The sequence below is a fragment of the Populus alba genome, chromosome 9 (assembly GCF_005239225.2).
Source record: "Populus alba chromosome 9, ASM523922v2, whole genome shotgun sequence".
NCBI lineage: Eukaryota > Viridiplantae > Streptophyta > Magnoliopsida > Malpighiales > Salicaceae > Populus > Populus alba.
In genome coordinates, this window is record NC_133292.1 from 8531340 (window position 1) to 8595033 (window position 63694).

Below are 63694 nucleotides of genomic sequence, written 5' to 3' on the forward strand. Positions count from 1 at the left end.
CTATAATTCTCATATTTTTAGAAAATGATATTGAGAATAGAGTTTATACATCTTTTTTAATGTTCAACCCAAACAAGTTACATTAATAAAAAAAAAAATCAAATTTAATGGTATATGATAGCTGTTGATTGTTATTCAAAGTATTTTTTATTTAAAAATATATTAAAATAATATTTGTTTTTTATTTTTTTAAATTTCATTCTTTTTATCATAACAACATATAAACTTCTACCTAGCTAGCAGATATATATATATATATATATATATATATATATATATATAATGTTTCCAGCTTCTTTTTTGTTTAATTTTGGGGTACTGTTACTTTTTTTTGGTGGTTTTTTTGTTTTTTAACAAAACATCAAGTGTGTGATCATTACAATATCATCATTCGATTAAAAAACTCTATGAAAAAGTACATTAACTAACAACTAATGAAATAAAATTAGATAACAGGCTTTTTGGCTAAAAAAATAGTTAATTGGTTAATTACTTAGACACATTAAGGTGCTATTTGGCTAAAAAAAATAATTAAAATGAAGATGAAAGTCTTATTCCCAATTTAGAAAAAGGATCTGATTGAAAAGAACGTAAACACAATGGAAAGATTTAATTGAACGAGATCTATAGTTCAACGAGAAAAAAAAAGGCATTGATTTTATTTTTTTCACCAAACGAAAAAAAAATATTATTTGTTGAAGGTTCTATGACCAAGCTCAAATACCGTAGCGATTATTATTAGCTCAATAAAAAGCTTCATATTTTCTCTTTTTCGAGAACTAGCACTGAGCAGTGCTAGAATTGTTTTCGGACAGGCAATAAAATGTATTAAAACATCTTATTATAGAAATACAAGAAAACCAGAACAAATATGCTGAGACCAAGGATCTACGAAAGACAAAGAATCGAAGCAGCATACTTTTTTTTTTTTTTTTGTTAATAGTCGAAATTTTATTAAAAGGAAAAAGCTACAAAGATAGTAGCCTAACTTACATCAGAAAAACAAGCAGAGGAAAGGAAAGCACAAAAACTGTTGCATGAAACAGGGGATAACAGCAAAAGAAGAACAGACAAATCAAAAGAAACCAACTCCTCCCGACTAAACATTCTCTATGTTAAGCTCGAAAGAGTTGGAGTCAAGCCTCAGCCATAAAGCAATACTTTGGCGCACCATGGAGAAACAGATTTGATGGTTAGGGGCAGCGTCATTAAAAATAACATCATTTCGATGAAGCCAAAGATTCCAAACAACGCATGAGAAAAGAAGTTGCCATGAGAGATTTTGTTGCTTGCCTTTAACCATAGAAGACCATTGGTAGCACATATCATCAACAGATTTTGGAAAAACACTGCAAAAGCCCCGATTAGAAAGCAGTTTCATCCATATATTCCAAGAGAAGTGGCAGTGAATGAAGAGGTGACTTGAAGATTCCAAGCTTTTATTGCAGAAAGCACATCTTGACTCCTGAAGGGAGAGGTAGTCGCGTTGAAATAGGAAATCTCTTGTGGTTACTTTGTCTTGGACAAGGAGCCAAAGGAAAAGCTGCACTTTTGGTGGGGTTAGTTTTATCCAAACAGAAGATTAGAATGGTTTGGCTCCACCGTAGAGTAACTGGTCTATCATTTTGGAGCAAGATTTTACACTGAAGAGGCCATCATTGTTGAGGGTCCAGATTTTCTTATCCATCTTGTGGCAGAACATTGGCTTGGATTCCAGCAAGGATGATAAAAGTAATAGTTGTTCTTGTTCAAAATGAAAAAGAGATCTGCGCCATTAATTGTAGGGACCAGAGCCAGATTCCATTGCTCCATCTACCCATGTCAGCCACCAAAGCAGTTTTAGAGGAAGACAAAAGAATTCGAAGCAGCATACTTGTTCAACCAAGAAACACAAGAATGCTGGAAAAAGCAAAATCAAAACCATGCCATTGTTTGTTCAATGCAGGAAAACTCCTACCAGGTAGTGTCATTAAGGACCGTAGTAGTACGTAGCTAGCAGTGTCCGAAAAAACAAAAGTACTGTCTGCATCTTCTGTATCATCAGCAATGATTTCATAATTCTCGTTGCATTTCACCAAGCATCCATAATGGAACATCTCCACGGATCAGCAGTAATTTCAAAGCACATCCATAATTCAAATGTCTAAAAGCTTGGTTAAACATGAAGTAACAGATCCAGACCAAATTAGATAAAATCAAATGCTCAGTTTCAAGTCCAACTAAAATAGGAAGTGTAGACAGAGTTAGCATAACAAAGTTTACGCCATAGCTGCTGGTGAGCAGCTAGACCAAAACGAATCACAGCATGAGGAGATGGCGATGAGGACTGTCTCGTGGCTTGAGAAGAAGGAACACGTTCTGCTAGATGGGTTAGGCTCCGTTTCTAATTAAATTAAATGAATGTGTAGTTGAGGTTCTGTGTGCTGTATCTTTGATCATGACCAACTAAAAAGAAATCGAGCTAATTTTATGGTTTAACTCTTGCCGGAAAATATAACATTGCCATTGTTGGCCACCAGAACTGAGTAGGTCAAAGCCCAAGATCAAATTCTTATTAATTAGATACTTGCAAATTAACAACAACCATACATATGGCCTTTATATGGCATTTGGCCTTCACTGTATGTTATTAATAGCTAATTAAAGGAAGTAAAAAGTAGACAACTACATAACAAGAGTAATTAATTTCATCATACTAACAGTACTGGATTAAACCCGTTACATGTTCACTGCATATATATAGCAAATCTCCTCATGCCGATGACCCCACCAGTTCAGCCACTTTATCGTTGGACTTCACCACTACCGCCACTGGAAACTCATTAGAACCAATGCACTTCCCAGCAATCTCAGACTCATTCGCTTTTACAATATCGTCCGTAAAATATCGTATATTCCGGTCGGAGGAACCACCCTCAGCCACTGCTGCCTCCGCTGCCTCCTTCCATTTCATTGCATTCTCCTTCATTTCCACTGCCTTAGGTCCCCCTGTGGCCTCCAACAAGCATTTCTCTATCTCATCACGAGTAATCAGTTTGTTCTCTGCTTGTCCGCGGCTCATTCTCACACCAACCTTAAAGATGTCGACCATATATTTTGCGTTAGTTACTTGATCACCCAATTGAGGGAAAGCCACCACTGGCATGCCTGATGTGAGTGCTTCCATAGTAGAGTTCCACCCACAATGTGTTACAAAGCACGCAACTGATGGGTGAGCTAAAACCTTCTCTTGAGGACTCCAGTGCACCACGTTGCCCCTGTCTCCTGCTTTCTTCGAGAACCCATCTGGCAGAACAGGGAGGTCATGTCCTGCACCTTTGTGGGCTGGTTTCATAACTAACAAGAAGGAGACGCCCGAATTCAATAACCCATAAGCGATCTCGTTCCATTGATCTTGCTTCAATTGTATGATACTACCGAAAGACACATAAACAACTGATGAAGGTGGCTTTGTGTCAAGCCATTCGATGCAATCATCTGCCTTCAGGAAGTCTCCATGGACCGTTGTCTGTGGTGCCTTGGCATTTCTGAATAGTGGCCCAACGGCCTTGATGGGGAAGATTTCAGACACGTGCTTGATAAGCTCTGGTTCAAGCTCTTCGAATGTTTCCATCAGGATGCAAAATGGCTTGTCAAGATTTTTGTACTGACCTAAAATAGCCCTCCTCAAGATAGCATAAGGAGTTGTAGGATGTAAGAAACTAGGCACTTCATCATGTTTTAGGAGAGGCACGTTGCATGGTAACTGGACATCTATCTCGGGGTGCTCCTCATCAGGGAAAGGTACAGTACCGTGATAGTAATGGTAATATGAGGCAAAACAAGCGCAGGATTGAATCCAAAGCATTGCAGAAGGGAGACCTAGACTTGTGGCCACATCTGTAACCCAAGGAATGAAAGGGTTGTTTATGAGGCAACAAACAGGCCGCCCTTGCTCTGCATTTTTCTTGATCATTTGAGGAATTACTTGTTTACCAACAAGCTCGAGTTGAAGTAAGTATTGATCAAGGTCTCGGCGCCTAGGATCGTCCTCTTCCCATCCATCTGCAAAGAATTCAAACCGGATAAAGCCATCACCGAACGGGGTCATCGTATCTATGATGCCACTGGCTTTTCTCATCTGTTCGCCAGTGGTTTCTGTAGTGGAGAAGGTGACAAGGAAGCCTTTGGAGGCAAGAATTTTTCCAAGTCTAAGTAAAGGATTTACATGGCCTTGGGCTGGGAAAGAAACAAGGAAGAGATGGCCAAGAGACTCGGAAACCATTTTTCTCTTCCGGGTTGTTTTGACAGGCAGAGAGGCGGAAGAGATTGATGAACAGGAGAGGACTCGATCAGTTGGGGAATGAGTGGTGAGCATGGAAAGAAAGGATGCAGATATATATAGCATTTATAAGGAGCTACACTCAAAGTTTTTAGTGATAGGTAGATCTACAGAGACTGTTACTTATTGAGATGAATCATGATGTGCTCTAGCGTGATTGTTTTTATCCTTTTAGAAGGTTAGAGTATAATCTATTTTTAACATCTTATTTGGGTATAAGAATTGAAATGCAGTCACAAACCATGAACTCATTTGCTACGAACAAAACTTGGTCCTGGATCACTGTTTGCTGATGGGACAAGCCACGGCATTTATTGATGTGCCGTAGTGATAAAATATTTTTATATATATTTTTTAAAAGTGTTTTAATAAGTATATTATTTTTAAACATCCACCTATTAAAAAAAATATAATTATTCATAAAAAATTAATAACATTTATAAAAAAAAATTAATTTTTTTTTAAAAAATAATATAATTGAATAAACATTTAAATATCATTGTGATAAATGGATTCAAATATAATTTTTTTATAAAAAGATGAAGAAACATGCAGAAACATGGGGACCAATGTCTTTAGTGCCAGAAAGCGGGGGTGGGCCATGCACTATTCTGTCGTGGCGAAAAGGGAAAATTTTTTCAATTTGTGGAGCTCCATATAAAGGACATTTATTTCAGTGAGAAGATGTTACTTTCGTTACTAAATTAAAGTTTTTTTTCTCAATAATTTTGATAAATTAATCTTAAAAAACATATAAGAATAATAATTATAATATAATTTCAAATAAAAAAATATTTTTAAAAATCATATTATATAACAATACCAAAATATTTTTTAAAAAATCATATTAAATTAAAGTGGATAAGATCAAGCCATAACAGATTAAAAAACACATAATTTCTTTATAAGAATTAACTACTGTTGCAGGCATGAATATTCCATCAGTTTCAATATATTGAGCATTATTTTATTTTATTTTAATATCATTTGTTTTCTCGCATCCAGACCACGTATATTTCTTCAGTCCGGTTAGAAAAATAACCATTATGAGCCCGTTTGGCTAAGTGTTTCTAACTGAGTTTAGTATGGAACAATTTAATTGAAGTGTTTGGTTATAAAATTAGTGTGATTTTTATATGTGGACTTATCATTATCTGCTTTGAAAACACTATTTTGTTGAAGACTGAAATTTCATGTTTTTCATTGCATTCCTACCGCTCGTTGCTATATTATTAGAGCCCACTTGGCTCGTTTAAAAAGCAAAACCACTTTAAGGTCCTATTTGTTTTCAGGAATTTATTTTCTTGGAAATTATTTTCTTTACTTTTCCATATTTGACAAATATATGGAAAGTTAGTAAAAAAAAATTAAATTCTGGTCAATAAAAAATATTAACTTTAAAGTCAAAAAAGTATTTTTCCTTTTTTATTTTTAAAAAACACTTTCATTTTTCACTTGAAACAAATCTCTTCAAAGCTCTTACAACTAATATCTTCAAAAAAAATTAATTTTCATAGCTGGTGGCTGTTCTGGAACAAAGATCATCTTCAGGTACCTCAAAAAAGCTGTCAGGCCGTGCACCCTAGTACAGTTCACCTTCAATAATTCGAGGATACCTCAAAGAAGTTATCAATGTTTGCTCAAAACTTCACATCACGCTTTGCAAAAAGCCTGCCAAGTCTTCACATTTTTCAGAGCAAAATTTGGAGGTGCAATTAATGCCATAAATAATGGCTGAATTTATTGCATTAATTTATTCCAGCTAATTTAGGGTTCTACCAAACCATCACGACTTGCATAGTAGTAGCGGTGCTCCAATATCACCGTTTTTCAAGGTGGGTTACTTGGCTTGGAATGTTTTCACAATCACATAAGACTCCTTTACATCAGAGTGACGCTGTGTTTTTTTTTTTTTTGAATTACACTCATAAAATAATTTTAATTAAATTTTATATCATTACTGTATTTTATTTGGAGAACATGAATTGTGATACTTATACAAAGATCTTATTATATTTAATTTATTTTTCTTTGTAAATATCATTTAGATACTCGTGCGCGTATGCCAGTATTTTGCAATTAAAAAGAGTCCTAAGAAAGAGTTTGATAGTTATTATTATTTAATGTCCATTTCATATAATGGAGATGTCAATCATTGTAATTTATAGTACAAAGTCTAAGTATCTAATACAAGAGCGAATTAACAAAGAGCACTCTAATCAACCGAATATTTTATAGTTAATTGATTGAAAACTATAATAAACTATTGGTCACTAGAAAACTAGTCCTTCGTTTTTATTTTATTTTTTATTTAGGTCATGAACCATTTTTTTTTTTTTACCAGGAAGCATCCTTCCATCTCATTGACCGATCTCTAAATAACATTTATATTTGATATTGTGGTAACTTTTTAAGTTATGCTTTGAAAAAAAATTATTTTATAAAAAATATTTTTTGATTGAGGTTGGTTTGATATTTATATATATTTAGTTAAAACTGTGGTTGAAATTAAGGTTGAACAAAAAATAATTTAATGTGTTTGGTTAAAATAATTCTTTTCAAATTGAGGTTATGAAATAATTAAAATACACACACACTGATGGTTTTTTAATTTAAATATTGTAGATTTAACTATTGCTATTACATCATGAAATAAATAATACTGATATCAAATATTTTTTATTGTTCCATTAAATGATCTATAATTTCATCACGTAAGAAATTCATCTGACAATGACTATAGTTTTTTTGGTTTCTTAAGCGCACAATAATATCAGGTAAAATATCATCGAGAACAAAATTGGGATTGTGATCAAATTCTACAAATGCTACGCTACCCCATCTAGCGATCTTCTTCTAATTTTTTGAATAAAACATAATTAAAATAAAAATTAAATTAAATTTTTTTTTAATCAAATTGAAACCCTGTTTAATGTATTTAGCTTTGGACCGGACCCGATTAAGCTGAAATAGTAAAAAATAACTTCATTATTCATGTAAATATTGAAGAGTTTACTGTTCATCTGAACAGTAAAGTTTCACCCTCCACTGCACAAGGCAGGTTGGTAAGTGTCTCTCCTCGAAAAATGCTGTGATATTTTTCGTGCCTCTTACATGTGATCAGCTAGACGGAAAATTGACATCGTTGATAAAAAAAGCTGAAGGCCCAGGTTAAAATAAAAGAAATTAAGTTACAGAGACTCATGATTCCACGTTGATTAATAACTCGGTCGTTTTTAACCGATTAACCATTTTTTATTCTAAAAAAGACATTTAGCCGAACGTTGCCAAATAAATTGTTGGAAAGTCTACTAATTGAGAAGAAAAATAAAGACGATTAAAATAGAAGAATTGTTAGGACAAAAACTTGACCACTTCGTGTTTGTATTCTCAAATTTCAGTTGCATCAGCTCGTGTTCGTGCCATCCATACCCACGCAGCAGCACACCCGGATGTAGAAGCAATACACTTCACTGAAAAGTTCGAGTTCCTCTAACTAAAATCAAATTTAATTACTTGGTTAATTAATTACCTTAATTACATGTCATAAGTAAATGTTAAAAATTACAAAAACAATATGTGAAAACTACTGTACCGAAAAACGAAGAAGAAATTGATAATATGATCTTCTCCCCTGCCTATATATCCTAAAAAAAATTGAAGATCTTCATCCCATTAATTGGCTAGGAACGTAAAATGCTGTTACGGTTTATTGCCATTAATAACGTGCTTGCGTCCCTCACCAGAACTCGGACCCGACCTTGTAGCCTCGCCTTGAGTTTGAAAGTCTTCGTATTTATGACCGATACCTGGGCTCGGTCCTGACTTCTTCACTGCTTGGAGAGAAAATCCTCCAAGAAGACCTCCAATCCCTCCAACATTAACATCTTTATTCAGCCTTGAACCACTCAAAGGCCGAGCTTCTGTGCCGATACCCATGGTGATTATCAAGAGAGAACCAAGAAGAAGAAGAAGAAGAAGAGAAAAGAGGGTTACAGGTTTTTTTTCTCTCCCCATGCTAGACGTGTACGTTTTTGAACCTTATGGTTTAATTATATGCCTCCGAAATATGTTTCCCTCGCTATATATGTGCTGTGTGACAATTAATGGCAGGTTGTATGCTGGAGTTCCATTTATAGGGCTTGAAAATTAGCAGTTTGAGCTCTTCAAGTTAGTTTGGGAGATGATTTGACTGAAAAGGTTGCGTTTCACTATTCGAAAGCATGTGATGATTTGAATTATTGATCATGTGCAGCCAGGCCACCCTTGGTTCATAGTATAGGGGACCATCTTGGCTGATCTTTGGAAAGTGAAACTTCCAATCAGATTGGCAAATACTTAAAGCAAAGAGAACGATTTCTAATAATGGACAGGCGGCAACATCAACGGGGATCGAGATATGGAGCTGACCGTGAGCTCGAAAGAAGTGCGAGTTAAGTTTTGGTTAAAGAAACTAAGAGGGCGATGGCCTGGGAATTTTGGATTGAATTCTCTGATCTCACCAGCACTTTTCAACAGTGAAAATCTGGCAACCACTAAGATACTGATTTGTATAAGCAACTAAAATGAGAAAACTACAAGTAATGTGGTGGACCAACGTGAATCTAAGGGTTTGTGCAACGATTTTACCTGGTACAGCGACACGATTATGGGAGATCAAAACTTGTAGTGCTAGCTAAATTCTTTTGTTTTCTTTCCCATTTTCTACCGACTTTTAGGAGCCAGCCCGTGACCACCAAAGTATGAAAACATTAGCCGGCTATCTTCTTTTGAAAACTCACCCTAGGATTACCTGAATTTTTGTAGTTTAGTCAAGACTTTAGGCCATCGAGACTGTTGTTGCTTGATATTTAGACATTATAGCTGACGGGGAAGAAAGTTTTCTAATTACTTTGCTTTCCTGGTTGATTTGGGGGGACGTATCGGATTCTGCGTGGCTCATTCATGTTTTAGGCTAGCATGATTTTTAATCGAATTGCTTAAGACAACGAACAGATAGTTTGCCGTATAATTAAGTTAGCTAGCACCATGGACGCTTCTTCATTGCTAAATTGTCAAGTCGGAGGACCAAAACAAGATAAATGGAGAGTTGAAACCCTAATTAGAAAAATCAAGAATATATATGTAGTGGTATCTTGATAAGATTGCTGACAATTATCCTTTAATATTTGGTGAAACAATTGACGGAAGTTCCCGAAAAAGAAGAAAACCAGCTAAGACTAGTTAAATAATCGCACACTTCTCTGAGGAAACTTCTTAATTTCTAAGCCGAAAACGAAACGTTCCGAAAGATTTACGCGGTGGACCTTTTTTTTTAAACTGGGAAAGGCATTTATAAAAGCTAGCTAGTTAGTACAAGACATCCTTTTCTCTCCTTGATTCAAATTTTAAAACTAATATTCCAGTGAATTTATTTATTTTTTCTAAATATACCAGAAAAAACATAAAAAAAAAAAATATTAATTTCTCTAAAATATTATTCATCCCCCACGCACGTGCCTTTTTAAGGGGTCAACTTGGAACTATATTCAAACCGTGTAAGACCTGTCAGAAAACTACAGGTTTATATGAGCAGCAGAAAGTTTGGACTCCAGCGATGTTTTGCAGACAGACGACGGGGGGGTGTTCCTGGCCCTGGGACTGAATTATTTCCAGCAGGTTACGTCAAGATTTATTGTTCTCTATAAATACGTTTTAAGGAGATTAGTCTTTAATAATTGTCTATATTACACCTACAATTAAAAAAAAAATTAAAAAATCAATTAAACAAAAAAAATAATTAAAAAAGCCAAATCATAAAAAAAAAACCAATTAAAATTTTAAAAAAACTGATTGATTCGATTAGTTTTAGTTTTATAAACTTGAAATCAAAAAAACTAAACTGAACCCAAACAAAAAAAAAACGAGCAAACTAGAAAAAAAACTAAGTCAAATCGAAAAAAACCGAGCTAAATCGAAAAAAATAGTCAACCTTTAAACCGGTTTTTTGAAACCGGTAAGTTCGATTTTTTTTTTTTAAAAAAATTTCTATTCAATTATTTTTTTTTTATAAAAAATCAAACCGAATAAAAAATAATCATCTCCTAATTACAATTATCACATGCCAATCCTCATCATGAAATTCAAATTAATTAATGTGCGTTTAATAAAGTTAATTGATATTTTTACTTGATGAAAAAGGGCAAACAAAAAAACACATATGTCCTCTAACTACAACACAATGCTCAATGGGGCCTCCTAGCTAAAACATTCCTAATTGGGTCACCTGTCTATTGGATATACCCAATTAGCCCTGGCCTTAGTATTTATAATACGTAAAAATGAGGATCTATTTGTCTTGAGACAATGATATTTTTTTCATGAATTTTATTAGAAAGGTTGATTGGGTAATGCAATTTTTGTCATTTTGAGGATTCAATTGAGAATCACATGATATTTGGGGGTCGAATTGAGATTGTTAGATACTGCCACCAAATATCTTGGAATTATTTCACTTTTTAAATTAAAGCTCCAAGTCATCGGGGAGAATAAAAGTGGGGAGGCAGTGTTCCCCCCCCCCCCCTCTTTTTAGTTAGCAGGAAGTTTAAGAACCATGACTATTTGTCAATTATGGTTCGAACAATATATGGATTTTCTTATTTTTAATTAGTTTTAAAAATCTCCCAGGGCATCAGTAGGCGGTTGCTTGTTGCACCGGGATTATATTAGAGCTCTATCGCACTAATTGCCCAAGATAAATTATGATTTAACTATTAATATATATATTATTTATAAATTATTTAATATAATTTTTAATGGTGAGATATTTTCATTTTTTTTTAAATTGACATATGAAAATGTTTTTTTTTCTTATATATATGGTGATTGAAAATTATTTTACATTAAAGCTTATTTTGAATGTTGCCAATATTTTTCTTTGAAAATTAAAGAAAAAAAGTTTGATAGATATTAGAATCTGGATTCCTTAGAGTTTGAATCTAAATCTATGATTTAAAAACACAATTTAAATATATAAATATCAGATTTAGTTTGCTTATTAAACAAATCATGTTTGGATGTATTATAATCTTGTATAAATCTAACCAGTGTTTGACACTACGGCTTGGAAGGTGTTTTTAAAAAAATTTAAATATATTTTTTTTTACTTTAAATTAATATATTTATGATGTTTTTAGATTATTTTGATATATCAATATCAAAAATGATTTTTAAAAAAAAATAAAAATATTATTTTAATATATTTTAAAATAAAAAACATTTTAAAAAAATAATGTTACTACATTTTCAAACACTTAACAACTCTAGCTATTTCTGAAGGTTATTGTGAGGCTAACAGCAACCAAAATAGAAAATAACTGCTATATATATATATATATATATATATATATATATATATAAAAAACTAGAAATATGTTTTTTTTTCCCTGAGAAAGAGGAGAGACGGTAACACGTGCATTAAGGTTACCAATTGATCGTTCCATCAAACAAAAATGCTAACGATCCATTGTAAAATGGAAGAGCCCTAGCTATAGGGAAAGTGAATGCTGTAGAGTGTAGATCATGAATATAAACGGTTAGCAAGGTTTTTAATTTCTCATCTTTATGGAAGTAGTCCTTTTTTTATCTTTAAGTGAGTGTTTAATAACTGATACAATATTGTGATTTTATAAAAGTATTTTTCAATTAAAAATATTTTTTAAATATATTTTTTTATATTGTTACATTAACATATTAAAATTATTAAAAAATATCTAAAAATTATTTAAAAAAAAATATATCTAAAATATATCTAAATATATCTAAAATTAAAATTAACTGCCGGGCTGCTGTGCACGTGCTAATGATGCCTTGTCAACTCCCTACATATGAGCCTATCCTGTCAAATCCTGAGCTCACTAGGATTTTGCATGATTTAACAACGGTGTGCTTCGTGACCTAACTTGGATTCGAATGTCAAAGAATTGGGTGAGAGCCCATCACATATTTCTTACAATGGAAATCAAGACAGCAAACAATTGCCGGCCCCTGGTGTATCTATCTTAGGAAAACTTCCAATTTTGATGGAGAGCGAAAAACTAAAATATCCATATCTTGTGTGATGAAACTAGTGATTGTTTTTCTTTGTCATTTAATCTTCTTGGGGCCAAATTAAAGCAAGATATGGAATTCTAAAAATCTGTCACTTAGCACGATAAACAAGCAAATAATTAGTTTCTAATGTCCCTTTCAGTGGAGTTAATTTGATACCAAAACCAGGGAATGATAATGATGTGTTTTTTGAAATGAAAAAAAAAAATATTTTTGTGTTTTAAAAACAGTTTTTGAAAAAATTTTAATTTTTTTTTTCTTTACTTTAAATTAATTTTTTTTTTAATGTTTTTAGATCATTTTGATGTAATGATTTTAAAAATAATTTTTCTTAAAAAAAATATTATTTTAATATATTTCTAAGTAAAAAAATATTTTAAAAAAATAATCACAATTATATTTTTTAAATAGGCTCAAAACAATTAGCATTGTTAGGTGTAGCCAAAAAATGGTTTGATTATTCCAATATGGCTTTAAAAATTGGTGCGGCTTTTATTTTAGAATTGGTACAAGAAATAAAGAAAAAGAATATAAACTCGTCAGGTTGGCTCATCTATTTGAGTTTCATAAAATTTAAAAGTTATTGGAGGTTTAAATAATTATTTATTATATGATCTGTGTGATTAGTCGAGGTATAAATAAATTGTTCAAATATCTATATTAATAATAATAAAAAAATTAAATATGAAATTAATTAGAACAGGGGTTGAGAAAAACACCTTTGCGAAATCCAAAAACTTAATGAAAGTAAGTACTGCTCTATGAAAAATTATATGTCAGCACAGCTAATTAATGCATGAAAATGATCTTTAGAGAAGAAAGATTATTAGAAAAAGACAGACGATTTGGAGAATTTATGTGCCCAAAAAAGATGAGAAAAGAACTGGTCGTCATGCTTTGCATGGGTTTGGTCCCCCACCGGAAGGCTTGAGATTGCAAACATGTTAGAATTACGAGGACCGTCGGCCAGCCAAGAAAATTGACATTGCCTTTGCTTTCTGTTGAAAATTGGCAAATTCACAAGTCATATATATGATACGGTGCCTTTGAAGTTGGACTAACTACATTCCTCCCTATGGCCTCCTAAATCCCGACCATCTTGGATTCTTCAAAATTCTTTAATTTTTTTGTGGAAAGAGAGAAAAAATCACATGGGATCTTGCTTTAGAGCAAGGAGGGCCTAACTTACCTTCAATGCTATAAAAGCACCACTGCAACAAGCATTATTAACATTTGAATCTTTTGGTTTTATATATATATATATATATATATATATCACTTAAAGATGGCTAGAGAACTGAGATCTCTTTGTTTTGTTGTTCTTCTACTCCTCTGCCTGAGCATTGTTGTTTCCCAATCCGAAGCTCGGCATCTGAAGGTGGCTACCTCTTTCAAGAAGATGGAGTATTCCTTCACTAAATTAGCCCCTCGAGGCATTAAGCAATCCGGGCCAAGCCCGGGCGGTCCAGGCCACAGATCAGGAAATGCTCAACTTCTTGGACCGACTAAACACTCCGGTCCGAGCCCCGGCGTAGGACACAGATACTCTATAGGCATGCACTACTAGCGGCTAGCAACATTGCCGATCTTTTTCGTTATTGTTTTTTTCAAATCTGTTGGCTTTAAATTGGATGTACAGTCATCTTTTTACATGTTTAGAGATTCTGATCCTCGTAAGATTGGATGCTGCATGCTTTTCTTACATCTCTGCAGAAGTGAATAGCTAGCTATTACTAGAGCGCTGTAAGATTTTCTTTCCCGGTTCAAATAATGTGACATAGAACGATATTCTGAGATGTTAATTATCCCGCGCCCTTTAAAGGAAGTAATGTTTTTCCACGAGAATATATATTTGATTTCTTTTTATCTTTTAAATTTACTGAGAGGTCTTTGTTTCTCCATTAATTCAAGAGCCTAATTATCGAAAAATAAGAGGGGCAATGGTTCTTTTATGATATTAAGTGCACCCCCTCATCATTTCAGCATCAGAAAAGGACAAAGCAAGCCGGAGCAGGCACGCAAGTGGCAGATGGCGGACATGCCCCCTGGATGATCCAATAGGCTTGTCGATGTAGAACTCTCATGCATTAATAAACAGAAAACCATCAATCTACCCAAGTGGAGAGACTTTTTTGACTGATAAAGAGACTTCCAATTTGAATTCATTGAACCGTTAATCCCCTGCCTTGGTTTATAAAAAAAATTAAATTTTTAGAAAACACGCGATTATAATTGCGTTTTCAAGTACTGCCTCAATGCACCTGGTGAAAGGATTTTTAAGGTAAAAGTTTTATCAATGGAATAATTAGAAATATTTAGAGGTTTTGGCTTGAATTTACCTTTTATATTATTTTTCTAATTCAAATTTAAGAAATGTTTTAGGAAAAAAATAAAAAAACTGGCCAAAAAAAAAACATATTGTCAATTAATTTTTTACAAAAAACGAAAAAACGAAAAAAATATATAAAATCTAAAGTAACTGAGAACCTTAAAATTTCTTCTTAATAAAATACCCGAAAACTAGTTGATGATAAATTTATTTATTTTGAAAAAGAAAAGGGGGGGGGGGGAATTAGAGTACAATGGTTGCGGCCACAAGACAAATGGGCTCTTAAATAGCTAACTCTTAATCCTTATTTAGTTCTGGTGGGTGTTTTTGGATCCTTACAAGGCTTAGACCAGTTTTCTAAAAACAATCAACAGAGCCCAAGCCCATTTGTATATTAAAACCCTTCCTCTCCCCCTCCAACAATCAAATCACCAAAAACCACGAATTCGCATGATGATGGTGTACCCCGCGCTCCTCGGCCGTCTCCTCCTCCAACCATCACGGTCAATCTCCTCACTCCGTGCAACCAAACCGTCCATCACAACCGTCCGCGTACTCCAATCTCAGTACAGCACCAGCACCAAAAGCCAAAATCATTATGAGAATGACAAGAGAGGGAAATGGTTCACTTTACCTCCTTACACTTCGACTATCAATGGCAGCGTTTTGGGAAAAGCGCTTTCTGCAAGAATCCCCGCAGAATCAGCTTCCGAAACGACAGCTCTTAAGTGGGTTCTTCGTTGTTGCCCTGAACTCCCTAGAAACCTTGTACAAAAGCTGTTTCGCTTAAGACAGGTTTGAGGTTTTCTTTCTTGAGCTCTTAATACGCATCTGTGTCCCCCCCCCCCCGAACTTCACCTTAAAAAACAATGGCTGTGGACTTAAAGTTTCAATCAGCTGAAATGTTGTAATTTTTGGATTTTTTTCAGAAAGGTCTTTGTTGCTGAAACTGAATTGTAATTTGAAACAACTTAAGTAAAAGGCCAAGTGGAGGATGACTGATTTGTCATGGTGTGTGTGGTTACAGGTACGAAGAGAGACCTCTGTCATGGAAAGCTGTAATCTTGGTGATCAAGGACAGGAACATCGCCTTAAAAGAGTCAGAAATTACCCTAGTGGATTTGATTAAATTTTTAAAATAGCATTTCTCATGATTAGAACTGTTTGATTTTCATTTTAGGAATGCATTAAAAGAATTGTTTGTTTTTTTTATTGTTTTGTTATGATTGCTGTCTTTGATATTTGAAATTACTGAAAGGTGGCAGCTAAGGATTCGATGGATGTAGGAGATAGAATTTTTCTTCCTATTAGTGTCAAAGCGTTACCCGCTGAGAAACAAGACTGTCATTGCAGTGAAGAAGAAATAAACTTTATTCGTGGCCTTGAGCTGTATAAGGTTATTGACATAAATTCTGCTGTTTTGTCAAAAACATATGCTTCCTATTTTTAAATGTGGACCCAACGCGCTTTTTTGTTGTTAGGATGCTGCAATCATTGTTGTGAATAAACCTCCCGGAATGCCTGTTCAGGTGACCTAGAGAATGTCTGCTCCTCCAGGGCCTCTTTATGTCGTGTCGGATCAGTAGCGGCAAAAGTTTAACTCTGTTTGTCTTCAATTACTTTGGACAGGGTGGCATTGGCATCAAAAGAAGTTTAGATGAATTGTCAGCTAGTTGTTTTAGTTCTGACTACTCAGAACCCCCTCGGCTGGTGAGTTTCTGGTGAATTCATGCTGTTTAATTTCAGTTACTCCAGTACCACTTCTTGTACAGGTACACTCTACTTGCTAAAAATATTCCTTGTGGCCATCATAAAAGCTATTGAATATTTCATGTAACTGATCTGAGGCAATTTCCCAGAAAGCAGCATGGAGTAAAAATGATATATTTAGTGGAGTATTTTTTTCTGTGTAAAAGTTAGTGGTCCTCGTTTCCTTGTAGCAGTTAGCTAAGCAGAGTGCTCTCCCCTTTTGTTCATATGTTGCCTTACAACAAATATTTCCATGAAATCATTGTGTTTATCAGGTTCATAGACTTGACAGAGATTGCAGCGGTATCTTGGTGATGGGAAGGACACAAACAAGTGCGACAGTTTTGCATGCCATCTTCCGGGAGAAAACTCTTGCAGCATCAAATGATGTATTGTCTACTGTATTGCATTTCCTGTCTCTACTCTCCCTTTTATTTTAGTCTATAAATGCCCTTTAGAAGTGGAAAATTGCTATGTCCATCCCAGTTTCAGGCTAACAATATTTATCTTCTCTTTTAAGGATGTGGGTGACAAAAGAAGAATCCTGCAAAGAAAATACTGGGCACTTGTCATTGGTTCTCCAAGACGTCCAAAGGGATTAATTTCAGCTCCATTGGGAAAGGTTAGAATAAGTTTAATGCTTAACACCATTAATCAGAAGCCTATGGTTTTTTCAATATCATATTGAAATCTTTGTGCTCTGATTGCTCCTAGGTGGTTGTGGACAATGGAAAATCTGATCGAATAACAGTGGTTGAGAATTCACAAAACTTGTCTTCTCAGCATGCAGTTACACAGTACAGAGTAATTGAATCATCTCATGGTTAGCACGTAACTTCTCTGACACATCCATTACATGTGAATTTTTTAATAATATATGTCTAGTTTTGTATCAATATAGCTTGATGATGTAATGTGTCAGGAAGATGAGATTTATATTGACACACATGTTTTTTTCTTTTCTATTGATAATTTGCTAGTGAAAAGAATTAAACAGACCCATTAGATGTTACGTTCAGCTAAATAAGCTACCAATCATTTATACATTTAACCTGATTTAGATATTTCATGGATATCCAAATTGATCATTGTACATAGAAATCATTCATGAATATCTTCTTTTCTGCTCAAATATGTAGTTAAAACATGATCTCTGGGCAAATCTCTTTAACTGAATTTGTCTAAGAGCCATATATCTCTAATGCTAGCATTTAATGAATGTGTAATTAATGGATGTTCTGGTTCTGAATTTTAGGGGGCTGTGAACGGTATGCGGGCAGTGTTTTAGGGGTTTCAGGCTGAAACTTTGGTAGTTAATTGTTGTAGGATTGATTAGGTACGTGTGGGAAGTTGTTTAGGGAGTTTTAGTGAGCGTTTTGCTGCTAGATGTGCTGTTTGTTTGCTGGAAATTGTAGAAAGATGTAGGATGGTTTTTAGGAGTTACACCAAGGAGGAGAGCATGACCTTGTTTGCTAGAAATTCACTGAACTTATTACATCTCTCTTTTAAAGCATTTGATGAGAGCATAATCTTGCCAGCCAAAGAAAATTCCACTTACTGTTTCTTGTGCTTGTCCTGGATTGTTTTTAGTCTTTTATGTCTTGTGTCTGTTTTCTCCATTTTCCTTGGGTTAATTGCAATAGAACATTTATTTGAGAGTTTTGGATCTTCTGGGTGCTCATTCTTAAGTTGTTCGTGTAATTTTTGGTTCATAGTCTTAATCTGTGGCTTAATGCAGGCTTCACATGGTTGGAGCTGTCCCCTCTCACTGGTAGAAAGCATCAGGTATGAAGCAGAATCAACACATGTCTTGATCTTTGATGTCTGCCTGTACCTCTGTCATCTTACTCCTGCTCGTTTTCCATGTCAATGATTTCTTTCAACCATTTCTGGTCACCATCACAGCTCCGTGTACACTGTGCTGAAGTGTTGGGGACGCCAATAGTTGGAGACTACAAATACGCATGGCAAGCTCACAGGAATTGGAAACAGTTGCCATGGTCTAATATTGAAGATAACTCAAATGAGAAGTCCCCAAGTGAGAAAATACTCCCTTTCGCCCTTGATTTGGATAGTGGTAGCATCTCTGAAAAGCACCCCCGCCTTCATCTCCACTGCAAACAAATGGTTTTACCCGATGTATCTAAAGCTTTGCAAGATGTGCAATTATCTTCAGACTATGACTTCTCGCAATTGGCTAGCCTCAAGTTTGATGCTCCCTTACCTCCATATATGAAAAAAAGTTGGGATATTTTGAGACCATGAATCAGTTAAGAATCTTGCAAGCTTTGGGATCTTCATCTATAATGTGCCAACGTTTGAGGTCAAATAGTGAGCGAGAGAGAGAGAAAGAGGTAAAAAAATCATCTCAGTAGGTTGTCTCGTCAAAGCTTTGATGAATGGATGTTGAACCAGTCATCTCTAATTTGGGGTTTCCCTTCTTTCTTTCTTTTCCTGAAGTTGGTGACAGGTACTGAAAGCCTAATGAGATGCATCTCTCTCCTATTACTGCTGAAAGCAGATTTTGGTGGGGATAAGGAAGTAGTCTGGCCAAGGAGTCAGGCATTCAGCACATAATATCAGGGAGAATCGTTTTTCTTGCAAGGGAAGTTGGTTTGATTTCCAGCAGGAGGTAATTGCTGAAATGACAGGTTCTGACAGCCAGGGAATGCATTTATTTCTGTAAAGAATTATCGAACGTGTTGCAGAGTGGGATGCAAATGATATTAAAGCATCTAGGAAAATGCCGTTGAGGTCAGATTTCTTGAGTTATGTTCTGATAGATGCAGGAGAGGAGAATAATATTCAATGAACGAAGAGATGCCAACAGTTAAATAAATACTGATAGATAATGTTTGATTTTGGCTAAGCGTTTGCAAGTGTTTTTGGCTGAAATGCCTTTTCTTTTGTTTTCGTTCCTTTTGGCATCTTCCTAATAAAAATTTAAAACCATCAAAAAGCATCAAAAAATGCATCAATGTTTTTTCAGCCAAAAGACACTTCGCTGAAGCGCTCGCAGATGCATCGCCAATCACACTATATGTTCCTAGCTATATAATTTATAAATTGAAAATCCTTTCTTGGTTCTGGAGTAATTCTAGGGATCAGACTCCCCAATTAAAGCACCACATAAGCATAAGCAATTAATTTGAATTTATTTTTTTAAAAAATTAACTGTTATAATCCTCTGGCAATATTTGTAATTTTTAGAATCAAGCTGTGTATGAAACGGTACTTCTGTTCAAGAGAAAATCTTTCTGTTTTGTGAGGATGAGGGTTTTGTAAAGCACCAATTGAAATCATGTTACAAACTTCCTTTCCTGTTATACAAGGTTCCTCGTTGTAGTTCATATAGCCTAACGAGGTTTACAGTTGGTCATGTACAAAAGTCCTTTTCTTCCACGCCCATCCCTTGAGGGCCCCGGCGGGCGGAGAAGTTTCTATTAAGGTTAAAAGCTTGGAGAAAGCCCCATTTCGACTGTGACCAAGTAAAGGGAGGAATAGGAGAACATGGAGAGGTTTGGTGTAACAGGGTTTTGAAAGAAAGCATCGACACCAAGTGGGACAACCCTTTTGCATCTCTTTCTCCTTGTGCTGAATTAGGTATTTGATAATTTGTTCAGAAAATTGCTCGAGATTTCTTTGGCAAGTTCAAATTAAGGCGGCACCGACTCGCTGTCATCATAAGTTTTATCAAATGAATGATTTTAAACTATAGGTTAATCAGTGTTAATAATGGGAAAATAGTTCAATTTGTGCGCTGATTAACCTGTTAGAATATATATAAAAGTTATCAATTTCTGAATCTTAAATCACAGAAGAATTTTTCTAAAGTCGTCCACTTGTGCGCAGCTCTATGACTAGGTGCATATATTAGAAACCAAAATTTAGGCACGCTTAAAACTTTTTTTTTTTTTTTTTGGATTCCAGGTAATCCCATCTTAGAAAAGCGTATTTTGTGAATCCAATTGAGTGAGTAAAACCTCAGCTGTTTCAGGCTCTTATAAAAAATACACGTCTTGACTCGAACTCGAGACCTGTTATGCAAATCTCAAGTTCTTTGCCACCATGCTACGTCACTTGATAAAACACTTTCTGTTCTTCCTTGCGGAGCCATGCTTTCGGTGCGCTTTTAAGGGTGTTTCCCTGGCAGATATTTGGCAGGATCGGGCTGTTTTATCTCGACTCTTTCTTCTGGTCTCTTTTCTTTGAGGAGATCTTATTCTCCATCGAGCTTTTGTGATTCTTTTCAAATATAATTTTCTTTTGTCTAAAGAGAAAAGTTAGTATCTATATATCTGCTGTTTTACACCATTTTCTTGAGGTTAGAAGAAGCACATGTTTAACTTTCCAATTAGTGCTAATTGCCAAACCTTCTAGACAAGGTCCTTTCCCAGCATCAACATCAACATTAATATAATGCCACTTGCAATATAAATAGGAACCTGCTGTCTTGCTGACTGGTGCTCTAAACCAGGATAATGGTTTGCTGGATCATATTCCAGAATGGTTCTTACATGCATCTGTAAGGATGTTGCTTTTACAAATGCAATTATGAAAGACTTTTCTAAACCTCCAAATAAAATAGGTTTGCTTCATGTCATGGGTTGTACACTTGATTAGATTATGACATTTTGCATCTTCATGGTATCGTTTGTCTTCCTTGCATGCAGCTGCTGCTGCTTGATCAATTTTTTAATCACCTTATCTCGACCAATCCCTGTAATTTTTCTTTTTCTTTTTTTCCTTTTCTAGACGTAGCGGTAACAGCACAGACGACAAGAAAATGCGATGCTCGGCCTTCTTGTTGGTCAGCATATTAGTTATTCTATCGGAGAAGCAGGGGTATGATCATATGGGGTGGCCATGGAGATGGGTTCGAGAAATAAAATATGCAAGGGGAGTTGATTTTCAAGGTCCTCCTCAGTGAAGTCGTTAAGTAGCACTATATCAAGTCTTTTTCGGTTTAGTTGACATGATCTCATCATGATTTAGACGGGGGATGTGAAATAGTGGAGTAGTGGCCTCCCTTAACCAAGCCATCTTGAGCAGGTGGCGCTGGTGGCTTGGTGGCAAGCATGCAAAGATAATGATTATGATTATGATTATGATAATGATAAAAATAAAAATAAAAATAAAGAAAAGAGATACAGAGGGTGAGGACGGATGGTGGGGGCTATGATTTGTCAACTCACATCCCACTAACCACAAAAGCCAAGCGAGAGATGGCTTCTTAAGCAGACAGGTAACAAAAGATTTTTTTTTTTTTAATCTTTTCTTGATATGGTCTTCTCCTTTCCTTTCACTCATTGTTATTTAATCTTAGATATTTTTTTTTAAAGAAATGTACTTGATATGATGGGTTAGGTAAGTCAGATTTTGCCTTCTCACCTCTCTTTAAATGCTGTAACAAATAAGATTTTCATAAATTTCCTAATTTTAATATAAAAAAATGTCTCTATAACCAAGAAAGATAATTTACTATACTAGTATTTTTGTAAAGGTGTATTAAAAATTAAAAAATATAAAATTTAATTTTTTATATAGTATATATATATATATATTGATGTTAAAAAATTTCCAAATTAATATCTTTACGTCCTAAAAGTATTTTGAAAAAAAATTTTAAATATAGATGAATTACCATATACTTTCTTAGTCTTAATGTAAAAAAATTGCCTAAAAATATGATGACCATTGCATGAAAGTCAATGGGGGCTTGATGAATCACCTTGGAAGTTAGCTTCATCGGACTCTTGACCAAGCAAAACATTATCCCAGTTTCCCATTCTAATTATGTGGAGCACAGAAATTTGAAGAAGTCGACGCGTGGAGACAATAGCTCCTTTATTGTGCACAATTCCTCACTCTAGAAGTTAGAGCATAAATTTTCTAATGTGAGAGCTTCCATTTCTGACTTTTAATCCTTTCGAATAGTCAAACGAACAAATAAAAACAGAGCATGGTCTGCCGGGGTGGTGGCATTTTGGAGTCTCCCAATAAAGCGAAAGGGAACCAAAGTCTCTGCTTCTTCAGGAATTGTCAGAGTAGTGGGTGGGTGGGTGGGTCTCACTGCTTAGAAAGATTGGAAGCAAATCAAGGAAGTTGATGATTGATCCATTCCTTTTTGTGATCCTGAAATTCCAAGTATGAAACGGCCGGTGCCGGAGAAGTGGGGCTGCTGACATTGGATGCTCCTGTCTTCCCTATCCACAGTCAAACACAAAAAGAAATCTGGACCGAAACAATGCTTATTTTTTTATTTTGGGTTACGGGGTTAGGTATAATTTGATTAATTTTATATATTTTAAACCCTTCAAGGGCTTATTCAAGATCCCATGATTCTTCCACAAAAAACAAATATAGAAAACCAAACAACAATTGACTGCGATTTTCATGGTAAAACAGGACAAACAGCATTGCTGATTAAAATTTGCGAATTTCTTGTATTGGTGGTAGTATATGTTCCGTATCCTTGCTTGATTTATAGGCTTTTACAAGTCATGAGTGGTGGCATGGCGGAGCCCCATCATGCATGCCTTTTATGTACGATGGCAGTGCCAGATTTATTTTACAGTAGCTTAATTTATAGAGACAATGTGAAGACTGGGATTTTAGATTATTTAACTCTGAATTATGAAGATTTCAAAACCTAATTTAACAAATCTCACAAACATATTAGCTAAATAATTCTACAAGACATTACATAACTCGTGATTGAGCCACTCATTGCGGGTCAGTTAAAAGCATATGCCCTTGGAACCATGCATAAATTAAGCTTCTCGAGCGACCTCTAGGGTGTCTTGCAGAAACGCGACAGCAAAGTCACGGCCGCCACTGCTAAAATGTCTTACAGAAACGTTAATGCAACATTATCTAGAAACACAATTAATCGAGATGATAAATAATTTGAAATTGCATCTCTGGCATTAAAGCTTGGAATTAAGGTTTGAATCCTCCAACCCTAATATTATATGAAATACGAGAGGATATTATTAAAAAGGGATTCCGTATTCGGACAGGCTCCAACCCTAAGAACAGGTCGCCATGCCCATGAAAAGGACTGCAAAGTTCAAGCGATGATGTAATAACGGTAATCATATATGATCAGCACAAATCTAAATAATTAAACCCTCCGGTTTATTAGCAACGGCGAGGCGAGGAAATTCTTCGGATCATGCGAGGAGGATGGTACTTGGTAGTATAGTATCCTCCAAGTAATATATGAATAAATAGATAATTTCATCTTCATCGTCGTCGTTTTCCAGTTGTCGTCGGCCATCAAATTTAATATCCACTCTTTCTCTTTGACTTTTTAAAATAAAAATACGCAAACAACTCGGACTAGTATAATCCCCAGTGGTGGTTTAGTGCACCCCCCCCCCCTCTCGATTGCTTGGTTGCGTATAGTTTATTAATTAAATTAATGCTTGTATTATTGTTTGTCGTTTCAAGTATCATTATGGATTATAACCGTTATTTAAAAAAAAATCAATTTGATCCTTTAAATATTATTTTGTACAATTTTATTTTTTAAATTAGCACTCTATTACATTTAAAAAAAAAAAAAAAGTTAAATTGAAAGGTAAAAAAAAAATGAAGTGAAAAAATCAAGTAAAATAGATGGTGGCTTTAAAATTTATATGAAAAGTTCATGTTAGTCTTGTATCATTTTTAGCTTTTACATTTAATCAGTCCCTTTAATTTTTTTAAAATTAATTTTGATACCAAACTTTATTTTTCTTGTTTTCAATTTTTTTTTTTTTGAAGGAGAGAAGAATTCACCAAACTTTGATATATATATATATATATATATATATATATATATATATATATATATATATATATAAAAAAGTTGTTATTAGTGATGATTCTAACCACCAAAATAATTGATTTTTTTATATCGAATGGTTTCATATGATTAAAGGAGTTTGAATTAAGTATTTTTATTTTTACATCGAAAGTGTCTATAAAATAGATTTGAGCTTGGAAAGATTTTTTATTTTGAGTTGATTTAGGTTTGAGGCATTTGTTTTGTGGTTTTTAGAGGTTATTGATTGGTTTAACAAGGTTTTTCTCTATAATTTTTCTGGTTTATTTATCATTTTTAAAATAGCAATTTTTTATTATTACATTTGGCGTGTTTAATTCATATATATATATATATATATATATATATATATATATTTCATATATTAAATTTATTTTTTAAAAAAAAAAATGTTTATTTTTTTTATAATATTTTTAATACGTGCAGCCTTACATAATATCTTTTCTTTTATTTTATTCAATAAATGTTTCACATGAATCAATTTTTATTATAAAAATATTTTAATAAATAAATTCATTATATATAATCAGATAAATGACTCATATTATAATATTAAATATCTTGATTTATATTTGTTTCTTGTTTTTTTTATCATATATATTTTTTTTTTATTGAATTATCCTGAATTGATGACACATGACACATGATAAACATGTAATCTAGATATATCTCATGTCTAAGTTATGGGTTTCACGTGTTAGTTCAATTTTACTCGAAGTAAATTTATTTATTTGTTATTATTGTTACCTTATTTTTTTATTATATTATTAAATTAATTAAAATTTAATGAAGAAATTAAATTTTTCTTACTTTTAAAAAAAATATAATCTTCTCTTAAATTTTTTTCATGTTTAAAAAAATTTCAGTCGACGGGACAACAATACAGTAAATACCACGGGTATATTGTCGCCACTCACCACCAACTACATCAATTAGGAAAATAATATATAATTAGGCAACTGTCTAACCACCATGGAAATTAAGATATTCCTTTCTTGAAATACTGAATTAGTGACGTATACATGATGCTCCAAACCTCATCATAGATTCAGTGTTCTTAACTATTATGTTCCCTTTTGTTTCCCAAGAACCATGAGTTAATCAGGACCATCAATACTACTGAGGCCCCACCAATGTTTTGATCATGTGGACAATGCTCACTTGATTTTCAACTTTGAAAGAACGACCCGTGTTTGTGGAAGCAGAGGATGGCGCCACTCAATCATACTTCACCTACCACTAACCCATTAAATATGCTGAGATGTCCTTGTCTTTTTTATTGCCAGGTAACCTTTGCTATAGTGCTTTTGTATATATACTCATCCATAGTGGCTTCCAATTCTACAACTCTCCACAGAAACTCCATCCCTCTCTCTTAGCCTCATTGTTCAAGAAAATGGGTAGCCTTGAAACAGAGAGAAAAGTTGTAGGATGGGCAGCAACAGACTCAACTGGGCATCTCGCTCCTTACACCTATAGTCTCAGGTAAATATTCTTGAATCTGTCTCTTTCTCTGACATACGATTCTAGTATGTATATTCCATGTGTAGTTTACAAGCACTAATGTTACGCCTCTAAACTCTAATCTTTTTTCTTCTTTTTTTCTTGGTTGCAGAGATACGGGGCCAGAAGATGTTTTTATCAAGGTTATCAGCTGTGGAATTTGCCATACCGATATCCACCAAATCAAAAATGATCTTGGCATGTCACACTATCCTATGGTCCCTGGGTACTTACAATAATTAAAAAAAAAACCCCTCTTTTGTTTTCCCCATGATGGCAAAAACACAACGAACACGCACACAATATTGATATACTGCTCTGCATGTTTCTTTTATTTGTCTTCTTTTTAGCTTTCCTTTTTTCTTTAATGATGTTTATTGGTATTTTGGTGTGATCTATAGCCATGAAGTGGTTGGTGAGGTTGTTGAGGTGGGATCAGATGTGACAAAGTTCAAAGTTGGAGAGGTTGTTGGTGTTGGAGTCATCGTTGGAAGCTGCAAGAATTGTCATCCATGCAAATCAGAGCTTGAGCAATACTGCAACAAGAAAATCTGGTCTTACAATGATGTCTACACCGATGGCAAACCCACCCAAGGAGGCTTTGCTGAATCCATGGTTGTCGATCAAAAGTAATCATCAAAACATTTTAATCTGGACATCATTTTTTACTGTTCCTCGTTCATGGTTCTCTGTCAAAGAAATCCAATTTGCAACCTTTTCTTACTGTGGAGAAGCATTATTTCAACTCATATGAATTTTTATGCACACAAATAACCAATTAGTTCTGTCTGCATTTATTTAGCCATGTATTAGATAGTGTTGGAATGCAGTAATTGAGTTTTGTAGGTCCAAAAATGTTATTTCTCGCACTAGAAAAACCCTCTTCTAATCCAAAATAAAACAGAAAACCTTTTTCGATTGACCTGCATTTTCTTGCTCAATTAATTGATTAAGCAAAACTCGTGCTTGTTTTGATAAACTTTGATATTTTCCTTAGGTTTGTGGTGAGAATTCCTGATGGGATGTCACCAGAACAAGCAGCGCCGCTGTTGTGCGCTGGGTTGACAGTTTACAGCCCACTTAAACACTTTGGACTGAAACAGAGTGGGCTAAGAGGAGGGATTTTAGGACTTGGAGGAGTAGGGCACATGGGGGTGAAGATAGCAAAGGCAATGGGACACCATGTAACTGTGATTAGTTCTTCTGACAAGAAGCGGGTGGAGGCTATGGAACATCTTGGTGCTGATGAATACTTGGTCAGCTCAGATGTGGAAAGCATGCAAAAAGCTGCTGATCAACTTGACTATATCATCGATACTGTGCCTGTGGTTCACCCTCTCGAGCCTTACCTTTCTCTATTGAAACTTGATGGCAAGCTGATCTTGATGGGTGTTATTAATACCCCGTTGCAGTTTGTGACGCCTATGGTTATGCTTGGTGAGTCTCCCTCTATTTGCTTTGAAGATTAGTTATGTATTCTCTACTTAATTTTCAATGGAGTATAAACCTGGGAAGTTTTTGCTATAATCCACAATCCCTGATGAGGGTGCTTTTTTTTCTCACGCAATATTGTGTAGGGAGAAAGTCAATCACCGGGAGCTTCATAGGGAGCATGAAGGAGACAGAGGAGATGCTTGAGTTCTGCAAGGAAAAGGGATTGGCCTCCATGATTGAAGTGATCAAAATGGATTATATCAACACAGCATTCGAGAGGCTTGAGAAAAATGATGTGAGATATAGATTCGTTGTCGATGTTGCTGGTAGCAAGCTTATTCCCTGAACGACAATACTATTCATATTCGAAAAAACGCGATATACATTGATACCTGTTTCAGACGTGACTTTATTTTCGAGTGACGTGTTTTGTGGTTCAAATGTGACGGTTTGTCTTTGCTTTTAAAATAAATAAAAAGTTGAGTTGTTTTTTAATTTTCACAAATGTGACAGTTACATTGTAATTGAATGCGCTGTGCATCTGGTGATCTGTCCCATAAACTAATCTCTTGTGACAATGAAAGATGACGACGAACTTTCTGAAAACATCTTGTCGCATAAGGTAAAGCCTTATTTGTTGAACACTTGGATATTTAACAATCTTTCTAATTTGGAACAATCATGCACTATATAAGCTCGCAAACAAGAAAGACTACTACTATATGGGGCAGTCTGTGCATCAGACATATCGCTGCCGCTGCCGCACTAATCGTTCGTGAACAAAAAGCAGCTCGAGAATGAAAGTTTTGAAGAGAAATTCAATCAAGAAAGATAAGGTTCGGACTTGATTTTCTTGTGTGGACCAGAGATGAAGTTGTATTAGTTAGGGATGAGGCCGGTTGCAACTACATTATGGTCTTATAGGAAGAATGCTCCTTTTTTTTGTCATATGCTGATCGATTTTCAACCAGCCAGTCTGATCAGAAAGGAAAAGGAACCTTGAAAGAAGAGTTTTTTGGTGCAAGGGTAGGAGCCTAAAGGAAAACAGCAAAGAGGAAAAGAAGCTCCGGGAATCAAGAAAAGAGAAGAGCAGACGGTGAAAACTGAAAATGAACCTAATGATGTACTTAAGCCCAGCTTGGGCCGGTTGCTGGACTGTTAAAATTAGCAGCCCAGCTACATCATTAATCTGATTTTTGTTTTAGGTTTATTTTTGTGTTTTAAAACTTTTAATTTTTTTTTATATTTTAACTGTAAATTAAATTTTTTATGTTTTTAGATTATTTTAACACACTAATATTAAAAATATTTTTTTAAAAAATAAATTATTTTAATATATTTTTAAATAAAAAATATTTTAAGAAATAATTAATACTTGTTTTTTTTTTCCGTTTCAAAAACGCAATTGAAAAAAATTAAATTTTTTTTTTTATTTTAAATTAATATTTTTAAATATTTTTAGATTATTTTAATACATTGATATCAAAAATAATTTTTTAAAAATATATATATTATTTTAATTATTTTTTAAAAAAAAATATTTTAAAAAATAATCATAATTTATATTTTAAAAAGCAAATATAAACACGTTTATATTGAGTTGTCACCAAGGCTGTACCTAGGTGGCCTTACTAGTTAGCTTGTTTTTGCAATGTCACTGTCATTTGGTTGATATCCTTGAATATGTTAGGTAAGATGAAACCACCGATATACATGTAACTTTATTTCTACTTTCTTTCCTCTCTTTTTTTCACCTTGACACCATGGTTATTTCAAACCAATTTTCCTTGCTCTTCCCGGTATGGTTTTCAGATGTCCTGGAATATATTCGACGTGGGAAAAGGTAGTGCACGTGGACAAATTAATCATGATCGACAGGACTGTCACCACAGCTAACATAATGTCGTTTCGATGAAGTTTTCACCGAACAGAAAGCACCGAAATCAAACCCTATGAATGAATGCACGAATTCAAAATCATGCAAGAAACTTCAACCAGACCCTTGTCCACTTGCGTATTTGTACGACTATCACTATAGTTGGTGTTAGTTGCATTTAAGTGGAGTTCATTTTTAATATCCCTTAAAGCATCGTCTCCTGGACACTTTTTGGGCATGTTTGCTATGTGCTACGTCTAGGCTGCTCGCGATTATTTGCACAAAACAAAAAATAAATGAATCCAGCCTCGTGTTTTATGAGATTATTGTCACTACAATTTGGTTGAGCTGTTCTGTTCTGTTTCATGGAAGAAGTAATCCTGACGCCTGATTTCTCCCGATCAGATTCGGCCTGCCTGAATCTCATTTCTATTTACAAAAACTGTAAAACAGTTAAGACGATTGTCATGACTGATGACTGATTTTACAGATACAAGGTGTAGCTAAATGCCGCGCATCCCCTTCCCTGGAATTCCAGATGACCATTGCTAACAGGCTAATATCAAGCAATTCACTACTAGTTGGATGGAACATCTTCCAGGGCTATTTTCTATACAACCTACTACTGATATCTTAATGAGGATCCTTGTTTGTGTGGTTAAGATTGAGAATCAAAAGCCGGGTTTGCCGTGTAATCTTCTGCATTCAAATATATTCCTAGCCTTGTTTATAAGAATTAATGGCACAAAGCAACTGGTTTAAAAGTGAAAACAATTGTGGCTAATAATCACAGTAACATTCATCAAGAATGTCAGCACCAAAAGAATTGGCGTTTACAGTACTGAATCCATTTTGATGATAACATTGCAGATACTCGGCTTCTGTTTTTTGAATGCAGAAGATGCATACAATTTCCAAAGAGACATGGGATTATCATATTCACCTTTTTCAAATAAAAGACCATGGAAAACACATCCACTGGAACAATGATATTGACTATAAAAAACACTTCTTGCCCGACTTGAATTGGTTTGATTTCCACTTGAATTGGGAAAAAGACTACAATAAAGCTACAAAGATTTTCATTTTGCAATCCTCCCCTCAGTTTTACTACATGTATGTGAAAAAAATTTGGCCATCTCATAGTTGATGCGGGCTCTGAACTATCCCCCCATCTCATATGTGTGCCATCCGAAGTGTTAGCTTAGTAAATCACACCCTTTGACTAAAGTACACATTCATAACATATCTCGAAGGATTGAAGCCACTTAAAATCACTGCAAAGTTGAAAGAACTTAGAGGTTGATATACAAAACAACCCAATACGAAGGTGAAGTCAGAAATTGTGTTTAGTAACTTACAAATAGGAGACAGGACAATGACAGCACCAATTGGATAGAGGAAAAATGTTGTTCTCTCCAGAAAGGGTAACACTGCAGTAAATAAACATGTTATCAGTATCTTAATTGATCAAGGTGATCAGCAGCTGTATCATTACTGCAAAACATTTCAAAAGCCACCCAAGTTCGGAACTATATCCAAGCAAAACCTTCTATTACTCATCATTGACAAAGAAAGGCTTCAATACAACTTCTTTTTTTCTGGAAGTGGAAAAGCTGGATTTCTGGTAGTGAGCTCCTCCCACTTAAATCCAATGTTTCAAAAACTGACCCAATGATTAAACCAGAAAGAACAGAGGCAAGGTGTCAGAACTTCATCCAGGATTACACTGGAGGAGAAACATGCCAAAGATCTTTGTGTCAACTCATTCAACTAAACCTATATCCTAAATGCCATTCACGTGCACATAAAACCTGTTATTTCATGCTAAAAAGTTAAGCAACTGCATTTTTTAATTTCTATCTTTTAACTCCTCTCATTCATGCACAACATGTGCGATTTACTATACTATTGCAAGTGCTTAAAATATCTCCTGTGTAATTTATTTCTAAAAAAACACATGATGTAATTACATTGAACACTCTTGGCAACAGTGTCATTGTGTCTGATAGCAGCAGTGTTTGAGTACTACTTTAGTTCCAGAGCCTTGGTTCAAGGCCCTAAGATGGTATGCAACAATGAATTTTTGAGACAATAAGGTGGAACCCCGACATCAACAAGGAGGGTTTCCACCTTGATGACCAGTCTGACCAGGTCAATACAGTCCAACTCAGGCTTAGATTGAGAATAGGTAGATGCCCTAAATAAGATCGCGATAAGATGGCACTTTAAGGCAACCAGGTTTCACATTCAAGTCCATTCTGTCTAAAAATGCTGCTGCTCAAAACACTTAATCGAGGTAATGACCCTCAGTCCATTCAAGCCTTTGAGTTATCTCTAATTATTCACATACTAGTGATCTCATTTTCAAGGATAGTGTACACACACGCACACACCAAAAAAAAAAAAAAAAACCCTGCTTGTGAAAGTAGTAAACCAGATACTATGAAAAATCAGCTCACCATCATAGCCTAAAAAGTTGAGGTAATGATAGTATGAGGCTGCCACCATGAACAGCAGGTTTGACAGCAATACAGGAATGAACCCATGGGCAACCAAAAGAGGTGACAGAAAATAATGTATAACTGCAACCAAACCAAGACATCAGTAAACTTTTGTGACATAAACTGAGGTTGACAATTAAAAGCTGAAACACATATTCACATAGCACTCACCATAAAGCATGACAAACATTGGGAAGAAAGAATTGCAGTGCACATCAAATGCATACAGCCTTCAACCAGAAAGCAGCATAAAAAAAACAGGGTCAGCACTAAGTGTTATCAATGAGGAATATGCAAGTGAGGTAAAGACCATGAATCTATAATGATTTCCAAACAACAATTTGCATGCATACAGTTGTTAAAAACATAGTTTATAAACAACCAAGAGCAGAAGATTCTAGACTTGCCATTCAACCCGTTGCTCAACAACATGACTATTTGGAGCCTCCTCCCGAAGGTATGCATTAGTTAGGAACCTGTATGGAAATGAAAAAAAGGGAATTGCTATCATGCCAGCTTAGTGTAGCACATATGTGCAAGCTCTAATCACACAAGCATTGGAAGGAAATCAAGAGGTGAAAGATCTAAATATGAATGACAATGGAAAAAATGAAGCATCAATGAAAGAAATTCAGAGTTAGTTTCTTAATTTAGGATTAAATTCTCACAAAAAGGGAAAGCATCACTAAGGCAAGTAATGTCATCTCCGGATGTTAAAACAATATTTTGGAGAATGAAGACTTTAAAGTAACAGATGTTAGAACAAGCACTTCAATTATCTAACTATGCAGAAACCCTTATTCACTAATGGTACAGAATCTCTCAATCTCTCCATTGCAGTAACAAATACGTGAATATCATTCTTTCGCCTGCTTCAAATGGCAGCATATAATTTTCAACAATTAAATATCATGTCATGTGCAAGGCTTGTGGCATTGGCAGCAAAAATTAAAAAGTTTCTTTAAGATAAACAAGATCTATTCATTGAAGTGCCAACTTCGCATTTACATGGTAATTTAATCCATCATTAGGGGCATTCAACTAAGTGGAGAGCTGCAAAACAAGATAAGCATCATATTACTTTCATGTGGACAGTGGTTCTTACCAACAACATGTAGCAAGACCAGCTCCTGAAATTAAAAAATGAAAAAATAACACGGAAATAACTACAAAAACTGCATGTCCGGCACTGTGGTCATACCTGAAATGAAAAGAAGAGACCAACAGAGATTTAAACTAGAGGGAACAGTCAAAGAACTCGTTTAATACAGCAATAGAAAGAAAAATAGTCTAACAGTAAAAAAGGGATAAAAAAACAAAATGCACTTAAAGGTTTGGCCATGACATAGCTAGCTTTGAAGAAGTTAGACATACAAAATGCAGCCTAATCATGCATATGCACCATTACTAGGCTTGGAAGCACTGACTCGTCATGCATACTCGTAATTAACAACTGCAAGTTTAAATTTAAACTCATTCAATTATCATGAAAAAATAGACAAGAATGTGAAAATTATTCATTATTCCTATCATCGCTATGACAGTCAATCTTGGGAGGTTGTTAAAGGCAGGAAACTTACGCAGCACAATAAGCCATAGCTGCAACTACCAAAAGGAGGCTGCAGATTACAACAAAAGCAGGGTCGTCACGTGCCCATTGATTCTTAGTTTCTGAAACCAATAAAAGCAAATTAAAAGTTTTTGCATGTGATTTTCTATAGAAAATTCCATAGCTCTAGACCTCCAATGAGTGCATGGGTAAAATTCAAACCATAAACATGATCAAATATACAATCCAAGCCTGGCAATATTGCATTTGAAGCAGTTGGTGCTTAAAAAACAACCACTGGTTTTCAATCAAAACAGAGATCGTATACTATTAAGACTATGAATTAAGAACTAACATATAACTAAAAATAAAAACATTTAAAGAAAAAACAATAAGATTTATTGATTTCAAAATAACCACTTAGCACAGCAAGATACAATTTATCTTCATCAACCATCGGATGAAAAAATACAATATTCTTCAGTTGGAGATGAACTTACGTTTGTGATACTTGGTGTGCTGATAGCTGCATCCATTGTATAATGTAAAGTCAACATGCAAAATGTAATAACTCAATTAGAAACTTGCCAACTAGAAAGTAAACGAAACAATTATACACAATTGATCCAAACTCTGAACCAGCATTGTAAGTAAAGTTTTCCCCTTCTACATGCGGGTTGTGCAGAAAATTAAAAAAGAGAGGCAGTAGAACAGTCTCAATGCTGCATACTCTTACCGATGCAACACTCATCTTGCCAATTATACACCGATAAAAGATAACATAATAGCAATAGCAAGGACAATGACAATGACGAGGAATGTTCAAGTGAAATAATTCTTACACGACTTTTGGTGAGGTGCACAAGTGAAGCATTTGCCAGAAAGTGTATTCAACATCCATTTGTTGCCACTGCAAAAACACAAGGGTTTGTAAATGCCGCAGCAACCCACACTTAATTTTAGGCACCATCGAAGAAAATATCAACATCAATAGTCTAGGATAGATGCACGCATTTCTCTCTAACATTGATGAGCACCATAAACTAAAGAATGAATCCTCCTAAACTCGCAATTAGATATTAAAACTTGCCCCTCAAAAAAATGAAAAATAATTAATTCATATCAACAAGTGCCAAGTATGGTTTAAGGCTTGTGAATGAAGCAAACGTCATTGCATCCGATTTTAATCACAAACGGAAATGACACATTCCAGGGGTAATTACAATTTGTGAAAGAAGTTAATAAATTCAACGGTGAGATTGAAAATATTAATGGATGGATGGAGAAAAAATGAAAACGAGCGAAGAGAAAGGTTAAGATGGAAGTGAGATCTAGAGAGAGGAGAGGAGAGGACCTTGATGATTCGACGGAGGTACTGAGGGAAAGTGGAGGAGTTAGCCCGATAAGTGGAGGACGATGATGCACGCCCTCTCGATGTTGTAGGCAACATCTTTTTTACCGTTTAATATGTTTGATGATTTGCTTCTTCTTGGTGATTTCAGGTCAGGTTTTTTTTTTTTTTCGCCTGCTTGATTGGAGATCTGCGCAGAACTTCTCACAGCTTTCTGTTGAGATGGTGAGAAGAAGAAACGTAAAAACGACGACGGCTCCGCTTTCTGCAGGTAGCCTTCTCTCTCTCTCGCCAAAAGGAGATGGTGGGAACTGGGCCAAGGTTTTAACTCTTGACGAGGTTTTTACACTGGGCTTTGGCTCTAAGCTTCGGAGAAATGTTTGTGGCTTTTTTTCGGCCTTTTCGGAGATTCACCTCATAATTAGCAGATTTTAAAAAGGTTGCTAGGTGGATGGGATAATCAAGAGGATTATTTTTAAGAATCGGTGATATTTTTAAATTAATAATTACATATCATTTGAGATTAAATTTCCTTCTCAGAAGATTTCAGAGTACACTTCATACATTTGAAAAAATGAATTTACTTGGATGCAAATTCCAATATTTAAACTCCAAATATTGATAAATAAATAAAAATCCCCTTGACTCCAGGTAGGGTTTAAACTTAACATTCACTCCACTCATTTTTGCTTTGCAAGATTACTATGATTCTATTTAAGCCAAGTCCATTGGTAATACCAACTTTATGATGAGAGGGACGCTTTGCCAAAGGTTATGATGCGCTCGAAACTCAATTTTAAATGTAGTTTAGCATGTTTTTTATTAGATTTTTTTAGCATGTTTTTTATAGAATTTTTTTAAAATAAATAAAGTAATTTTATTTAAGCATCGATGTTTATTTGAGGATACAAAAAATTTGGAGTGTAATTCCAGGAATTTAGGCCATTAAATATAATTGAAGACCTATGAAAGCAATGTGTTACAATATTGTTGGCATTTCTTGTAGATGGAAGTATAGCCTGACAATCTTTGACAACTATAACATACTTTGTTTGACTGGTACAGACAACAACACGCAATCATCAACTAAGTATGGAGCATCTGGTTCCAATATAATATTTATGTAATCCAATCCAAGTAGTTGTTCAAGAACTCCACTAAATAATTTTGTATTCAATCAAACAGTAAAAAATAATTATGCTAGGCGCCGGGGGGGGGGGTGAATGTATGTTCTTCTGGAAAAATATACACGAAACAATCAATATCCAACCGTCACATTGAATTCATAAATTTGCGGTGAAAGCATGCCCGTAAATTGTGAAGAATCTATCTCTCTCTATTTTCTCTGAAAATATTCAAGGCCATGGGCCAATAAATACTGCTACAGCCACGCAGCAGAACTAAGCAATATTCTGGGCACATTAGACGGGACGAAGAACAGGAATTTATCCTGGCCAATTAGCTGTGTTTCTGGTACAATGTCACCGACCGCCATATCAACACTATCCTGACAATCAACATTACTATCCAAAATTGTACAGCCGCATAGTACCCAAACGTACCAGGATGCTCCGCTTGCCAGAAGTTTTCTACCTTTTTTTTTAAATTAAAAGAAAACAATGGGTTTAAAAAATCACTGTTTTTTTCCTGTAAGTTTTCTAGGAGAAATTTCTGAGGCATGTATTTTATCCAGCTGTTTAAATTCAAAACCAGTGATATCTTAATCAGCAGGACCAGCATACCAGAAGGGCAGTATTTTTGTACATCTTTGAAATTCAAGACTATTGCGAGCTCAGAAGCAGAAAAAAGAAGATGCTAAATAAGAAACAAATAAATTAATTTCCAGTAATTAAATCATCAGTGATTTTTGGCTTTCACCAAATGAGTAAAACCACTGCTGTGATCTAAACCTTTCTTTCCCTAAATCTAGATTATTATTTTTTAATTTATCACACCCGACGAAACAAAACCAGAAACCAAACAGCTTCTTTCATACCCTCTTGTCATACCTCAAACCTTCCTAACCTCTCAACACACGTCTGGTCGGTCCATCCAATCTCTAATCTTCTCACTTAACAACCCATTTGCTAACTAATCCTATAATTAATCTTATTTCCATTAATATTCCTAATTAGCCACTACTTTTCTTCCCAATCCCAACCATATAGATGCTCACTTCCTTTCTAATCATCTCCTGCATAACTGCTAACAACTCCGGCACAAACGTCGTCGTTTTCTCAACATCTCCGGTTAACAATTCTTTAGTGCCAACCCCATCTCTCCTCAACTGTCCAGACTCCATCCCCAGAGTAGACAACGTAAGTTCAGTCGAAACGCCGTCGTCGTTGCTAATTCCAGTTTCTACAACTGGCATGTTTTCGCTTGCCAGCATAGATGAAGTCACCGGTAACCCAGCATCACTGACGTCAGATCCCGAAGGAGTACTGGCCCTCTTGTGAACCGAAGACGACGACCTCGTTTTAGCAGATTTCTCCTTCACTCCATCTTCATTAACCGTTCCATCATTCTCAATCAAGTCCGCGTATTTCCTCTTTAACGTGGAGTTCCAATGATTTTTGATTGCGTTGTCCGTACGTCCATCGAGGAGTCTTGCTATGGTAGCCCATTTATTACCATACTTGGCATGAGCATTGATGATGATCTCATCTTCTTCGCGTGTAAACGCTCTGTGCTCCACTTCCGGTGACAGCTGATTACACCATCGTAACCTGCAGGATTTCCCGGATCGGCCCAGTACTGCTCTTGCTATCATCGTCCAGTTACGCGGCCCATGTTTTATCACCAAATGCTTCAGCAGATCGTCTTCTTCCGGGCTCCATGGTCCCTTAACCCGATTATTATCCATCAAAAACCCTAAAGGAGATGAGACGATGGTTTTAAAATAGAGAGGTTCTCTGTATTGAATAGGAGGGGGGCGGAGGAAGCGGGACTTTATAAGGGATGGATTAGGAGGAGTGATTAAACCGGTTAGGGGAAATACGTGGATATAGAGAAAGCGGATACTGGTATTTTTCAGTTACCGGTTTTAATTATACAACTGTATAACTGCCACGTAGGTCCTCGGATTACTGAGAATCTAACAGGATAAACTCGGCGGGTTTGGGAATTTGAAGGATTTTTCTTGCGGTAGTTACCATAACTGATAAATCTCATTAATAAAATTAAAGGGTGTTTATGATACTTGTCATTTAAAGTGTTTTTTTTAATATAAAATAAATAAAGAAACTATTAGTCATTTATTTCATTCCATGGTAATATTTGTTTGAATATGGTAACCAAAATCTAGTTTAAAATTGAATTATATAACAAAAAAAGACAACAGTGGCATATAAAATAATATTTCATTTTAGTAAATATATTTAAAAAAATTGTAGATCAAAATAAAGAATGAGAATATTTTTTAGAGCAATCCTTTTTTTTTATTTTGAGAGAAACTACAACTTTTAATTTGCCTCTTGGAAGAACAAATTTAATCATCTAGAATAATAAATATATAAAAACTACAAGAGAAAGAAATTAAAATAAACTTGAAATATAATATTTCTGATTTTTTACTTTCATTCTGTAATTTTTACTTTGCAAAGTGAGCTTCTAATACATGCTTGTATTTTTAATTGAGATAATTGAAAAGTAAGCTTTTTGTTTAATTATTTTTATAACATAACTGAGTTTTTAATCTATTTTCTTGTTAACTTGTATTTTAATCTAAATTAATTGAGCATGAAATATATCAATCATATACAAATTATGTGACAAGTAAAAAAATTATTTAAGAAAAATCACATGAGACCATATTTTTCCATGTATGGAAACCTTTTTCCTTCTTGTTCCTTCTATTTTCCTTATCCCTCCTTGTTTGTTATATTTTTCTTTTTAATATTGATGGATACAAATAAAATGAACTCAAAAAAATTTCAAAACATACCAAAAAATTCCCCCAAAATAAACCCCATGAGAACACCTCTCAGGCTTGAGTTTAGTATATATCCTGAGCCTAAAGTACAACACGGAGCTCAAAGAGATTGGGCTTGGGCACACGCCCAACATTGGTGTGACATGTACAACACCCTTGTTGTTGGCCTGCACCCTTATGGGCTAGGGTTTCCAAGCTTGAGCCTAATGTGCTCGAACTTGAGAGCGCATCCCGAGCCCAACATGTTTGGGATCAACCAGCGCGTCTGAACCCATTTTCACCCCCTCGTGTACCTGAGCTGCCACTCTTAATCCCGACATGTTTAGGTCCAGGCAACGTACTTGGATCTACTTTCACCTTTCATGGGCTCAGGCTGTTACGTACGTCCAATCCCAACATGTTTAGGTTTAGACAACACGCTGGAACCTGCTTTCACACTTGGTGGGCTCGGGCTGTCACACTCAAGCTTAACATGTTTGGGTCTCAACTGCATACCCGAACCCACTTTCACCCCTTATAAGCTCTAACACCTTGTTTGAGCCCAACACTCACCAGATAATTTTTCTGAGGTTCTATAAGAGTCTTTTAATATTTTATACTGATCTGATATGTATTATTTTGAGTAGAATACAACTCAAAATATTACAAAGGGTGAAATTACACTTCAAACCCTCATCTTCACAAAAAAAAACAAGATTCATGGGCTATAAATACATCATAAGACCTTCAAAACAAATGTTCACAATATATTTCATTCTTTAATGCATACATATTTTCGGAGCATCTCTCTATAATATTATTATATTTTATCTCTCTATAAAGTTAATAACTTTATCATCAAAGAGTTTTCACCTCCACCAAAAATAACACTGTGCATGTAACAGTCACAAGCCACATCAGTCTACCAATCAACAAGTATAAGCTATCAATCACCTTAACTATGGAGAATTGATGATATTGTTATAACCAATTGATTAACTGATTATTCAACTCAGGAACCATATTTCTAAACTACTTGGATTTTCTTGGGACAACATAAAATATGATTATAAATCATTCATATAAATGTTTATGTTAATTTGACTAAAAATCAATTTTAGAATAATAAATTGACAATTCAATCATTTTATAATAATAAAATTGGTATTTATTGGAAACTTATTTTATTATATACATATGCTTTGAGCTATTTTTTCAGAAAAAAATAATATAAACAAGTGTAATCCTACATGGAAAATGAATGTCTAGTTTGGAAAAGAAATATTTGAGGAAATAAAATGAAATTGCCTTTATTTTGTAGGGAAAAAAATACACTCGTCAAATGGGGCAAAAGATTAGTTATGGAAATTAGTCTAGAAGGGAGAAGAAGAGGAGTTGAAAGTGTAAAATATCACGAGAAATTAAAGGGCGAATATTGGCGGTTAAGAGGATAAGTTTGACTAGACAGGCTGGAGGGCATTACGTAAGGGATTTTGATTGTTTGTCTTTTAGGTATGGTTTGGTTGTGGAGCTAGTAAGGGTGCACGGAAGCGATGACGTGGAGAAAACGACAAAACGAATTGGAGAGGGCGATGATTACTGACAAATTGACAGTACAGACTGCCAACCTGACACACCATGGACATGCTAACGGCTCTTCCTGTCACCGACACGAAGCGGTCACCGACTCAACAGAATATTATTTAACGGAATGACTAACATTGAAATCTGATTAACACTGTTAAGTCCCCCGTGCCATGCTACACGTGCACTTAGGTGGACACAACATACTGTGACTTTCTGGTACTCCTCCACGGTGATTTGTAATTAACCAACAGTGGGTCGGGTTAATCGTCTGTTTGGTAAGTGGTATAAAATATTTTTTTGTTTAAAAATATATTAATATATATTTTTTTTGTTTTTTATATAAACATATTAAAATTATTAAAAAATAAAAAATATTAATTTAATATTTAAAAAAAAACAAACGCATTTTTTTAAAAAAATATTAAAAAACAAAAGCTATTTTTTTAAAAGCACAAATCTTCTAAAAAACAAAACCTTAGTCTTTGCATATCTTCTAAATCCTAACATTACAACTAGAAAAAAAAAAAAAAAAAAAGGGTCTAAACTAGCACTGTTTTACTCCATAAGAATTACATTTATTATATGAATAGCAAGCATAGTTATTGAACTCATTTAATTTAGTGACTTGTTTTAGTTATTTGTTAATTTTAGGTTAACATAGTCAAATTCAAGCAAATTAATTTTTATTTTTTTATATTTAAATAGTTTACCTAACAAACCTCCTATTTAAGTTAAGTCTGATAATTTTCGTACTAAGAGATGGGTATAAAATCAAATATGATTTTAATTATAAGATTTTTTTTTAGATTTATATTAAAAGGTACATATCTTTGAGCTAGTTTGCCTCAATTTAAACTAAAATTCTTTATAAGGATGCATCCTTAATATTAATTTGTTTAAATTCAGAGTAATCTAATAAAATTTATTGATGATGGTTCTAGAATCCAAATCCAACAATTAAGAAAGAAAACACATAAACCTCGTCGACTATTATTTTCAATCCCTTAAGAGTATTCAAAAGGTCGGTTAATAGGATAAATGAAATTGATTTTATGTCATGACAATGCAATCCCTTAAATTGTTATTTGATTTATTGTAAATGGATTATTATATATTGTATATTGCTTCTTCTTCTTCTTTGTTACAAGGGATTATTGAGTAAATATGTGAGTGATTCTACATGGTTTGTGAGAAGTGATCTCCAAGAAAGTGAGATTCCCAAGCAAGCTACGAATTTTCCACACTCCCTTAAAGTCGAATTCCTCACATCTAACACAACATTAATTACTCGATTATTTTTCGTTAAAAAAAAAAAAAAAAAGATTCCAAAGTAAAGGAATTCAATAACCTTATACGCAACGGACTCCTCAATGATACCAACCTTTTCCATCCTGGCTGCACCTAGCGAGTCCAGACTCGCACGGGGAATAATAAAAGCTAACCCAAAAAAAAAAAAAAAAAGTAAACTCTCACGCAATTGCATACTTTATTAACCACCGTTTGGATTTTGCAAAACTGAGTTTCTGCTTTGTATAGTTGTTTTTGTTAACAAATAAAAAACAACATTGCAGGTTATCGCGTCACAGCATGCACCGTAAAATGTATATCAGGTTTAAATTGCTTGAAATATCAGCAGAAATATAGAAATGCCCTTTGAAATCAACTGATTTGCTATCGATTATATGTGGAATTCATTGACATTTACAGTAAATTAATCCTAATGTCACGGAATGTGGAAGGAAGCACGAGGAGGCTATAAAGGGCATTGTATATTCAATGCCTAGCTAGGAGCATTGCACAAGCCACTACAAACAATTTCCAGCTGCAGCTCCGATGAACATGGAGAAGAGCTGGACATTTAATGGACGATTGATGCATAGCTCGATGATGGAAATCGTAATCTTATTGCATAAAGTGAGATGTATTTTCATTGCAAAGTGCATCGGATTACGGACAATGATATAACTAGATTATCATACAAGCAATATGCACGTGCAAACGAATAATCGAGGATGTTCCATTCTCAGAACAAAATGGTGGGGTGTTGCTTTCTCTGGGCTCTCACATGTTGCTGCCCTCATAGCAAATTGTCGGAAAAGAATCAAGACGGGGATTTTATTTATGCAATTAATGTCAACTTGCAATTTTTATTTTTACCGATTAAATATATATGACCCGTGGCCATATATATATATATTGAAACTTGCAGAATCATCAGCAGCTCCCTAGATAGAAGACACATTGCAGTCAACAAAAGTGTACCCATCTCGCGTATATAAAAAACAATATGAGCAAGTGCAGATAGGTATGTTCTCATTTTTTAAATTAAAGTGCGTTGGACAATGGGGTTTAAGGCATAGAAACAGCTATAAAAACGATATTTACATGGCAGGGAACGATAGAGGATGTTTCCCTGGCTGATTAAACATGTCTTCCTACCAGTTAAATAAAATAAATAAATAAATAAAAACAGATCTTGCTTTTCCCAAGCATTGCACATGTTGCTATCTTGATTGCAATCGAGAGTGATGATGATGCTTGGATGTCTCAAGCCGGTGATTAATTGATTCCTCTTTGAATTTGTATTTATGTGGCTGAGAGAGTTAAGGGTGATATTGTTGGAAAGGAAAAAAAACGCAGATCGAGGTGTTAGAAATATAGTTTTTGAAGACCTTCGGTATATAAAAGATGTGGGTAAGTGGGTGTTTGGCATCTTGTATTTTATTTTTATTTTTTTGTTATATATTGATTAAAAAAACAAATTTTAAAAAAGTTATAATATGCTGATTAATCAAGGTTTTAAGAGAGTTTTAAATCAAACTTGTGTATTGATTAGCTAAGAATTTAAAGAAAATAAATTTATTGAAATTCATGCAAAACTATAATATATATTAATTAATTAGATATTTCAAAATTATAGTTGAGATAAGATATAATTTTAATCACACTATACGCCTCAAACGACATTGATTGAATATGTTTATATCATATATAAATTTTGCTATTTATTTTGTTTTCTAGTACAATGTTAATTTGCTTATTTATGGTACAAATAAAAAGGATTTTTTACACACAACGGGGTAGTTTGTTTAAAATGTAATTATAATTTTTTTTTTAAAATATTTTTTATTTAAAAATACATTAAAATAAAATTATTTTATTTTTAAAAAATTATTTTTATTTCAGTACATCAAAATAATCTAAAAATACTAAAAAAATATTAATTTAAAATAAAATAAAAATAAAATTTAATTTAATTTTAAAAAATTTCAAAACACAAAAACAAACAGGATCTAAGTTCAAGTTCTTAAAACCAACATCACGGTATTTATTAAGTTTTTATAAATATACCAAGTATATAAGGTATGTTCTTAAGATTATTTAAAAAAATTATTCTCTATTAACATAAAAGTTAATCCGAGCATGCTTATACTGCTTAAAAGAAAAATTAATATTTTTCAAAAATGATCTCATATGCACACGATAGAAGTTAATCATATATTTATCTTGATTGATTATTTAATTAAGCAGAAAATAGGATATTAAGAGCAATGTTATTAAACCTGGTCTGGCCCAGTCTGGCGGGTCGACCCAGTGGCTAGACATAGACAATTAAAAAAATAAGGAATAATTCCAAAGAAAATAAAAAAAAAACGTTAAGGGATTAAAATTGAAAAAAAAAAAAAAATAAGGATAAAAAACAACAATCAAGAGGACAAGTATCATGTATAATATATACATAAAAAATTCAAAAGAAAGAAAAACCAATTAAAAGGAAAAGGATCATTATTGAATAGTTTTCTTCCATTTTTTTTTATCAAAATAATACTAGTTTTATTTTCTAACCAAATAAAAAATCAAGTGATTAGCTAAGAAAAAATCATGTCAAAATCCATTGATAATTTTTTTCATTATCCTTTATATTAAAATAATATTATTTTTACTTATTATACGATAAAAAAAATTAATTGACCCTAGTCATCCCAATCACTCAACCCAACTCGTGACTTAATAAATAATAGAGATTGACTCCCAAGCTGGGTTTTAAAAGCATGATAAAAAAATAAATATAAGATATTATAAGATAAAACAATGAAATTAAATAGTAATGGATAAAATTATATATATATATATATAATATATATTAAGATAAGAGAACTCAAAATAAAATGATTTTAATTATAAAAATAAGAATTAAATTCAATAAAAAAAGAATTAAAATCAAATGATTAGGGTTTTTATTCTTGAAGGGTAAAATCATCACGAATTGCACCGTTAATAATCCACGGTAAAAGACATTAAAACACTGAAGGGTTTTAACTTTATGAATAATATAATGTATAATAATTAGTACAGGCGGGTGAGAGAACTTGTCTAATGATGTCTAACTTTAAGTTAAAACTGAAAAATAAAAGGAGGACCAATCCCTGGGCTGATTCCATGTTGACCCAGGCCCATTCTACTTTCGTGCTCATTTGACGTTAGTCAAGAAGTAGAAGAATTTGCGCTGGCCACGTCAGTTATTTCTTTTGTATCCTCTCTCGCTAGTCGCTCCACTCTCTTGAGTCATCTCATAAAATTAGCCACGTCGAATCCTAAACTTCAATCACAATGGGCGACTCCGTAACTGCTCTTCGCATCTCCGTCCATCAAGCTCTCGGTGGCGGCACAGGTATCCATAGATTCTATACATTATACATGCATTAAAACCATGCCTTCGTCGATCATTTTGATTCTAAATAGATTCTATATGAACTCGTAATTTATTTTTCGGTGTAGTGGCTGATGTGCTGTTATGGAAGAGATGGTATGCAAGTATTGGTGTTCTAGTGTCAGCGACAACTCTGTGGATCTTATTTGAGAAATCTGGTTACAATTTGTTATCGTTTGTGGCTAACGTCTTGTTCCTTCTTGTTTTTATTCTCTTCTTCTGGGCTAAATCTGCTTCCCTTCTCAATCGGTAATTAATTTATGCCTTTTCTAACTTCTTTTTTTTACATCTCTCAATTTTATTTGTCTAATTTGTTATTTATTTTATTGTTATTTGATTTTTTATGTGAAATTGTAACGGATTTCGTAATTTTAGTTATGAATGTTGTTTTTGATTTGTCTTAAATTTTTCGATGGATCATATACATCAAAGATAGATATTTCATTGATATTTTTTTTTTGTTTTTTAATGGTATTTACCAGGATTTTCTGTTTTGGGTGAAAAAATCGAAAATGATGTGCATATGTGGTTTTGGATTTTATGAAAACGATGATTATTGATTAGTAGTTGTGATTTAGGCCATTACCTCCACTTCCAAATTTGGAAATTCCTGAGGAGATTGTTGCCAAGGCAGCTGGTGTCATTCATGTGTACGCCAATTATGCATTGTCGATTGCGCGCCAAATCGTGATTGATAGGAATTTGAAAGTTTTCCTTCAGGTGAGGAGCTATATGTATCTTTCCGTGCAAGATATAGCTATATTTTTTAAAAAAATCTTTTTTTGCAAGAGGTTGGAATTTATGTGTGATGCACATGTGGTTCTGCAGCTTGTTTCTGGTTTGTGGGTAGCATCTTATATTGGTAGTCTCTGCAACTTCCTCACTCTTGTCTACCTTGGTGAGTTCTTTCCTGCTCTCTTTTTTTTCTTAATTAGTCCATAATATGAGGGCAATCATTAATTTATTATATTCGACTACATTTGCAGGGGTTCTTCTCATTCTCTCAGTTCCTTTGGTGTATGACAAGTATCAGCATCCCATTGATGAAAAGCTATGTTTGGCCAATAAAATAATTCAAGCACAGTATATGAAAATTGACGATGCCATCTTGAAGAAGATTCCACTGCCTTCAAACAAAGAAAAGAAGACTCAGTAGGTAAGTGTCTACCCCTGTCTCTCTCGTTATATAAAGAAAGTTGATCAATTTTGAACTAAAGTTGGAGTTGTTTTATTGGCAAGCATTGTGAATCTATATCTAAATAGTTTACATGTTACTGAAATTATGGGCCTGTTTTTTATATGGAGCTATAGCATGCCTTGGCAGTTATTATGTTGCTTGACATTTTGATAATGTCATTGGTGCAATGTCAATGTCATTATTGTTGAGACCATAATGTTTTCACTGATATTGTAGAAAGATAAATGACTGATTAGGCAACACGATGAAGGCTCGTGTAGAGTATTTGTTACAAAAACTTGATAATTTACCTCTAATAGGTTAGCAGTCTTCATCATAAATGAGCTGCAATTAGGTCCCTTCATGACAAGGGCCTTGGGAGTATGTGGTTTATACGATGAGGATCTATTAGCTTTCTTGTAAAATTAACCTTACATTTTTGACACATTGGATACTCTCATTGGAGAGAAGCATGCTCATTCTCCTTTATGAGTTGCATTTCATTTTTGTTTGGATTTGAAATTACATACTTGGCACACTTGCTTGAAATTGTCTTCATGGTAAAATTATCCTGTAATTTAACATGTTAAGAAATTAATGGACTGCCTTGGTATTTCTTTCTTTTCCTTTTGTTTTGTTCTTTGGGACTTCCTTGGCATATCATTTTTCATAAGAAATTGATTTTTCATGAATTGTGCAATGAAGAGGTATATCAGCATGATTGCGGTGAAATTTTCCAACACAGGGTCTCTAAGATTCTTGCATTCAGGCATATTATTTATGAGCCCGTTGAACATTTGTATGACTACAGATATTGTTCTCTAAAACTGCGCCCACTGTTGGAAGGTCCCTGGCTTGTATTTTCATCTTATGTTGATTCACAAGCTTTTAAGATTCTTGTAGTGCATGTATTCCTTTTCCGATTAATTATTACTTCATTAATTATGTTTTCCATTTTTTCCATCATCCCATTTGGTCACTCATTCTAATTTTTGGCCAGCATCATCATCTATGACCTCCCTGTAAATATTTCTACAGGGACAGCCTCGATAGGCAGATGTCTTAAATTGTCATAGTATGATCAATGTCTTAAGTTACCATTTCGTCAGCACATGCTAACCCTCATCTTGGTCATCCATTTGTAACTTTAATTTGATCAATGGATATCCGTATGTTCCTTTCAATGTCAGAATTAAAACCATTTTGGCAACTCAATTCATACTGGATCCGGTCTCTGATGTCTATTCTGCTCTCTGTCTCTCTGGTTTTTGTTCTTTGAACGATTATGATAAAACTCTCTTTGGATACAGGATTTCAAGTTGCTCGGCAGAAAGTGACTAGTGGCTTAGAGATGGATTTCAGCATATGAAGCTGTTGAGGGTTTTTTTTTTTTTTTTTTCTTCTTCTTGGTTGGGATGCTGTCAATATTAGTTACAAAAATTAGCTACTCATGGTAGCTCTTTAGGAGCAGAACTGACCTTAATACCTCCTATGAAGAACATTAGATTTTTCATTATTTTTTCTCTGCAAGGAGGTAATTGTATCCCTCTGGATCTGCAATTTTGTCAGTCCTTGCTGCTGTTTTTATTTTATACTATTTCATTCCCACTGGATGATGTTCACCGATGGCGGAGGAAACTAGCTTTGATTAATGAAAGTTTATCTTTAAACTTTTCTTTGAAGAGTTAAAAAGCTTCTTGGTATGTGTTATTGATTGCCACTGGATGTATTGTCGTAACATTGTATTTGTTTTTGTCGCGTAAATGAATTTTATGTTATTGCTGTGCAAATCGCTCTTTTTTTATCTTGAACATTTTGCAATAAGTTGAAGAGCTGATTTCTTACGTGAGAGACTGTAATTAAAGATTTGGTTTGTCATTTTATGCGTCGCTTTGTGTTTTGATCTTTCTGGCTTCGAACACAACATTCTTGTTGCTTGGACAACAGTTTTCGTTTCATTCAATCTGCATTTTGAAGTTTCAGCTTCGAAATACTTTACTAGTGCAAGTATCGTCGTGCAGATCATCCTACTTTCATTCGTCTTCATATTTCAATTGTGGTTGCCTGTGGTTAAACTGAAGTATGGCCGCCCGGGCAGGTCCAAACTTCAAGAAATAGCAGTGCCAAAACATTAGAGAGTAAAATTCTCACTGTTATTTAGCAACTGTACCATATAAGCAGGTGTTAGCCTCCTTTGTAACTCTTGACTCTGATGGATATTATTATACTCAAATCGTAGAAAGCATTGATCCATACCCTGAGATCAAGTGCTCGAGGCTTTGGAATCAATTAAATTTCATTGACGGTAGGGTACAAAATATCACTTCTAGAAAAGCACACATTTTGGAGTAAATATTATGCAGGAATTTTTAACATCACAATCTCCAACTATGGCTACAAAAACACGCCCGTGACACTGGCTGGACAAGAAACGGTACAACTTATGCCACCTTAAAGACTGGAAGATTTTCTGACGGTGGTAGTGTCACTGAGCGCAAGAGTTCCAGGGAGAATACGAGCCCCAGGAAGTGAGAAAGGATGGTGTTTGCTGACGCCTGCATATGAGACAGGGAACGGTGAGCATAGACAAAAATCAAATAACTTGGACCAAACTGCTTGTTGCTTGTCCTTAATTTAGCCGAGAAATTAAAAGGATGTCGGGTTAATAGAATATCGCAAATAGTTTGACAGGAAAAAAGAAATTTTTACTTGCTAGTGCGTTCAGGCAAATATTAGAACTATCATTTAAATTGTTATCAATTCATTTTTTTAATGGCATGTGCGTTAAAAACAGATAAAGCCATGGTGGCCTCTATAATAATAAAGATAAACCAAAATTTCCATAGGCAACTCCACTCATGAGCTTGTAGTTAGTAGAACTTTAATATCTGAAAGTAGGAATTGGATCTGAACGAGTACCTGCACCAAAAACACATCCAAAGCAAGAACTGGACTGTAACCAGGAGTCATTTGCTGGTAATAAGGATTTGCAGAGGAAGTTAGAGCCTTTGCAACCAACAATCCCACTGTGGCTTGCATGCCAAGAATGGCTGCTCCCATTCCCAACAGGTTCAGTACTATACCATTTTTCAAGCTTTTCACAACATCAGCACGAGGAGGTGCCTAAAACCACAAACAATTAAGGAGCACTAAGCATAGAACAGATATTATAGAATAAGGCATACAAAATATATCTGGTTGTGTAGCGGGTGAACAAGGGCCATCGAGAAACAGAATGTGTTGAATTCTGGCACCATATCCTGACCACATCATCCTTTTGAGGTTTTCCTAGCCAGGATCCACGTTTAGCATGGCTTTCCTACTCTTGTTTTTGTTTCTTTTAATGGGCATGAACAGTTGTGCGAATGAAGAAGTAAACAATACTAAACATTATCAATTTTCTAGTGTCATGATCTTCCTGCATTCAAGAATCCCATCTCACGGTATGGAGAGTCCATCTTACTTATATTATCCAATGAGTCACATCAATAAAGATAAAAATCACATGGATAGATGGGAAGTACAGAAAAATGAAAATGCCAAGTCAGACTGCATCAAAATGCCACACAATATGCTCTCCTTATAAAATAAACCTCCCTGGTCATATGCATTCAAGAAGGAAACAGTATGCAGACATCAATTCAAGATGCAAAGCATGTAAAGGATCTGAATTCTCTAATTTCTCCGCTGTCACCCTTTCCCTTTCAGAGACAAGATATTGGGGAAAATATTTGTTGAGTTTGAATGCCCATTTACACAAAATCCCATGCCTCGGCACTGTGAAACCATTTAAGTTCTCTTACTTCAAGAGCGGACTTCCCATTAGATTGCTGCAAATGAAATTAGAAGAAAATCTCACCATTTCCCTAAAGCTCCTTTCCTTGAATAGGCCATATTACCAATTAAGTCTTTTGGCATACATAAACAATAAGATCACCATGTCAACCATTCAATTCCATTGTGCATAAATTGTACTAACTGCAACTAGCATAAAATAGAGTAGTTTTGGCCAAGTTTAACAAGCATGATAAAATTCTTATATTGACCACGATTATCCAAGTCAATCAATCAATTAACTGATCGGGCAATCCTAGGATAAATTTTAGCAAGAACTCTACGTATCAAGACTTAGTGTCTCACAGCTGGTTCCCTTTCTTTGCTCTAACATAGTGTGACAGGTAATTACCATTGTCGTTTACTTGAGAACTTTAATTTCCACTTCTCTTTCTTTAGTGGGATTATAAATTTATAATCACCTGCTCTTAACACCTAATTTTCCATAAAGTAAACAGCATCCAAGTTGCTCTCTAGCTCAATCCATAAAAGACTTTGACATAAGACCTCATTCAGCATCCAAAAGAAAAGGGCTGAATGAGTAACCTGTCCTTTCCAATGATTGAGCTCAAAATCCTTGGAAACAACCATTTTTTAAGGATGATCAGAATAACATTGTTTATGACTACAAATAACACAGTAAAAAACACTGTCCGCACCAGCTTATAAAAATTATAAAACATTATATACACCTACCTTGGAAGGATCGTTAGCAGTTTTTCGCAGCTTCTCGGAAAGCCGAATGTACCCAAACGACCAGAACACAGAAATGAATGCAGCTGCAATCCCACCAAGAGTAGCATAAAAAGTAGGAGGCGATGGGATCTTCCCAGTGACAACAACAGAAAACGAAAGAATCACAGCTGCCACTGTAGCACATATTAGCTGCCCCCAGAATCCTAGATTACCCAGCCGCTTAAAATACCTTGATGTATTCTCTAATCTCTTTGCCACCTACACATGCACAATAATAACAATCTCACTCTATTCTCACATTTAACAAAACAACAATTCCCAAATCTACTTAATAACCAAACATAAAAACTACCAAACTAGAATGACATTTAGAAACCCATTTTAAAGCAGCCTCTCTTTTCTGAACTCGAGTCTCACGATCAGAAACTTGCATTTTTCATCAATTTCTCTTCATTTCCCTTGTTTTCTTAGGAGCCAAACAGAAAAGCTACCATACAAAGGTCAAGACAAAACCGACATTTAAAAATTAAAATCCCATATAAAAATCAGCTCTCTTTTCTTCTACACGCAGATGGGTTTCCAAAACAACCCATTTAAAGCTTTCCTAATTAAGCAAAGAGAAACCAGAGCTTAAAACAAAAATAACTTTTGAAAAAAATACCCATGTAAAAGATAGCTCTTTTTTCTTTTACTACGCAAATGGGTTGCCAAATAATGCATATGTAATCACATAACGAATCCAGATAGTAAATTAGAACTTCAAAGTCAAGAATAACTTCAATTAGAAAATTTCAAGCTAAGAATTTAGAGAGGGTTTTTACCTGAGCGAGTTTTGCCTTTTCTGCCTCGTCGTTTTGGGAATTGAAAGCAGGAGCAGTTGCATTGGAAGCGTTTGTTTGGGTGGATAAAAGTTTTGATGTTTTGTTCTTGAGAGGATCATAACTAGATAAAGACCTACTGTAAGAGAATAATGGTATAGGTTGTGTGGATTTGTGAGAGGTTGAGAGAGTATTCGGAGGAGAGGGGAGTGCTCGGTGACTTAGGCGGCGTACGAGAGGAGGGGTTGGTCCCACCGCCGCGGAAGACGCCGTGCCAGAGCGAACCGCCGGCAGTAGTAGCGTTTGCATTTTATTGTTAATTTTTTTTTTTTTAAGAAAGTGAGAGGGAACGAGTTCGGGAAAGTTCCACTTTGCTTGAGACTCGTGTATAGGAATCGATTTTTTGGATATAAACAGCATGTCGTTTAATAAGCGTTGTGTTTAGAAGCTTATCTTGTGACTATGTGCCGTACATGATTGTAACGAACCGTGTGGAATTGCTGGCAAAAAAAATATTGATTTTCTTAAAAATGTACATAAAAAAAATTAAAAATAATTTATAGTAGTAGATAAATAAGAAGTTGGCGATTTTTAATATTTAATTTTTTTTTTTCTAAAATGTTGTGAACACATCCTGTGATTTCAATGTTATGCGTCATTAATTTAACCTGTATTGCATGTTAAGGGATTTAAATGTTAATGTAATACATAGTATATGATGCATAAGGATTTTTAGAAAAAAAATGTTATGTTTTCTTGTTTAGTTTAGAAATTAATATTATGATTGAAATAATTCAGCACATGAATTTTTATTTTTTTTATTTAGTTTATGTATAAAAATAACATGAATATGATTTTTTGTGTTTCAGCATATTATTTTAAGAAAAAATATACTATAATAAATTTTAAAATTATATTTTTTATGTAGTGATTCTATTCGGCATAATTTTGTGTTATCTATGTTTATTGTACATCTTGTGTTGTTTTTGTTCATGTTAGTTAGTATTGAAACCTAATAATTTTTAGTAGATGGTTGTTATTTATTGTTGAATAATTATGATTGGGAAACATTGTGGAACAAAATGTACCCGTGTAGAGGGGTGTGTAGAGGTTTATCTCCTTTAAAATACATTTAGAAAATAATAATGGAAGAGATGCAGAGATAAACGGTAGAATTAACATGTCAACTGACTATAACGAGGAGCTAGAGGGAGCGCAAAGAAAGTGATCAAGGAGGCATGGATAGTTTTGAAAATCCATTCCAAAGGTTTAAGTATATAAAACAATTTATTGATCGATGTAAATATGATATTTAAATTGAGCTTTTTATATATAATTCTTGTTTTTTCGTAGATTTGAATCAACATTCAGTTTACAATATATTTTTTTATGTGATCATTGTGTTAATCATGACATAAATAATGACAATAATAAAAGCAATATGTTCTCGTTAACAAGTTAAATGTTTAATGCAAAAAGATTATGAAAAATACTTGACAAAATAAAATTGTTGATTTAAATCATGTAAATAGTTTTGATTATAAGTTTACTATGTCACAAATATATAGTTACATGTACGCAACAACATATATTGATGAATGACTAAAGCTTATATTTAATACTGTAATACATCTGAAGCAAAGAAAAGCAAAAGATTCGACCTTTCTAAATTAAAGAGAGGCAATCCCCTTCCATTCAAAGTACTCTACATCTTTTTTTCTGATAGTTAGTTTGATTTGTAGTTTTAATTCTTTTTAAAAATATTTTTTTATTTAAAAATATATTAAAATAATATTTTTTGATATTAGCATATAAAAAATTAATAAAATAATAAAATTTTTTTTTCTTCAAAAAACACTGCTATAACACAAAAACAAACTATTTCTAGTTAAAGATGAATTGCAGACCCTAAAGTCTAGCACCCGAGCGGTACGTTGCATGTACATTCCTTCCCCCGTCGAACCTCGCACTTTAAAGTAGAAGAAAGATCATGTTATCATTGAGCACAGAGTCTGGATCACCTCAAGGAAAGAAAGAAAGAAAGCACATACAAGGACTGTTAAAAAAGAAATATGCCGCGCAAGCACCATTGTTAACATTGAAGGAAGAAAGAAAGAAAGCACATACAAGGACTGTTAAAAAAGAAATATGCGGCGCAAGCACCATTGTTAACAATGCCTTTTCTTAACAGAACATCGCGAGTAACGATGAAATTAAGAAGAGGAACACCACCCATCCAAAAAATGACTCAATATCTATGAAAAGTATCCAGTTCCAGAGGAGACTCCTTAACCGGTGACCTCTTGGTCCCAAAATAAGGTCACCCTTGGCGATGGTCCTCCCGGGGATGGACAGTCTCGTTATTACTTCCTAGTCAAGAGACCCAATGGGTCAGTTGGGCTTAATAATCAGACACAGAAACCAACCCAGATTATTTTGACATCACTCGAGACTTGCAGCTGGACCCTAAGCAGTTTATTTAGCCCGTTAAGACCAGTCTTTTCCCCTGCCAGCATTGCGCGTCGCATTTATTTTCACTGAAATTTTGCCAGCAACGCCAGACATCAACATCATTCAACGACAAAAACGTTGCGCTAAAGCACTGTTGGTATGTGGGGTAGCGGTGGTAGTACCGCACCCTTCCACAAAATGAAGTACTGGTCTATATCAGTATCGTTGTCATCCTTTCCCAAAAGATCCAACTCCGATTCTTGAAGCAGATCAAGAAAAACAAAGGTACTGGTCATCTGGAAATGGAAGAAGTGGCCCAGTCGACCAAAACGATTTTCGTATTTGCTGGACAGAGCAATATGTCCGGTCGCGGCGGCGTCATCAAAGACTCCCACAAAAACCAGAAGCTTTGGGACAGGGTGGTACCTCTAGAATGCCAACCTCACCCCAACATCCTCCGTTTATCAGCCAAACTCAAATGGGAACCGGCAAGTGAACAAATCCACGCTGATATTGATACAAAAAAAGAGTGTGGGGTGGGGCCTTGCATGTCGTTCGCCAACGCTGTGAGGGAGCGGATCACCGGGATTGTGGGTTTGGTGCCGTGTGCGGTGGGTGGCACGGCGATTAAAGAGTGGGCACGAGGAGAGGAATTGTATGAGAATATGGTGAAGAGAGCGAAGGAGAGTGTGAAAGATGGTGGAGAGATTAAGGGTTTATTGTGGTTCCAAGGAGAGAGTGACACATCCACCCAGATTGAAGCTGATGCGTACCAGGGGAACATGGAGAAGCTGATTGAGAATGTTAGAGAGGATCTTGGCTTGCCTTCCCTTCCTATCATTCAGGTTCGGTTTACAGCACTGATGATTTTCTTAATTTCTGGCATCATTCTTTGAATAAGTGGTCATTTATTGTCATGATTAAGTTGCAAAATACGTTTTGGAATGTAGGTAGCAATCGCATCAGGATTGGATGATAACTGCATGGAAAAAGTAAGAGAAGCACAGCTAAACATCAATCTGCCAAATGTGGTATGTGTGGATGCCAAGGGGTTGGATCTCAAGGAGGATCATCTTCACCTAACAACCGAATCTCAGGTCAAGCTGGGCAACATGTTGGCTGATGCCTACCTCAAACATTTTGCAGCATCTCAGTAACCTTGTGTTCTTCACGTGCTTGCTTTCCTTGCTTAAAGAAACAAGGCGAATCAATTCCCAGTGTGTTGTGTTCATGTTGTCTGACTGAAGGCCCCGCCCCTAATGAAGTTATGCTTATGGGATTGGTGTGTTCCCTTTCACTTGTCTACGACTGATTTTACAGTCGTAATAAATAAATTATATTTCTTAGACTTATTTCGATTTCAAGTCCTGTAATGTTTGATTGAAATAATATAATGAATAATTTAAGTTAATTGTTATATCTTTGCAATTTCATTCTTCTACTTGGCAATTCCGAATCTCAATCGGAGTGGTGCAGGATAAGTTATTGCTGGTTTCTATATTTTTAAGTGTTTTTTTTTTTTTTAAGAAAATATTAAATTAATATCTTTTTTATGTATTTTTTAATAGTTTAATAATTTAATATTAAAAATTAAAAAAAATTAAAAAAATACTAAAAAATATATTCCGTCACGAACACAAAAGTATGTCCAGTTTAAGATTGCAGTTGGTGTCGGTTGGCTTGGTTGATTGGGATTTCATAACATTAAAGATTCTTAATTGACTCTCTCGAAAAACGCTATGAAAGCAAAAGAAAGTCAAGGAAAAGAAGAAGAAGATCGTGGGTGATTGAGAGTGAAATTGTTGTTGTTTTTTTAAATAATTTTTTGTGTTGAAATATAAAAATTATTTTTTAGATTAGTATATCAAAATAATTTAAATTATAAAAAAAATTATTTAAAAAAAATTAATTTTTTTAAAAATTTGATTTACACTACATTCTTAAACGGACATGAAGAAGATCAAAGGCTAAAAAGTAATTAAACCACCAAAAAGTGTCGGTGCACGAAATAATCTTAATCCGTGAGCTTGGAGTTCAAGGCCTTATTACTATTTCTTCAACCTGTCCAGTCCAAGAAGCGAGTGGCCCTGATGGAAGTACATACCCCATAAAGGAGAATTTCCAAAAATCATCCCTAGCAAATTGCACAAGGCAATGTTCTTCAACTTAGCATATTTGCTCAGGGCAGAACTTTAAGTATCATCCATCACGCAAAAAGAAGAAGGATAAATTATAAAAGAGCAGGTCAAGAGTAAATCCTTTTCCATAACAAATTGCCAATCACATGGTTCTATATATGTTGTTGCAGACAACACTATGAAAGAATTTTAAATACTTTTGCAAATGCTTAAGAGCCACTGTGTTCTCTCAGCCATATATATATATATATATATATATGAGGAATTTGTTAAATTACAAGTGTTTTGATATAAAAAGGAAGCTAAGGATAAGTAGGAGTCAGAGTTCTAATACAATTGCACTAGGACTCAATGTCTTTCGGCAGTCTCTGCATGCTGAGGTTTATTCTTATCATGCATAGGTTTATCTTTATCATTAACATGAGCTTTATCCTTATCATTCCCCCGTAAGCTGGCAGGGAGATTTGTTATAGCAAGCTTATCCTGGAGAAAGCAGAAACGGTCAGTTGTATGTCCCTTAGTAAATATATCTACAGGTTGTAGAGAGGTGGGAACGTGTTGAATAAGGATATCTTTGTTGGCCACCTTTTCTCGGACAAAGTGATAATCCACTTCAATGTGTTTGGATCGGGCATGAAATATTGGATTTGAGGCAAGAGCTAAGGCACTGATGTTATCTCACCATACTACTGGAGCAGAAGCGAGAGAAACCTGTGGCTCACGCAATAGCATTCACAACCAATACACCTCTGCAGTAACAAGAGCCAAACATCAGTATTCAGCTTCAGTACTAGACTTGGATACCATAGGTTGTTTCTTAGCCGACCAGGAGATAAGATTGTGTTCAACAAAAACACCATAACCACAAGTGGAACGTCTATCATCAGGATCACCAACCCAATCAGAATCACAGTAAACATTGATGCCAAAGGAGCCAGGTTTGTGGAAGAGTCCATGATCAAGTGTATGTTTTAAATATCGCAACACACTTTGGCAGCTGTCCAATGAGCAGAGGTTGGTGCTTGCAAGTGTTAACAGAGTTGATTCACAAATGCTTAAGAGCTACTATGTTCTCTCAGCAATATATATACGAGAATTTGTTACAAGATATTATCGTTAATTACAAGTGTTTTGATACAAAAGGGAAGCTAATGATAAATAGGAATCAGAGTTCTAATACAATTGCACTAGGATTCAATGTCTTTCGACAGCCTCTGCATGCTGAGGTTTATCCTTATCATGCAGAGGTTTATCTTTATCATTAACATAAGCTTTATCCTTATCACACTATTTAGATATCGACTAATGAACTTCCTGCCCAGCAACTGAAAAAATTGTTACAAGCAACCATGCACGCCTTCTATTAACAATGCTCGAGCAACTTCAATGTAGAAAATCCTCGGGCAAATTAAAACTGTGCACAAAAGCAGCTGAACAAACAAACTCATATGCATGATCATCTAACACTAAAAATGGTACGTGCAGACTTTATGGTATCAAGGAGAGAGGGGCACGTCGCATATTCATGATGCTGAGGTTTACCAGAGGAACATGGAGAAGCTTATTGAGGATGTTAGAGAGTTCTGGGTCTACCTTCACTTCCAATTACTATAGTAAGTACTGGTTTATTACATTATTAACTTTACATCATGTCTTGTTAAGGGGTTTCGGTAATTAGAGTTTTGATGATCTGTGTATTCTGATTAAATTGGAGGTAGCAATTATATCAGGAGATGGTAAGTGCGTGGAAAAGGTGAGAGAAGCACGACCATGGATTAATCTACCAAATGTGGTAAGCGTTGATGCCAAGGGATTGCATCTTAAAGAGGATCATCTTCAATTAACAGCTGAAAGTCAGGTTAAGCTGTGCTACATATTGGCAGATGCTTACCTCAAGGATTCTGCATCTTCTCTGCTTGCTTTGCTTAAAATAAAGGGAATTGATTGCCCAGTGTTTGACTCGAGTGGATTCTGTACTGTACTGTTGATTTCTTTGTTGTTTTTACCCCTTTTGTTTTTGCTAATTGCCGGATTCTGATGGAGCAATTTTTATTGGAACTAAATGGATATTGATTGCTTAATCCTGTTATGTTAACTGGATATTTTAATTTCGAAGTGCTTGAGTGTCTAATTCCATTAGTTATAATTCTATTTTCTTTTGATGATCAGAGCTAGTGTGGGGATGCTTTGAGTAGGCTCTCCCCCGGTTTGGTTAGCGTCCAGCGACTCTGGGTTTATATATCTGGTTTTAAAATGGGTGATTCAGGGGTATACCTGCGTTACCACCTTGCTTGCGAACCTAGGTGCCATGATTAAGCTGTGCAGCTACTATCCATTGTTTTTATGAGGGATCATCATAAAGAATCAAATTCAGGGTAATAACCTAGTATACTTGATTTTTGTTTTTGTTAATGTCAAACTCAAATAATATGTTTCACTTTATTTTAGATTTAATATTTTTAAATTCAGCTACACATTAAATCTAAATATATTTAAGTTTGATAAAATATAAAACCTAATATTCTTGGATTCAGCTGTGCACTAAACTCCCATCCCCCGTAGGTTAGGAATCATTCCAGGTTCAAATGCATATGAAAATGACAATTGTTATAGATCTTATGTTGGGTCACGAGACTATTGTTTGTTTATTTTTATGACTTTTAACATAGAGTATTAATAGTAAAAAATAATCATCTTTCTATATATCTGAGTGTATAATGTTTATCAATGATCTACTATGTTTTAATTAATATTAATATTGTATATAAGAAATATTTATCTCTTGTATTTATTAATTATTAATGTTGTAGAGATATTTATCACTCGTTAATGGTAACAATAAGAAATGACATTTCAACCCTCTCGATATAAACAGCATGATAAAGTTCAAAAATTATATATGTCTTCTGAACCACCTATGTAATAAGTTAATATTTTTTTGCTCTTTAAATATTCATACTTTTATTCCCAAAACATTTATCATACATGAACAAATATTTTTGTTCTTGAAATTTAAAATTCATTCTCTTCTTTATTACAATTTCTTATGAAGAATTATTGATTTTATCATTGAAGTGTTCTTAAATCTCATCAAAAAAAAAATTATTTTATAGGTATTAAATCTTTTATCATCACCTATCAATTTCATGAATTTTAAATAAATGGATATTAACAAGAACATGTGATTATTCATCGTTCAAATAGTAGAAAACCCCTCACTGTTGAGTAAATTGAATTTTCAAACGTCACCTCTTTCCTTTTGCAATTACATGCACCCCTCCTCGTAATTTGTATCGTAAGTTCAACCGGTTTCAAAAAATAATGAGTTTTTATGGCAGATCATGTTATAATAACTTGAATATTAAGTAAAGCAAAAAGATCTCTATCTCACACATTAAAAAGTAAAGAATTTTGTTGAACTTTAATTACACCCCTTGTTGTAATTTGAATTGTAAGTTGAACTGGTTTATACTCCACCAAAAAAAATTGAGTTTTCATGGCAGATCTTGTTATAATAGCTAGAATATTAGGTAAACAAAGAGTTTTTTATTTTACATTGAAAAAAATAATTTGTTGTACTTTATAAAATGAGAGACACTGAATTAATAGTTTTGGATGTTAGAAAGAAGATTTAAAAGGAATATTTAATTTAATTAATTAATTTTTGTAACTAATTCATTAATTATATATAATACATCTTGCAAAGTTACTCTTTTAATTTGAAAATTTTTTATTTTTGAATTCTACATACATATTTGTTTGTAAAGGTGTGCTTTTAAATTTCTACAAACACATTATTTTGGAAGAATATTATTTTATTTATTGACAAAAATCAACTAGAAAACAATTTTTTTTTTCTTTTTATTTTTTCTCTGCAAAATCTGTACAAAATCTACGAATACATTTATTAAAAACAAAATAAAATTTTAAAAGAAATTTTTAAAAGTTATTGTCGATAAATTTTAAGACTTTATTATATCTCGAAGATTAATTCTTTACTCGTTCGACAAATAAAATAAATAAAATTAATAACTTAAAAGATAATAATTTTTCATGTCTCGACGCCTTGTTGCCATACAGACTGGCCTAACAGATCATACCAAAATCCCCAATCCCCAATCCAGGTTCCATTATTGGCTATATACCTGTGTGCTCGTCTCTGATTCTTCATTGGATATGGGCCCACGCCTAAATTTGTCGATTCAAGACCATAGTTTTTAAAAAGAGGGTTTCAAGTTTTAATCAACTAATTTTTATCTTTTAAAAAATTCCAAATAATATCATTTTAGTAGAAAAACAAATTACAACAAGGTTTTAATTAGGTTTTATCAGGTCAATCGCGTCTCCAGATCAACCTGCCAAATGGACCGAGTCATACTGGGTCGTGATTTTTCTTATTTTTTTTTAATCCGATCTGATTCCAATTCTAAGCTAACTTGTTGGGTTGGGTTTCAAAACTATATTCAAAACTGTCTCCCCACCTGGGAAGGTCATGGATTTTTGCTCCTACGCCATGCATTGTTTTTAAAACCTATTCAAGTATGGGTCATGTATTGTATAACCCAGTCCGGTTTCGGGCACCTGGCAAGTATGGAAGAGGAGGTCGTTTTTTCTTCTTCTTCTATGGCTTGTGATATATTTATTTATAAGATGAATGATTGAGGTTTTATTTGATGTGATTTTTTAAAACTGATTTAAGTTGTTTTTAAGATTTTAATTCAAAGAATAGTCATGAGTATGTTTGTTAGAGATAACTTTTAACTTAAATTATAAGTTTATTGTAAAATTGAGTGAAATTTTTGATTTAATAAAAAATAAATAAATAAACAAATTTTAACATGTAGACTATAGATTATATTATATTACTTTTATAAAAAAAATATTTTGAGTTATTTTTATTAAAAATATTCTTAACTTGAAATTATTTCAACTCATTTTTTTCATAAGTTATTTGTGGAAAATAATTTTTAAATTATGATTAAAAATTAAAAATTATAGATCAAAAATCATGTTAAATGAACTTGAAATAACCAGACCAGGAGCCTTTCTCGAAAGTCACTCACTATAGATCGTGAAATAATTGAGAGCACTTGATTATGCGATTTAACATTACCCTAAAATTTATATAAATAAACACAATAATTGCACGTTATTTTTTATATATTTAAAATCATTGGGTATTATTGGGTCTTATCCTGTGTTATATATAGATTCCAACACTTATAAATTTTAACTAATTATGAACCGCCAGCTGTGAAATGTTCTTCTATTCTTCTCATTTTTTAAAAATATAAATATACAATAAAATATAATAATTTGATGTAAAAAAAAAAACGATATTTTTTTTTCCAGTCATTGTCTTTTTTCTTTAAAAAATTCTTACATTCACTTACGTCTTTTTTCTAGCCTTTGCAGAGCTAGAAGTCAAAACAAATCAAGGGTGCCATTGTTTGTTGAAAAGTATTGCTGATAAATTATTTTATTTTTATTTTTTTATGTTTATTTATTATTAGAAAAGTTGGTTAAAAAAATATATTTTTCAATTAAAAAAAATTGGCTTGATTTTCAATAAAGTGTTTCAATTTATTTTAAGCGAAAAACACTTTCTAGAAGCTGTGAAAAAATTAAAAATATCATATTATTTGCTGGTTATATCAAATTTGATCCTCAAACTTTTGATTGCTATATTTATTTTGTTTTGAATATTTATTTTTCAATGTTATCCCTTAAAATTTATTTTTTATATTAACTTTGATCTTTATTTTTATAATTATTATTTATTTTTTCCTTATCATTTTTTAATTTAAATTTTTTACATATCAAATTTGATCCATGTTCTTTTTATTGTTACTTATTTTATTTGAAATAATTTATGAAATATTAATTATTATTATTTTAATTTCTTAATTTTTTTTATTTTTTTTATTTTTTAGATTTGATCTCTATTGTTTTGATTATTATTTATTTTATTTGAGATAATTTATAAAATTATATTTTTTTTTCAATTTCATTCTCATTCAACTTTTTTAATTTGTAAGATTTATTTTTTATTATTTTAATAAACTAAAAAAAATAAAACATTAATAAATTATATTTCAATTTATTTTTCATGACATAACCAAATACTAAAAATTATTTTCTAACTTATTTTTTATTACACTATCAAATATCAAAAAATAACTTTTTTAAAATTCACTTTAAAAAAAAAAATTTTTAGCGAATAAACATGTCCCAAGCTTCCCTACTTGCCTTTTTTTTTTCGGTTTTTAGAATGTACCTTTCTATGAGCAAGCCATCCATAGAATTGTCATTAACAATCCAGTGTTTGTAAATAACAGATACGTTCAAAGTCTCACCAACACAAATCCAACGGCGGTTAGGGCCCACCATCCTCCAAAGTCTTTGATTCTCCTGGTACAATACAGGCCTTCGTTCTCTGGATCTTGAAACTTCACTAATATTAACTTTATATTATTCAATGACATTCCATCGAGCATGTTCGACTTCTCTGTGATACGAGTTTTTTTTATTCAGCTAGATTCACTCTAATTTATGGCATAAAATCCAGATTTTGATTGTTAATTTTTTTTCTTTTTTTATTCAACGCGAGAATCAAATTGGGTTTTTATAAGTATATTCTGTTGGGTAAGATTGCAAAAGTTAATATTATTTTAAACTTAAATTTTATCAAATAAAATAAAAATAATAAGATTTGAATTCATCATCATTTAATTAATAAAATTATAATAATATATTAAATAATTAATATAAATTAATAGCTTAAACTACTATTTTACATCCTGATAATAATTTTTATACATCCTCTCTAAAGTAATATATACTCATTTTGTTAAATGAGTTTGGTTAGATTTTAATTTATATTTCCTACTAAAATAGGCACAAATATAATTTAATTCAGTGTTTGTAATCCAATTTTCTTCGTAATATAGAAGAAAATCTACAGACATCAAACAACGAAGACGAGGATTAGAATAATTTTAGTGTTAATCTTGAATGGTGACGTCTCGTTTACACACATGCAGCCTCCTTGTCATTTGACCCACCACTCATCCCTCTTTACGACTAAAAATAGTTAAAACAAAAACATGCCGGTACAGCTGTAGGAGAATTTGTTTTTTCTCTTTTGATTACACCGACGATGTTTTTGAAACCTTTTCACAAAATTAACCGCTGACGATTACTTGTCTAGTTAGATCCCAACTTCTTTATTTTTAGTCGGTCATCGAAATGACCCGCTAATGTTGTATTTGGTCCCTTTACTTTTAATTTGTTTTTATTGGATCATTTAACCGTTCTTATCTTAATACCATCCCTTAATCTATATTTCCTTAACAATTTTTTTCTACTGGACAGGGGAATTCATTCTACTAATCTACTTAGCACATGATAATATTGGATAACATTTATTGTCTCATAATATTTTTTAAAAAATTAAAATCGCCTACGTGTACTATATAATTAATGGAACCCATACACGGTGTCTTTAAAACTGACATATATAGGGTAGGAGGGATTCAAATTATCTTGAGTAATGAGTTATTTTTGTTTATTTTGTGATAATATGATCTTTATGTAATTAATTTTTTTTCCCACAATGACACCGTGATAATATGATCTTCGTTTCATTAGAGGGTATTTTTTCTTTTTAGCGCATTTTTGAAATACTAGCAATGATTTTTTTTTTTTAAGAAATAGAACCATTTGATAAATGAACGTATTTTTTAACAATGACTTTTAAAAATGTTGCAGAAAAAATATTATTTTTTTTTAAAAAATACAGGCTGCTCAAACTCCAACAAAAAAAGAGAGAAAA

General features: G+C 33.8%; 8 protein-coding genes across 10 annotated transcripts; 4 read left to right on the forward strand and 4 right to left on the reverse strand.

The window, feature by feature from the left end:
• Positions 1-2523: 2523 nt before the first annotated feature.
• On the reverse strand, positions 2524-4366 carry LOC140955945 (gallate 1-beta-glucosyltransferase 84A24-like). The gene has a single exon (XM_073411325.1). It carries the CDS (start codon positions 4355-4357, stop codon positions 2753-2755), a length of 1605 nt encoding a protein of 534 aa, XP_073267426.1. The 5' UTR covers positions 4358-4366; the 3' UTR covers positions 2524-2752.
• A 10787-nt stretch (positions 4367-15153) lies between these two features.
• Positions 15154-19356, forward strand: LOC118059166 (RNA pseudouridine synthase 4, mitochondrial). 3 transcript variants are annotated; one of them, XM_035072014.2, is made up of 11 exons: positions 15154-15533; positions 15766-15837; positions 15997-16134; positions 16220-16267; positions 16368-16448; positions 16763-16888; positions 17008-17109; positions 17202-17310; positions 18226-18272; positions 18393-18841; positions 18948-19356. In XM_035072014.2, the coding sequence occupies exons 1-10, from the start codon at positions 15189-15191 to the stop codon at positions 18750-18752; spliced, it is 1428 nt and encodes a 475-aa protein (XP_034927905.1). In that variant the 5' UTR covers positions 15154-15188; the 3' UTR covers positions 18753-18841; positions 18948-19356. The 3 variants fall into 3 exon arrangements, with proteins under 3 accessions (XP_034927905.1, XP_034927907.1, XP_034927908.1); XM_035072016.2 differs by having other exon boundaries at positions 16763-16876; XM_035072017.2 differs by lacking the exon at positions 15766-15837.
• Positions 19357-25612: 6256 nt separating this feature from the next.
• LOC118059168 (probable cinnamyl alcohol dehydrogenase) lies at positions 25613-27750 on the forward strand. Its single transcript, XM_035072018.2, has 5 exons — positions 25613-25803; positions 25934-26047; positions 26223-26450; positions 26819-27258; positions 27399-27750. The coding sequence occupies exons 1-5, from the start codon at positions 25715-25717 to the stop codon at positions 27599-27601; spliced, it is 1074 nt and encodes a 357-aa protein (XP_034927909.1). The 5' UTR covers positions 25613-25714; the 3' UTR covers positions 27602-27750.
• Positions 27751-30042: 2292 nt separating this feature from the next.
• LOC118059169 (uncharacterized) lies at positions 30043-34841 on the reverse strand. Its single transcript, XM_035072019.2, has 10 exons — positions 34539-34841; positions 34027-34094; positions 33685-33710; positions 33216-33306; positions 32741-32836; positions 32043-32111; positions 31807-31865; positions 31594-31716; positions 30493-30564; positions 30043-30408 (listed from the first exon to the last, which is right to left on the reverse strand). The coding sequence occupies exons 1-10, from the start codon at positions 34632-34634 to the stop codon at positions 30344-30346; spliced, it is 765 nt and encodes a 254-aa protein (XP_034927910.1). The 5' UTR covers positions 34635-34841; the 3' UTR covers positions 30043-30343.
• Positions 34842-36348: 1507 nt separating this feature from the next.
• On the reverse strand, positions 36349-37519 carry LOC118059170 (transcription factor MYB73). Its single transcript, XM_035072020.2, has one exon. The coding sequence runs from the start codon at positions 37399-37401 to the stop codon at positions 36667-36669; it is 735 nt and encodes a 244-aa protein (XP_034927911.1). The 5' UTR covers positions 37402-37519; the 3' UTR covers positions 36349-36666.
• Positions 37520-44547: 7028 nt separating this feature from the next.
• On the forward strand, positions 44548-47597 carry LOC118059172 (reticulon-like protein B11). Its single transcript, XM_035072023.2, has 6 exons — positions 44548-44707; positions 44815-44995; positions 45325-45466; positions 45575-45644; positions 45733-45902; positions 47234-47597. Exons 1-5 carry the CDS (start codon positions 44647-44649, stop codon positions 45900-45902), a joined length of 624 nt encoding a protein of 207 aa, XP_034927914.1. The 5' UTR covers positions 44548-44646; the 3' UTR covers positions 47234-47597.
• Positions 47598-48159: 562 nt separating this feature from the next.
• LOC118059171 (protein TIC 21, chloroplastic) lies at positions 48160-51679 on the reverse strand. The gene is made up of 4 exons (XM_035072022.2): positions 51275-51679; positions 50454-50711; positions 48843-49046; positions 48160-48478 (listed from the first exon to the last, which is right to left on the reverse strand). The coding sequence occupies exons 1-4, from the start codon at positions 51578-51580 to the stop codon at positions 48365-48367; spliced, it is 882 nt and encodes a 293-aa protein (XP_034927913.1). The 5' UTR covers positions 51581-51679; the 3' UTR covers positions 48160-48364.
• Positions 51680-53858: 2179 nt separating this feature from the next.
• On the forward strand, positions 53859-55139 carry LOC118059173 (probable carbohydrate esterase At4g34215). Its single transcript, XM_035072024.2, has 2 exons — positions 53859-54567; positions 54673-55139. Exons 1-2 carry the CDS (start codon positions 54025-54027, stop codon positions 54877-54879), a joined length of 750 nt encoding a protein of 249 aa, XP_034927915.1. The 5' UTR covers positions 53859-54024; the 3' UTR covers positions 54880-55139.
• The last annotated feature ends 8555 nt before the right edge of the window (positions 55140-63694 follow it).

What these genes read in the sequence shown, in the direction of transcription:
- LOC118059170 (XM_035072020.2), bottom strand. Translation starts at nt 37,401, where the DNA reads ATGGATAATAATCGGGTTAAGGGACCATGGAGCCCGGAAGAAGACGAT.
- LOC118059168 (XM_035072018.2), top strand. Translation starts at nt 25,715, where the DNA reads ATGGGTAGCCTTGAAACAGAGAGAAAAGTTGTAGGATGGGCAGCAACA. An exon ending in CCTTACACCTATAGTCTCAG is followed by an intron (nt 25,804 to 25,933) that starts GTAAATATTCTT and finishes TCTTGGTTGCAG; the next exon opens with AGATACGGGGCCAGAAGATG. An exon ending in TCCATGGTTGTCGATCAAAA is followed by an intron (nt 26,451 to 26,818) that starts GTAATCATCAAA and finishes TATTTTCCTTAG; the next exon opens with GTTTGTGGTGAGAATTCCTG.
- LOC118059173 (XM_035072024.2), top strand. Translation starts at nt 54,025, where the DNA reads ATGGAAGAAGTGGCCCAGTCGACCAAAACGATTTTCGTATTTGCTGGA. An exon ending in CTTCCCTTCCTATCATTCAG is followed by an intron (nt 54,568 to 54,672) that starts GTTCGGTTTACA and finishes TTTGGAATGTAG; the next exon opens with GTAGCAATCGCATCAGGATT.
- LOC118059171 (XM_035072022.2), bottom strand. Translation starts at nt 51,580, where the DNA reads ATGCAAACGCTACTACTGCCGGCGGTTCGCTCTGGCACGGCGTCTTCC. An exon ending in AAAAGGCAAAACTCGCTCAG is followed by an intron (nt 50,712 to 51,274) that starts GTAAAAACCCTC and finishes GTGCATGTGTAG; the next exon opens with GTGGCAAAGAGATTAGAGAA. An exon ending in TGGATGTGTTTTTGGTGCAG is followed by an intron (nt 48,479 to 48,842) that starts GTACTCGTTCAG and finishes TCTCATATGCAG; the next exon opens with GCGTCAGCAAACACCATCCT.
- LOC118059172 (XM_035072023.2), top strand. Translation starts at nt 44,647, where the DNA reads ATGGGCGACTCCGTAACTGCTCTTCGCATCTCCGTCCATCAAGCTCTC. An exon ending in AGCTCTCGGTGGCGGCACAG is followed by an intron (nt 44,708 to 44,814) that starts GTATCCATAGAT and finishes TTTTCGGTGTAG; the next exon opens with TGGCTGATGTGCTGTTATGG. An exon ending in CCTCACTCTTGTCTACCTTG is followed by an intron (nt 45,645 to 45,732) that starts GTGAGTTCTTTC and finishes CTACATTTGCAG; the next exon opens with GGGTTCTTCTCATTCTCTCA.
- LOC140955945 (XM_073411325.1), bottom strand. Translation starts at nt 4,357, where the DNA reads ATGCTCACCACTCATTCCCCAACTGATCGAGTCCTCTCCTGTTCATCA.
- LOC118059169 (XM_035072019.2), bottom strand. Translation starts at nt 34,634, where the DNA reads ATGTTGCCTACAACATCGAGAGGGCGTGCATCATCGTCCTCCACTTAT. An exon ending in GCTATGGCTTATTGTGCTGC is followed by an intron (nt 32,837 to 33,215) that starts GTAAGTTTCCTG and finishes TTTTCATTTCAG; the next exon opens with GTATGACCACAGTGCCGGAC. An exon ending in AATGTTTGTCATGCTTTATG is followed by an intron (nt 31,717 to 31,806) that starts GTGAGTGCTATG and finishes GTTTGGTTGCAG; the next exon opens with TTATACATTATTTTCTGTCA.
- LOC118059166 (XM_035072014.2), top strand. Translation starts at nt 15,189, where the DNA reads ATGATGATGGTGTACCCCGCGCTCCTCGGCCGTCTCCTCCTCCAACCA. An exon ending in AGCTGTTTCGCTTAAGACAG is followed by an intron (nt 15,534 to 15,765) that starts GTTTGAGGTTTT and finishes GTGTGGTTACAG; the next exon opens with GTACGAAGAGAGACCTCTGT. An exon ending in CTCCCGGAATGCCTGTTCAG is followed by an intron (nt 16,268 to 16,367) that starts GTGACCTAGAGA and finishes TACTTTGGACAG; the next exon opens with GGTGGCATTGGCATCAAAAG.